General features: G+C 33.0%; 9 protein-coding genes across 9 annotated transcripts in view; 5 read left to right on the top strand and 4 right to left on the bottom strand.

Annotated features, from left to right (window-relative positions):
* LOC108216247 (putative receptor-like protein kinase At3g47110) overlaps nt 1–4,585 on the bottom strand; it is a 4,925-nt gene extending 340 nt beyond the window's left edge. The window contains exons 1-4 of the mRNA XM_017388954.2: nt 3,623–4,585; nt 2,876–3,163; nt 679–2,667; nt 1–177 (exon numbers count right to left, since the gene is read on the bottom strand). The exon at nt 1–177 is cut by the window's left edge and continues 340 nt beyond it. Coding sequence (XP_017244443.1) covers nt 1–177; nt 679–2,667; nt 2,876–3,163; nt 3,623–4,529 — 3,361 coding nt within the window. The 5' untranslated portion in view covers nt 4,530–4,585. The remainder of the gene's footprint in view (nt 178–678; nt 2,668–2,875; nt 3,164–3,622) is intronic.
* Nucleotides 4,586–5,620: 1,035 nt separating this feature from the next.
* Nucleotides 5,621–9,659, bottom strand: LOC108216394 (uncharacterized). The gene is made up of 3 exons (XM_017389147.2): nt 9,319–9,659; nt 8,027–8,536; nt 5,621–6,090 (listed from the first exon to the last, which is right to left on the bottom strand). The coding sequence occupies exons 1-3, from the start codon at nt 9,541–9,543 to the stop codon at nt 5,878–5,880; spliced, it is 948 nt and encodes a 315-aa protein (XP_017244636.1). The 5' UTR covers nt 9,544–9,659; the 3' UTR covers nt 5,621–5,877.
* Nucleotides 9,660–10,854: 1,195 nt separating this feature from the next.
* On the bottom strand, nt 10,855–17,759 carry LOC108216579 (auxin response factor 17). Its single transcript, XM_017389372.2, has 3 exons — nt 17,292–17,759; nt 16,032–16,739; nt 10,855–11,971 (listed from the first exon to the last, which is right to left on the bottom strand). Exons 1-3 carry the CDS (start codon nt 17,583–17,585, stop codon nt 11,249–11,251), a joined length of 1,725 nt encoding a protein of 574 aa, XP_017244861.1. The 5' UTR covers nt 17,586–17,759; the 3' UTR covers nt 10,855–11,248.
* Nucleotides 17,760–24,948: 7,189 nt separating this feature from the next.
* On the bottom strand, nt 24,949–27,756 carry LOC108219106 (eukaryotic translation initiation factor 5). Its single transcript, XM_017392387.2, has 2 exons — nt 27,613–27,756; nt 24,949–26,904 (listed from the first exon to the last, which is right to left on the bottom strand). Exon 2 carries the CDS (start codon nt 26,609–26,611, stop codon nt 25,271–25,273), a length of 1,341 nt encoding a protein of 446 aa, XP_017247876.1. The 5' UTR covers nt 26,612–26,904; nt 27,613–27,756; the 3' UTR covers nt 24,949–25,270.
* Nucleotides 27,757–35,026: 7,270 nt separating this feature from the next.
* On the top strand, nt 35,027–39,901 carry LOC108215618 (beta-1,3-galactosyltransferase 7). Its single transcript, XM_017388131.2, has 11 exons — nt 35,027–35,326; nt 35,544–35,643; nt 35,758–35,816; nt 35,909–36,111; nt 36,209–36,272; nt 37,494–37,566; nt 37,658–37,778; nt 37,869–37,956; nt 38,064–38,189; nt 38,495–38,604; nt 39,421–39,901. The coding sequence occupies exons 1-11, from the start codon at nt 35,238–35,240 to the stop codon at nt 39,567–39,569; spliced, it is 1,182 nt and encodes a 393-aa protein (XP_017243620.1). The 5' UTR covers nt 35,027–35,237; the 3' UTR covers nt 39,570–39,901.
* Nucleotides 39,902–46,102: 6,201 nt separating this feature from the next.
* Nucleotides 46,103–46,504, top strand: LOC108218232 (uncharacterized). The gene has a single exon (XM_017391141.2). The coding sequence runs from the start codon at nt 46,103–46,105 to the stop codon at nt 46,502–46,504; it is 402 nt and encodes a 133-aa protein (XP_017246630.2).
* Nucleotides 46,505–47,524: 1,020 nt separating this feature from the next.
* LOC108216181 (uncharacterized) lies at nt 47,525–50,463 on the top strand. Its single transcript, XM_017388873.2, has 3 exons — nt 47,525–47,901; nt 49,685–49,837; nt 50,195–50,463. The coding sequence occupies exons 1-3, from the start codon at nt 47,681–47,683 to the stop codon at nt 50,226–50,228; spliced, it is 408 nt and encodes a 135-aa protein (XP_017244362.1). The 5' UTR covers nt 47,525–47,680; the 3' UTR covers nt 50,229–50,463.
* A 6,736-nt stretch (nt 50,464–57,199) lies between these two features.
* LOC108218972 (mitogen-activated protein kinase kinase kinase 1) lies at nt 57,200–64,671 on the top strand. The gene is made up of 9 exons (XM_017392172.2): nt 57,200–58,488; nt 59,828–59,912; nt 60,036–60,098; nt 60,387–60,544; nt 61,644–61,716; nt 61,839–61,898; nt 62,790–62,894; nt 63,546–63,791; nt 64,220–64,671. The coding sequence occupies exons 1-8, from the start codon at nt 57,458–57,460 to the stop codon at nt 63,756–63,758; spliced, it is 1,788 nt and encodes a 595-aa protein (XP_017247661.1). The 5' UTR covers nt 57,200–57,457; the 3' UTR covers nt 63,759–63,791; nt 64,220–64,671.
* Nucleotides 64,672–65,525: 854 nt separating this feature from the next.
* Nucleotides 65,526–68,469, top strand: LOC108215903 (uncharacterized). Its single transcript, XM_017388517.2, has 2 exons — nt 65,526–65,684; nt 67,019–68,469. The coding sequence occupies exon 2, from the start codon at nt 67,030–67,032 to the stop codon at nt 68,029–68,031; it is 1,002 nt and encodes a 333-aa protein (XP_017244006.1). The 5' UTR covers nt 65,526–65,684; nt 67,019–67,029; the 3' UTR covers nt 68,032–68,469.
* The last annotated feature ends 2,640 nt before the right edge of the window (nt 68,470–71,109 follow it).

Below are 71,109 nucleotides of genomic sequence, written 5' to 3'. Positions count from 1 at the left end.
TTTCATCTGTCACTTCTATTACTGAACCTTGTAATCCCTCATTTACCCAACTTATCAAGTTTTGTTCAGCAGAAAACATTTCATCAGTTGGCCTTTTCCCTGTAAAAGTTTCCAGCAGCAAAATACCGAAACTGTAGACATCACCTTCTGCAGATACTATTCCTTCCGTTCCATATTCTGTGCATCACAAACATCCGCACTTTGGATTTAGTTAGAAAGAACTTGCAAGAATAAATTTGGCCTCATTCGATAGAAAGAAATTGCCAATATAAATTTCTTAACAATAAGAGCAGAACTTGGGGTAATTAAGATGTCTAAGTACCAATATAGTGAAGTTACTGTTGAAATACAGCATAAGATCCATTTGGGGCCTTGCTCTAACACCTTAGCATTTTACATGAACTGGTTCTTAACATGGTTTGAGAGCTCTGGTTTGGTGGAGGTCTCCATCACCCCCAATAATCTCCATTTGAGGCTTATTCTAACACATTAAGGTTTTGGATGGACCTATTGTGTAAGATGATGCCGGAGTATTTTGCATTTATGTCACTGTTTTTAGTTTTGTGTTTGTCGCTTATTGATGCCATGCTTGTTGAAAACATCCTCCAAGGAGAACGAATATTCTCCAAAATAATTTAAAACCAAATTTGAACCTATAAACAAAAAGGTATTACGTACCTGGTGCCATATACCCAATTGTACCCAGCGTACTGGTCTGTGTCATATGCTCTTCCTCTCCTAAGAGTTGTGAAATACCAAAATCACAAACATGTGCAACCATATCTTCATCAAGCAAGACATTGCTAGGTTTAAGATCACTGTGTACAATTGTGGTTGGGAGACCATGATGAAGATATTCCAAGGCTGAAGCCACATCGATCATTATGTTTATCCTTTGCAGGACATCTAAACACCTGTTCTGCGAGTACAACCAGCTCTCCAGGTTACCATTAGGCATGTATTCCAGTATCAAAGCTCTGAATGTCAGATTTGTGCAACTGCTGATGATCTTTATAAGATTACGGTGACGTATGCTACCAATAATATTGCATTCTACATTGAAACTTTCGAGGGCTCTATCAGAATGCAGGTTGAAAACTTTCACTGCAATGTTCACCCCATTTGGAAGTATTCCTCTGTAGACTGATCCCATACCCCCTTCACCAATCAGGTTACTTTCAGAAAATGAGTTCGTTGCTTTTACAATTTCAGCATATGTGAACCTTTCCCATGCACTAGGTGATAAACTAACTTGCCTTGATGATCTTATGTTCCTTCTTCTCCGTGTTATCACAACAAAAATCAAAAATAGTGCAAGGGTTGATACTGCTATTGATGGCACAATATATTTCAGTATTCTCACATATTTGGACCATGATTTTCGGTGAGCCTCATTCTTGCACACTTGCATACTTGGAATACCACACAACCCGTCATTTTCAAGATATGATTGCAGTGTGAAGTTAGAAAACAATCCGCCTGTTGGAATTTTCCCTTGCAAGCTATTGAATGACACATTGAAATAATTGAGATATCTTAATGCCTCCAAAGACTTGGGAATTTCTCCAGAAAATCTGTTATTAGATAGATCCAAGAATTCCAAATTTATCAAGTTTCCCAGTGTTCGTGGAAGTGATCCCTGCAGTTTATTGTGTGATACAGACAAATAAATAAGCATTTGGGCACCTCCAATGGTACTTGGTAGATAGCCGTCTAATTGGTTCCATGACAAGCCGATTTCTGTTATCTGCTTCAGGTTCTGAATTTCCATAGAAATAGAACCACTAATCATATTTGACGACAAGTTAAGACCAATAAGATCGGTTAGACTCCATAAGCTTGACGGTATGGTTGAATTCAGTTGGTTGGAATCCAAATATAGCCTTTGCATTGATCTAAGGTCACCCAAGCATACTGGTATCGATCCATTCAGCTTGTTATCACTTAAATATAAGTCTCCTAGGTTATTTAACCGGCAAAGTTCATTCGGAATGGATCCTTGTAACTTATTATGTTCAAGATATAAACGTGCCAAATTATTTAATCTTTGCAGAGTTGGTGGAATATGTCCTGTCAACTCATTGTTATCAAGAAGTATAGCTTCCAAACCAGTCAAGCTTCCGATTTCAGTAGGAATTTCACCTTTTAATTTGCATCCAAATGCTTCAAATGTAGTAAGGAAGGTTGAGAGATTACCAATTGATTTTGGAAGGACTCCATTTAGCTGATTCAGTGAAATAGATAACAAGTCCAGATGTTGGCAGTTGGTTAAAGAAGAAATGAAATTCAACTCCATACTAGAAGATTCTCTTGTTAGATTATTTTCTCCGAGCAAGAGGCGTCGCAGGAGTCTCAAGTTACCAATGGTATTGGGTATGGATCCGGTGAATGAGTTGCTTGTCAAGCTTAGAATGGTAAGCTTAGAAGCGTTTGAAATAGAGCTAGGAATTGTTCCACTCAGCTCATTACCAGCTAGGTAAAGCTCTTCAAGATTTGGTAAATTAATTCTTGATGGTAAACTTCCTGAAAGTTGATTTCGACCTAAATCAAGCACCTTTAAAGATGACATATTGTAGATTCTGACCGGAATGATGCCTGTGAGGCTGTTGTCGTGTATGCCAAACCTCTCGAGAGTTGTAAGGTCTCCAATCTCTTGGGGTAGTAAACCTGCAACAAATAAAGAAGAAAACCTAAAGGTATATAATTACATTTATAATAGGATTCTAGAAGAGCTAAGAACAGCTGTATTATATAAGAGCACAAATGAATTTTGCTATCGATTTGTTATCAGAATCTACACTTCTACAGATAAATTTATGTGCATATGTAGTTAAATTACTACAGATGACATATGCTTGTAGTAAGTTCAACGTACCAGTCAAATTGTTACTATGAAGATAAAGAAGCTTAAGCAGCGTAAGATTTCCAATCTCCCGAGGTATGCTTCCCGTGAACATATTTTGTGTCAAATAGAACTCTTGCAGACTCTGAAAATTCCCCACACTGGATGATATATTTCCAGTGAGCTTGTTGAATGACAAGTCAAGCATTGTTAAGGATGAAATGTTATAGATAGAAGAAGGTATGACTCCTGTTAGGGACCCATTCTTTAAGCTCAGTATTTCCAAATTGATAAGGTTACCTATCTCCATTGGGATAGAACCTGCAAGAGTACCAGAAGTCTGCATTACCAATTTTTCAGATGCCTGAAACAGAGGATGTTACTTAACAATAAAATCCCTTATCAATAAAATACAGTTTGTACAAAACAGGATTTAATCTCTTAAACTGATTAGACTTTAGAGCTAATGCCAACAACTCCACTCGAGTTGGTGCAAAGATATCTTAGATGCTCAGCTAAAGTCACAAAGTTTGGTGAAAATAATTTCTACCTATTCTTCCAGAACTATGTAGGTGGCACATCACAATTTGCTCAAACATGATTAGTAAGTCAAGTGAGTAAAAGTAGTGCCTACCATATCTGATCTAATCTCACGAGTCATACCGATACTTATTCTTGAATTATAATCCAACAACTTATGTTTAATCGTATTTGAATAGTCCAAAACAGATAAAGAATGAACTGAAGAGTCTGAAGTAATCAGGAAGTAAAACTACATACCTTTGTACTGGTTGTCACCAAGATATAGCGATTTTAGCATAGTCAAGTTTCCAATTTCTCTCGGTATGCTACCATCGAATCCATTATAAGATAATGACAGGTACTGAAGTGTCTTGCACTTGTATAAACTAGATGGAATTTGCCCGAAAAACTGATTCTGAGAGATGAACAATCCTTCCAAATTCGGGACACGATCACACATATCCAATGGGAGACTACCAGAGAACCCGTTACCTGTTAAATCAACTCTCGTCAATGCAGATAACTTGAAGATGGCCTTAAAAACTGAACCTGTCAGCTGGTTATATTTCAAGTCCAAGAACCAAAGTCTCGAAAGGTTCCCTAGCTCTTCTGGAACATGTCCATTTAAATAATTATATGAAAGGCTCAAGATTTCAAGTTTACCAATGTTGCCTAGAGAAACCGGGATGATCCCTACTAAGCTGTTGTTTTTCAGGGACAGTGTTCGGAGTTTTGGCAACGACTCGAACCAAGAAGGTACTAATCCAGTAAAGTTGTTGGATTCCAAGTAAATTTTCTCTAGTCTACGCAGACCAGACAATTCTTTTGGTATAGCACCATGGAAACTATTAGAAGTAAGATCAAGTGAAGCAAGGAAAGTGAGGTTTCCGATATGCGGAGGAATGGTGCCTCTGAGATCCATGTAGGAGAGGTCTAAGGCCGTGACTCGTTGATGTTTTAAGCCACAAGAAACGCCTATCCAGTTGCATATGTTAGGATTAGTTGTAGCAGACCAATTTTTTTGCAAGAATTTATGAGGGTCACTAGTGACATGGTCTTTGAGAACAAGAAGGGATTGTTGGTCAGTGATTAAGTTGGATGATGTTGTAGCAGAAGAAGGCTTGTAAGAGCTCAGTAAGAAGAGACAGAGAGCAAAGAGAAGCATGTTGTAAGATGGATAAGAGTCTGGAGAGCATTGATTTTACAGTAGGTGGGTAGAATCATAATATATTAATATGTATGGGTTTTTAGAATTTCAAGCCAGAATGAATTTTCAATATATTAGCCTGGCACACTTCTAAATATTTTGACCGCTTAGTTAAAATTGTTATTTTTAAAATTTTCTTTTTACGGATTATAATATTTATCATATATTTTTATTCACAAAAAGAAAATTTTAAAAATAATGATTTTAACTATGCGGTCAAGGACTTAAAAATATGTGCCAAAAATTCAAAACGACTTATATTTCAAAACGGAGGAAGTAGTAATACTAATTTAATCATTCCGGTCTAGCTAGGGTCCTTAAAATTAAATGAGCTGGGCCAAATCTTATTAAGAGATTTGACTTTGACAGTTTAGATGAATGAGTCCTGCATAGTCGGTGCTAGTAACTTGATGCAGAACTGTCTCCAAACTCCAGGACCCTTACTGGTGACTCCAGGACCCTTACTGGTGTTATAGAAAAGAGAGTGTTATATTAAATTATAATATCAAAATAATGATTTTGATGAAATTTGATAATGAACGCTTCCCGCAAATATTAAAAAATACTTTTAGAGCAGCTGCTTTCAAATCTACCGGACGATTTTTAATTTTTCATCTCAGTAAAAAGTTATAATCATCGTTTGAAAAAATATAGTTTCTGCCTTTTCCTAAAAACAGCTGATTTCAGATCTACCAGATAATTTTTGGTTTTTCACCTATATTTTAACAAAAAACTATTATTATTATTTAAAACAGCGATACTATCAGAGCCTAAATAAATTCCTACTTGTCTCAAATTTATGTTTCTGTTAGTTTTAATACTATCAGGTTGTGAAATGAAAAAGAATGTCCTAATCAAACATAACAGCAATTACTCATTTCTGAAGGAAAAAAAAAAAACAGAAGCACTTTATCAGGAATTTGAACAACTACTTACAATAAAGGATATTCACGGTTTGGTCCGATCCGAATTATCAAAGGTTTCATACGAACCAAAATAACGGTCTTTCTTTTAGATTATAACATATTATCATGAAATAGTCTGCAGCCTGTAACAATGTTATTTTTAATCTAACATATAAATATGATATCCACGACATTTAGCACATACATGGTATGTAAGCTGTTACTCATGCTCAGAGACTCAGACTTCAACATTTAATGAAGAAAGAGATAATATTATATGGGCCATATCATTTGCCTTGGCCAAGAAAATGAGCTTAGTGGCATGCTAGAATTAATTTTCTAGAACAGCCAATCAGTAATGAAAATATAACTTCTCGAGTAAAAAAAGACTTGTGTTGCATTCACCTAGAGTCATCTACTCCGGCAGCTGCAGCAGATTGTTCTGTTGGTTCCTTAACGACAGTAGGATGTTTCTTTTTACCAGGGCCAGCAGAAACTTTAACCGTTGCTGGTCTTAGTAATCGATCGCCAAGGAGGAAACCTCGACGGAATTCTTGAACTATAATACCTTCCTTGTACTCTTGAGACGGCTCACGTGCTATGGCTTCATGCAGCTGCACCAAAGAGATACCAATCGAACATAAGAAATGGCATCATATATACGTATTTAAAGGTCTAGTTGAAACAAGAGATCGTACACATTATAGGTACCCTAGTTCCTACTCCTGAACCAACATTCTGTCTGCTGTAACAGAGATAAGGGATAGCAGAAATTTCCTGACTCCCAGTGAAAACATAAAGTAAAAAGCAATATACAACTAACAAATGACTATTAATTCTGGAAAAATACAGTAGTAGTGACGGGAGATCGAAATTTTGTGAATCACAACAGATAGATCGCATCCACGAATTTATAGGACACAAGAAACTCTTCTGTGACGTTCTCTTCAACGCCGCTAGGGAAAGGAATATAATTTCGTCTATTTCCACTTCCCACTCTCCTTGGTTCTATACTTCTCTAGCCACTTCTAAATTCTAAATAAGAGCCGCAGACACCCTTTACCTTCTAAATTTCTTTTATCTTGTTCTACAACAGTTTATATATTTCCATCACATAGTAATGCAATGTAAGCCTTTATATAGGTGAAGCACTATAGCAAATCTCATGTGAAAAATGGAGAATATGGAACATTCACATAAATATTAATTGTAACTGCTGGATAGGGGCATGGATGTTAGGAGACTTTTCTATTCTAATCACGAATGGAGAAAGTTGCCTTCTAAGTTCTAATGGTTTAAAGAGAAAACTGATTTTTAAACCATAAAATAAGAAAAATTCAGGATTTATTATCAGATATACAGACATTTATGATTAACATTTAGAAATAAATAAGAAAAAAATAGTGGATGTCTGAACTGTATGTCTCCTATTTTCACTGGTGAATCTAAAACTGAACTCAAATAATATGGTACAAAGATACCACCAAATAGCAAACAGAAGCACTCATTCAAATGAACTTGCAAAGTCCGTATCATTTAACAAAATACATCTTCAGGTTGTGCTAAATAAGGACCAAGCTTTTAACTGGATTTAATCAAACATGTAACTTTAGGCACAGTTGATCTCAGGGTTTCTATATCAATCTCTAACAGATAGCCATATAAACTGAATGGCCCGAGTAAAATTTTAATGCTGATTGCGAAGAAAGAAGTAAAAAGAAATATAATTATATATTGAAACTACGAGACACAAAAAATAAAGAATATGCGTGAAATGTGGGTACATGTAAGTGCGAGCTGGTGTGTGACTGTGGGTCAAAAAAAGGCAAACAATTGTGTTGTCTGCAAAGATAAGCTAAACTTTGACCACTTGAGTCAGCATAAACTTCATGATTGCACTGTGCCATGCAAGTGCAGGTGCCTTTGAGACTGTTTATAACCTAATTGAGGTCCATATATGTTATTCCTTCTCAACCATCCATAGATTTCTATAGGTACTGTAAGTTAAGCAACTCCAGAGTCCAATGGAGAGAACGGAAGACCTCCAAAAGAAGACAATGTTCACAAGGTGTTTAGTTGGAAATCAAAAAGGAAAAAAAAAATAGTTTTAATGTATACATGCACAAGAGCAGGAGTGAAGCATTTGCTCCTGCACTGCAAGTTGGCTGACATGAGCTAAACCTAAGTTTAGGCTCTTCTGCAAAGTTTAAAGACATGCTTAGATGTTAATGCTTGACATGATAATGTATGACAATATGTGATGTAAGCCTCATAATTTAATATGGTGGACCATTGGACATCAGAAACGCTAGTTAGCCATCAAGAGACAATATCCCTTTACTTTAAGAGCTAATTAGATCTCTGGCAGTCAATTGTTCAAAGAATGTGTGCCTCTTTTTTGTCGTTACCCAAAAGCTGCATGTCTAATAGCCCAATACTTTCCATCTACCAATATCGTTTCTTGTGTTTACTAAACTTAGCGAGCAAATACAGTTGCATATAAATGAAAAACGAGAATAGAAATAAGAAGCAATTAAAAATTTAACTTACCAAGGGATCAAATGGCTTCCCAACAGTAGCAACAACAGCTACACGTAAGCTTCTCATGATCTCCACAAACTGCTTATATATACCCTGGTAACTTGCATCGATCTTTTTCTCTTGATCTGTCTGTAATTTGAGTTGTTGTTTGGCCCTCTCAAAATTATCAACCATGGGCAACAGGCTCCGTATAACTTCTCCCTCAGCATCACTCCTTATTGTAAGTTTCTCCTTTTCTGACCTTTTCCTAAAATTATCGAAATCTGCTTGTAAACGTATATATCTTTCCTTCCCCGAATTTATCTCTGCTGCCAGGGTTGAAGTTTTCATGACCAACTCATTTTTCTCATTTTCAACTTCACATATCATTGATTCGACTTGGGACGTGGTTCTCTCATCTCCAATCAAGACAGCCTCCTTGTAAACTTTGAGCAGGGACTTTATAGTAGGACTTTTTTCTTCTCCGTCAACTCCCGTGTTTTTTGAATCATCTAGGTGAACTTCATCTTGATCGTTTATCTACTAGATAATAAAGTTATGGAATGAATACACACAACATGTTACAAATAATATAAAAAAATTCACGCTGTAACAGGAAATTCCAATAATATTGTATAAGGAAGATCGTGCATTTAACTAGGATCATTAATTGGTGGCTAATCTAACTTTAATTAACAAAACAATTCTAAACTAAATGATGTCCTACGAAATTAAAGAAATTGGCTAGACAGGAGATGAGTCTAAAACTTCTGGAAAATCAAAGGCCGCAAGTAACAGTCTCAAAAAAACAAATGTTAATTATGTTATGTACCTTGTATAACTTCCAAGTGTTTGACTACTTAAACTAAGACTCCTATCAAATTGGCAATGAAATGAAGCAATCCATTCCTATGCTTGAAAGGTTAAGGACAATGCTAAAGGTCTGAAATATTTACCAGATGGTGCCCTCAGCATCATATCGGTGCACCACTGAGCATATTTTTCGGGACCTCTAACATTTCTAAAAACTTAAAAGCCAAACTCTAAATTTCAACAACATTAAAGCAGCTAACATATAGATAATCCTTTTCATGTATTAGTAACTGTATATAAGCATGCTCCACAGAAACCTAAAGGTGCTAACAAAAATCAAAAAGCAAGAATCCCAATTCATATATATAAGGTAATATCAACTACACAATGTGAAATCAAGAAAAAAGGTACCTTTTTATCTAATTAAAATTCAAATTAGAAGTTGTTATTATGCCAAACCCATCAATTTAAAATACATAAATGTATATATATTTGGGTAAAGAGGGTACCTGGGGAGAAAAGTTGGAAGCTTTGACTGAAAATGAAGATTTTAAAGATAATGGGGTTTTAGTCTTTGATGAAAATAATAATAATGGAGATGAGGATTTATAAACTGGGAAAGATGTAAGACTGGGATTGAAATGAAGAGAAGAAGGGGTTGTTCTCTTACAGACTAGGGGCTTTGGAGGATTGTAGAGAGAGAAATTGTTAGAAAGAGAGACTGCCATTGACATTACCAGAGCAGAGCAGAGCAGAGAGAAAGAGTTCAATTAGCAAAAAAGAGTTCTGATTTTACAATTTTTTTGAACTTAAGCTGTAGATCGCAAGTGTTTAATCAGGTGCTCACGCTCTGGTTGGCTATTTTTTGTGACTTCGATTTTTTTATATATTTTTATTCTCTTTTTACGCTAAATAAATGATTGAATTTAGTATTATATTTATCTGCAGAAAAGAATCAGGGGATCTGCTATTAAAAAAAAAAAAGAAATTAGTGCAAATATGCTGTCTATTAAAAAATATAATTAATTTTCACTCAGTTAGAGCTTGACTCAAAAATTAGAGCTCACCTCACAAAAAGAAAAAAGAAATTAGTGCAAATATGTTTCCATTCAAATGGAGTTTGACTCAAAAATTTGCAAAGACTACCTGCAAAACTCGAAGGAAGCCAAAAAAATATTGATTCTGAAATTGAAGAATTAAAAGATATTATATAATTAAATCTATTTGATATAGTATTCTATAATTAGTATTTTATAACTAGTTTTCAACATATGCTAAGCACCAAATTTCATATATTTAACTCATTTTGATTGGCTACTACTTATTAATAATGATGACCCCCAGCATTACAAAAGCTCTACAAATCAAAATAAACTAAATACATCTAATTTAACGCTTAGCATTTGCCTATGGCACACACTAGCCAACTCATTTTACAATTGGCACATTGTGTGCTAAAAGTCAGCAATTAATTATGATTACTCATCAATTGTTATTTTCTGTAACTCGTCGAATTGATTAAGGGCATGTTTGGTCTGTAGAAGCAAAAACTGCTTCTGCTTTTCTTAACCGTTTGTGTAAATAAGTATTGATTATGAATTGATTAAGGGCCTATTTGGTTTGCAGCTTTTTCTCTCATAGTTTTTACTTCTTTTTTAAACAGTTTATTAACTTATTTACTTATCACTTCTACTCTACTTTTTTAATTTAAACAAGAAGTCACTTCTTTTAAATTAATCCAAACAGCCCCTAAATCTCCGATTATTTAATTGTTAATCCCTAATCAATCCAATTACTTACTGATTAATCTTTCTTTCGTATCTTTATTGATTAATTTCGATTCCCGCTTTTCACGATAGTTGACATATCATTAAAAATAATGACACACACATTTCGCAACACTCTATTGACACATCATTTAAAAATAGTACTATCGCATGCTATTATAAAACAAAAATAGAAGGTGATGGGACAAACTATTAACATCAAAAACCAAATTTTAGTGCAAAAATATAGCAATAACTTCATTTATATTTACATCACCGTTGTCCATCAGTGAAATAGATTTGATCTAAGATTAGCAGATTAGCACTATGTACATCTATTTACTTGGCATTATGTACATCTATCTACTGCTAATACAATCAGGCATGACAGGCAGAAAAACTAACAAAAAACAAGTATCCAGATGCAAACAATTTTTCACTACAGGAACTCCATCCATTAAATTGATGCCAAAAGCCAAGTAAAAAATATTCAATACTAAAATTTAGTTGCAGAGCTGCAGCAACTAAATAACCGGAAACAAGATGAAACAACTCTGCCAAATTTAAAAAAGAAGTCTAAAGTCTAGCCTTAGCATTACAAGACGACTATTTTGTCAGAAAACAAAGATACCAAGTTCACCAATGATGATACAGCTTCTGATTTAGAAGACATTCATTCAGAATAAACATCTTCACTAGCTGAGTCTCTTTGGCATTGAACATCAACTGTGCCGAAGAACTCTGTAAATGGATAGGTTAAAGAACGTTTCAGAGGGTGGTCAACACGTCCTTCTCTGTAAATTTTACTGCCATCTTCTCCAGTGCATTTTACATCATCCAAACCCCCTTCAATGGGATTATTTATGTGTATAATCTTGCCGAATAACTGGAATGAGCTAATTCCAACTTTTTGTGAACACTTGCTGACTCTTTGTTTACCAACTTGCTCATTGCCAAAAAAATGCACACTGCTACGACTATCAGGTGATAAATTATCCACCTGCGCACTACCAATATTCAATTCAGTAGTTTCTGCCATTGGAGACATGTCACCAACGAAAAACTTGCTGCAAATTTGTTGACTATTTTCCAAAATGTTATTGGGTACACCGGAAACACAAATTTGATCTTGCCTGGCTCCCTGGATGCCAGCAGGGAAGGAATTATAATTCATCCATGATGGGTTCAAGTGCCCCATCAATGAATGAGATAAGAATGGCATTGGAAATAAAAGTTCTCCATCTCCAGCAGATAACAACCCTGGATCTTGAGAAAGTTTACATTTCTTTGTGGGATGGAATTCTGAATGAAGCGATGGTGTTGCCACCACATTCTCAACTTGCCAAGGGCTCACCCTCTTCACATTCTGTAAAGCTTCAGGTTCATCCCAGGTAACCTGTGACACGGAAAAAAGAAAAATTATTTCATATGTAAAATATCAGGGGAGTTGCTTAACCTACATGAACACTACATCCTACTTAAGTTTATACTCAAGCAGAACTTTCCATCATCCCCGACTTATTTTATTACATACCGGTTTGCACTATCATTTAACTTAGAGGTATGTAGTAACACTGTTGTAGAACAAAAACATATTCTTTTCCTTGATTCTTGAATATCATTCTAAGAAAGACATGCTTAGTTTTTCATGGTACTGTTAAAGCAATCAGTATATCGTCATATACGTGTATATGTATAGTAATAGACTAATTGGTTAATTATATATTTAAACCATGCATGTTGCAGATATGTACACAAACATTTTATAACAGATAACTTCAATAAAAAGTTGATGCAACGCCGAAAGACATTATTAATCATGGTGATCCACAAATAATTTTGAAAAGAATATCGCAGCAAGAACCATATACCTTGCCCCATTTCTTCTAACTACTACTATCATGCCAGATTTGTGGGACAAATAAGTATTGATTAGAAAACTCACCAGAAACCAGTAAACAAGATATATCACCTTTATTGATTACCATAAAGAAAATGATTACTTACAATTTTAGTAAATAAAAAACAAAAAATGCCACGAGTGTATGAAGACCAAGTAGATGGTACAACTTGAAGCCCAAAGCTGTAATTTCAAAATGCAAACTAAAAAAACAAAGGAAATGAGAACAGTATTATCAAACTGAACTGGATATTAATATATTATAGACATTCATCACGCTCAGCCACAGAGGAAGCACACGTAATTCTTATTCATACGGACCATCCATTGAAACATTACAGAGGCAATAACTTTAGTGAAAAATTGTGTACTAAAACTCAAAGGTCCATCTATTTCATCCTAATTTTATTCCCTCCTAGACTAAATCTACTCATTATATACCTAGATTTATAATCTGACTTCCTATGATTGTAGTTTTAATGTACAAATTCTGTTCGCGATTTAAACTCTTATGCTTGATGTTTATGGATCATAAAAGTGTTCCAATTTGACCAAAAGTACTAAAATTGGTTTTTCCACTTACTATCCTCTTGGGTTGTGTTTAATTGTAAAAGGTATTACCCTTGAAACCTTTCAACTCGCCTTTTACACCATCTAACTGCTTCCTTAGTCCTTATTACTTAATGTATTTCTTTTCACATTCTAATTACCTAAGATAGCAATGCTCTAGGCATAAGTACACTCCCTTTCTTCATAACCTTTTGTCTAGCATTTCTCTGGAGTGCTTCATTGTTGGCTAAAGAGCTTTATTGTTAAATATTCTCTTTAAGGTTAGTCTGTTACCTATCTAAACATTTGAAGCACTCTCTTCTGGCTGAAAAGCTTATCAACTCCCAGTATCCAGAACCATGTTTCATTATTTGTTGGCACTATAGCATCACTGCATATTCTCTTTACTATACACCAGTGTAAGCATTTAGAGCAATCCCTTTTGGCCTAATATCAACAAGACCATGTCTCATTTGTTGGTGGCCCACTCCTACACTCTTTTAACACCGTACAGTACAGAGTACAGACTGAGATAACTCCATAATCCACATCCACATAACTTCCAGTTTTGAGAATTTAGTCTCAGAGCAAACATATCCTTTTAGATTGTATATTATTGTCCTCAAATCAATATAAACATTACTTAAGAAATGGACAGATTTAGGCATCACAACAATATCAGGAATAGTACAGTTAGACTCTATTGGAAGATATATACATATACTCCTATAAAGGCAGAACAAAAGTTAATGAAATCATTAACTTTTTAATACATGAAGTAAAAAACATAGTATGCCCATAGTCCGACAAATAATTTTTTTAAATGTTACCTGTGCAAACTGTGTGTAGTTTGCACAGATAACACGGCTTGGGATGGTAAACAAGCAATGAAAGATAAGTATAGCAACAATGAATACAACTACCAATAGCGAATTCAGATGATTGAAGCATTCATTTTGAATTGCACAAAGAAAACTAGTAGAGAGTTGGGCAATCATTGGTCAAAAATGACCATATCATTTAGGAGGCCTACATACTAATTAAACTTATGCAAAATGAAAATAACCATATTCATCTTAAGTAACATTCCTATATTATGCCTTGGAGAGGAGTCGAACCTCCACGCTCGATGGCACGAGTATGAAATTCTCGCGTGTCTACCTTTTCACCACCAAGGCATGTGTTAAGTGTGTAACAATGTGCAAACCCCATCTCACAAAGGAACGATATTTAAAATAAAGTGAAGAGCAGGATTGGATAGAGTCTATTATACTTCACTGGTCAGGCGAATGTATAATTGCATACATATCCTTCCTTTAAACAAGCAAGATAACTAGGTTTTACTGTGTCAATCACAGTCTCTGGTTAGAAAGCTAGTTGTGTAATTTTAAAGATGTCTTTAGACATAAAATGAAAAGAAATAAAAAAAAGATGCTGGCAGAAGGGCAAATTTAAAAACCTGCACCAAGTACCAAAAAGTGAACAACAAAGTCCATCTTAGAGCACTCTTGCTAAAACACATGCTCGATAGTGATGTCTTCTCAATTTCTGAAATTTAGTAAAATTTGATGCTTAAAAGCAATGCTGTGGCAAGTATTTGCTTACACGCATCCCAACCCTTCCCATGGAAAAAAAAATCTCTGGTTTGGAGGTTCTTGATACATACTTGAGGTCTTGAAGATGTGGGTGGCATATATAAAAAAAAGTTAAACAGAGCCCTTCTTTCCACACTCAAATATACACTGACTTCTTAAATCAGCTTGGAACATGCAAAACTTTTATAATGACAAAAAACAATATCCATAATTTGGTGCACAGAAGATGGGCTGTCTTTAAAATACAATCGTATAGTATGGTATTTAATTTGACATATGTATTATTGTCCGTCTTATTTAGGCATGGGAAAGACGTATGCCAAAGGTTTTTTTTTACATATTCCGACTCCTTAGAGGTAACCTATCTGAGACACTTCGCTATCACATAGACCAGAAGTAATTACATTAGAAAGATACATTTTCCTGGTCCTAGAGTTATGCCCAATAACAGAAGCAACCACGATGAGAAGGTACAATTTCCTGGTCCTAGAGTTATGTTTAATTCATAAGCTTACTTCTCCGAGTGCTCGGATTAAAGTATTTTAAAAAAAAAACAAATCAGATAACATATATCCATATAAGTCATGAACGGTCAGCAGAAACATAACTGATGTTTCTGATATAGACAATAACATTATAAAAAAGATTATGCCCCTCCAGCACACACACCGTAGTCCAGATATCTGGACTATTCTGTGCCAAGTGAATACATAAGGAACTTCAAAACTTATCCAAATGTTGTTGGTTTAGGTACCTCCAGGTACCATCATCATATAGCATCTTAAATTGTACAATGAATAGTTACTACTGAGAAAATGACTCACGACAAATTTTGAAGTTCAATATACCACAGCTTGACTTTCCACAAGAAAAGATTATAATATATGTATACAGGCACACGCAAAGAGACATAATCATTTTCTAGAAAATTGATATGCTGAAGCAGAGGAAGAGAGTGCCTACTGCTAAAGCAAGATGTATATGGAGGAAGATGATACATATGTAAGCATTTTAGGGAGAATATATAATCACAAACAAAGTAATATAGCAATCATTATATTCACTGTAACATTGGAGCAATGAATCAGTCAAGTGATATGCCATACTTACAATTGTTATATCCACTGCAGCGATGGAGTAAAAAATCAGTCAAGTGATTTAATGTAAACTTACTTTGAAACATATAAATAAATATAACTATATTAACTATCAATTCCAGCTGTCTAGTAACTGGTTATCAATAGAGATGTCTAGATGCATACAACTAGTGTGGGGAAATGCTTCATGATGGCAACTGTACAAAATGTTAGTAGTATACAATTTTAATATTACTCAATCATTATAAACTAGAAACGAATATATATATATATATATATATATATATATATATATATATATATATCTCTAAATACCTGAAGCATCCGCCAAGGAGAGCCTCGCCATGGTCCACTATCTGGCAATACAGCAGATGACACCGTCCCCTGAAACCAAGTCATTCTTGATGAATCTTCTGTCTCCACTGCCATTTTCACCCTCATTCCCACGGTCCAAAACACTGAAAAGGACCTCTCCACCTTTTCTGCTTTCACCACAAAATCTGCAGACCCGGCACCAGGGTAATACACAATCTCAAACCCTAATCCTTTGGCAGCCAACTCAGCAGCCTCCTCCACTGCCTCCACAGCGACCCTACCCCTGACATCTCTAGAAAATCCCTCCCTCTCTCTTTTATCCTCATAATAATTCCAGCGCCCATTACAATCAGCATTAGCTTTAACAGCCCTCCTTATCCCTACAGAAATTTCACCACTACGACGGTTTCGCATAAACACAACAGAGTCCCCAGCAACTAGTTTCTTATTGTTCACAAACTTGCTCCAACCCGTAGTCAGCAAATGACGACGTGGTGTGCCCCTATAAATATGGCGAAACTCCCACAAAACACCGTGAACATCCCTCACTCCAAGGTTCTGCACAGGTGGATCAGCCTCGAAATTCAACGCTGGGAAAATCGAGTCAGCACAAAACCTCGGGACCGAGAATCCTCCACCATTGTTTGCATCCGATGGAGTCAAAATCTTAGAGAATGAAACAACATCATTCTCATCCTCTACATCACCCTGGTCAATTATTTCACCATGATATATTATCACTCCATTTTCACACACACAACAAAATACAAATAAAAGCATATAACTACAAATAAACAAGTAACGGCGGTTCACAGCTTAAAACATATCAGTCAAAACAAACTCATAAGTATATACACAACTAAACATCGATAAAATTAAACATGATCCATAAGTAAACTCAATTGATAAAGTAACACATTATGACCATGCCAATAATCATGTCATGCATTTCAAACTCCATTGATTATTCAAATTCTCCACAGATCCAATAATTAAACCTAACAATTAACAAAACCATACCAGTAATAAGCACATAATTAACCACAATTCATAAACCTCGATAAATCAGTAAAAACAATAAACGGATCAAATACACATATACAAACTAACATTTATTTATCAAATAATCTAAACATCCACCAATTAAACCAAAATATCACTAAAAAAGTACCCATAGTTAAAAATTCTCATCAGATCAGTAAAAACAAGCGCAATAAAACAGTAAAAACAGTCACAGACATAATATATATCCAGTATTACCTGCTCATTCCGTAACAACACACTCTGATCACTAGGAACAGGCACAAGATGCATCTTCGCAAACACCTCATCCGTCTCGGGATTGGCGAAGAATCCAACACCACGCACACAACACAGAGTGTACGGACGAGCGAACACGAGCGGCGAGAACGTCGGAGTGGACGCCGATTGCTCGGAATGGCCTTGCGGAAAATAATAAACCCTGGAATTGACCGCCGGAATGTGTACGGAAGTCCCGGCGCAGGCTCGCCAAATCGCCGGCTCGACTTTGAGCAGCTGCCGATTAGTCGCCATTAGTGATGGAAAGTGAGAGAGTGAGATTTGTGTGTAAGTATAGGTGTGAGTATAATTAGGGTTTATACATTTGTGGTTTAGTGTGAGAGTGTGGGTGGCGTCTAGGCTCGCAAAACGGGGTACGAATGCTAAAGAACTGGGTATATGTAACAAACAGTTTGTTTTTTTGTATTTTTTGTGGGGTAGAGTTTATGTGGTGTTGTGTGTAAAAGAATGTTGTGTAAAAGCAGTTTTCTGTCATATTTTCGTCTTGTACGAATAAATTATTAGATTTATATTCAGTTATAAAGTTCATTAATCTGGACTTTTTATTTCCTTTTCAAATACTACTCCCTCCGTCTCTTCCTGTTTGTACTTTTCACGTTTGCCAACACACACTTTTGATCATTCATATCTTTAATTTCATAGTAGCATTAAATATAAAAACTTCACCGTATTAAAGTACTCGTGAATACGAATCTAACAAGATCACTCATGACTATATTTAGTTTTATAGATTAGAAGTAAATTAGTAATTTGTCTCATGTTATGAACAGTACCGACATTAGAAACAAGAAAAGAAAAAAGAAACGGAGGGAGTACATGTTTATAGTTTGGTGTACTTGTTGAGTAATAGTGTAACTGATTTTAAGAAGCGTGTTGCAGGCTGGATTCTGTACAAATTATATTACTTGAATATATTGTTAAGTGATTTTATGGAGGATGTTGCAGGTTAGATTTTGTATAAATTATATCACTCGAATATATTGACGACTAAATTTGTGGCCATAGATATCAAATAAGTACTTTGAAATATAAGTCCAAGCAGTAATATTATTTATAAAATTTTACACATTATTTTTGAATGTTATCAAAACCAAGTAAAATGTTATGATTTCTGATGTGTGATATTTATAATCACACTTTTTCCTCATATTTTAAATACTTTTGCATGAAACTGGATTTTATTTAATATATATTTTCATGTTTTCTTGTAGAAAATAAAGAATTCTCATAATAGAAGGAATGGAGCAAAAAGTGCATTATTTGAAGTGATTTCTAGCAAAATTCGGATTTTGGGATTAATTGTGTTGTGTTCATTGTTTTGATCATAACCGGAGTTCTGTAAGTCCGTTTTGGGCCCGTAAACAGCCGTTGGAAAGCTTGCGAGAAGACCTTTAATTCAAGTAAGGTTTCAGAATTTATTGACATTCCAATCAGCCCAGAATATGGCCAGAAGCAGAAAGTCCGAATTTTCTACTTTGAACTCCTATTCTATTTGAGAAACTTATTTGTAGTATTTATTTTATTCAAAATATAGTATAGGAAAAATAGATCAGTTATTGTTTTGTTTTCTAATGGGCTTGGGAGTTACATGGGCCAAGAGACACAAAAACATTACAGGAGGGAAGTTACAAAAAAAGACAATAGACACCGGGAGAAGAAGTTGCACGCAAGAGAGCAAGGAGGAAGAAAGCAATTGGAAGAGACAAATATAGAGTTCTTCTTCTCTTCTTTACCTTTCTTAATTGTAACATGGATTTGATGTCTTTATACTTGTGTTTAGTTCTTAGTAGTGTGATGTTGAACTAATTTCTCTTATAGGCCTTTAATGGATTCTTTTGATTATATATAAGTTGTTTCTTCATTTCTCTATCCTTGTGGTCATATTGATTGCTTATGTTGATTTGTGTGTATTGCTTCTCAAGGATTGATCACCTTTGAGATTGAACTAGTAACTTAAGAGGACTTGGGAGAGAAATCTTAAGTTTGGACTCAATCAACATAGCCTAAGATTAAATTTTTATATTGACTTGTGGTTGGGACAGGAATGTACTTAAGCACCTTGGGTAGTCGATTAAGGTGATGTTTAATGCTATTTATGAGTTTAAATTCTACATAGGGATATGTGGGTTAATTCATAAATAAGAGTCATTTGAGATTCGGAAGGTCCTTATGAATACTTGTTAGCCTTAGATTAGTAATTAGATTAGACCATGAGAATTGATGTATGATGAGATACTTGTTGATATCAAAAGATGAAGTTTTAGGCCTATCTTGTTAATCTTGTCATTGAAGTTGTGTTAGTTAGTTCTCTAGTGTTATTTATTTTAACTTTTTTTAGCCAATGTGTACTTTAACTTGAATTAGGAGAACAATGGTGTATGGTACTTAACAACTTATTTTTAGTCTCTGTGAGAACGAATAAATATACTACTTGTAACGATACGTGCACTTGCGTATAAGTTGTAAAATCGCTAACAATTTCTAATATTTATGATAATATATTAAGATTTTATCAAGTTTATTTATTATATTTTTTAATTAAAACAAAAAAAATAACTATATAATAAAATATAAATAATAAATAAACTTGATAAAATCTAAATATATTATCATAAATATTAGAAGTCATAGCCTTTTACTTGGTTTGATAACATTCAAAAATAATGTGTAAAACTTTATAAATAATATCATTACTGCTTAAACTTATATTTCAAGGTACTTGTTTGATATTTATGACCACTTTAGTGACCATCTTGATACCGTTTTGAGTTCAGTGACCAACTTGATACATTAAGCTCACTTGAGTGACCAACTTGATAATTAACCCTTGTAGAAAGATTATAACCTAATTTTTACGATAATTATTTGAGGATCAATCTAATAAATAAATTATTAGATTTTGATATTAGGCTAAATAATTAAAATTAATTTTGTTTTTCTTTTTAGTTGCATATTTATTATTTGTTGTTGCATTTATTAGATAATATTGTATCGAATTTTACATGCTGGTAGGATTATGTATAAATTACACCACTCGGATTTGTTGAGGACTCAACTCAAATATTATAAGATCAATAAAATCAATCTCACAAAATATATTGCAAGTGAAATTAATTAAATATAGACAATTATAACATAACTTTTTAGGGTAATCATTTGGAGATACAACTACTTTTTTTAATAATCATTCATTAGGGTGCTCTTTTGAAAAAAAATTGTAGTGTGATTTTACTATTTTAACTGGTAAATATTTTTAATATAAATAATCTTTCGTATCACCCATTCTATACTATTCCATTCACCCCAATCAATTATAACATAACACTTCTTTTAATAAATATTCTAAAAAAAATTGTATATGCTTTATCGAGTGGAGAATTTGAAGATGATGATATTAACGCATAAATATAGACACTTGCATAAACACAAGTGAATAACGGAAACAAAAATCAGGTAATGCTCTTTTTTAAACTAATATACTTTAGAAAAAATGAGTTTGTCTGCGTACATAATTATATGAGAATATAATCAATGACAAATGAGATACTTTATTTTATGGACGAGTATTTTATTAAGAGGCAGAAAGAGTTGCGGTAATTGACCGGATCCACATGAATTCAGGAGTGAATTCAAACAAGGGATAGAAAGATTTCACAATAAAATAGAAAAGAAAACCCCTTTGTTTTGATTTTTTTTCAAAACAGCTCTTTTAATTCTTGTGCTTTAGCTTTCGATTACCGATTCTCGTCAATCATCTGATTACCGGATAATCATCAATCGTCATCTACAGAATGTTTTAATTCTTTTGATTATTTGAGGATCAATTTATTTATACAAATAAATTATTAGATTTTGATATTAAGCTAAATAATTAAAATTAATTTTGTTTTTCTTTTTAGTTGCATATTTATTATTTGTTGTTGCATTTATTAGATAATATTGTATCGAATTCTACATGCTGGTAGGACTATGTATAAATTACACCACTCGAATTTGTTGAGGACTCAACTCAAATATTATAAGATCAATGAAATCAATCTGACAAAATATATTGCAAGAGAAATTAATTAAATATAAACAATTATAACATAACATTTTATGATAATTATTTGGAGATACGACTACTTTTTTTAATAATCATTCGTTGGGGTGCCCTTTTTGAAAAAGAATTGCGGTGTGATTTTACTATTTTAATTGGTAAATATTTTTTATATAAATAATTTTTTGTATCATCATTCATCCTATTCCACTCACCTCAATCAAATACAACATAACACCTACATTAAATGCGTCTCTTAATAATCATTTCAAAAAAATTGTATATGCTTTATCAATGAGAGGATTTAAAGGTGGTGATATCAACGTATAGATATGGACACAAATACAAGTGAACAACGGAAACAAAAAACATGTAATGCTCTTTTTTAAACTAATATACTTTAGAAAAATTGAGTTTGACTGCGTATAGATTTATATGAGAATTATAATTAATGAATATTTTATTTTCTGAGCGAGTATTCTATTAAGAAGCAGAAAGAGTTGTGGTAGCTGACCGGAACCACAGAAATTCACGAGTGAATTCAAACAAAGGATAGAAAGATATTACAATAAAATCAAAAAGAAAACCCCTTTGTTTTGTTTTTTTTTTCAAAACAGCTCTTTTAATTCTTGTGCCTTGGCTTTCGATTTCAATCGTCATCTACAGAATGTTTGTTCTGACTTTAAATCGGGACTTAAAACTGTATCCAACTTTAAGCTGAAAAACGTCTATTTATGTAATAAGTTAGAGGTCGGTAGGGGAGAGCGGATGCGGTTTCGGTGCGGTTTTTGGATAAAACCGCAACCGCAACCGCATGTCCTCGGTTTTTAAAATCAAAAATCTCAACCGCAACCTCATTGTCAGTTTCGGTTTCGGTTTTAAAACCTCGGATTCGGTTTCGGTTAAAAAAACCGCATGAAAAAAAAATTATTATACATGAATAATCATAATCTAAATAAAAAATTATACATCCATCGAAAGTTTAAATAAAATGAAAGCATAATCTAAATCATAAATCTGCATAATATTAAGTCTAAATATCAAGTCACACATGAAATATAGCTGAATCTTGCTAAGTAGTTGAACCTAGTCATTTAAACAGCAGAAATTTGACATATACTTTCTCTCTCTGTATGAACAGAGCCTTGTACTTTGGCCGGCCACATAATGATCAATTCTAGTCTGCCAATCACCAGTGTAAACTTCCAGTCATATAAATACGATTAATAATGAACATGTAGGCATATCCTTCTGTTTAAAGTAATAATAAGTAGTTCATACCAGTATTTAAGTCTTTATATTAATAATATATATATATATATATAATATTTATTATAAAAATCGGATCGGTTCGAGTTTTTTCGGATCGGTTCTAGCTGTAACCGGAACCGCAAAATCGGTTTTGGGTTCGGTTTTTAAGTTTTCGGTTTCAGTTCGGTTTTATACGGTTCTGTTTTTAACGGTTTTTAGCGGTTTCGGTTTCGGATTCAGATTTATTCGGTTTTTTGCTCACCCCTAGAGGTCGGCATAAAATTAGAAATAAGTCGGAAACTGACTTAGGTGCCGTTTATGGTTGCTGTTGCAGACAGCAACAACAACTTTTGGCTGAAAAGCAGTAAAAAGCTGTTTGGTAAATAGTAAAACAACTTTTTCAGACAATAGCTTTTAGCTGAAAAACTGTTTTTAGAAAAAGCAGGTTTTCTGATATTTTTGAAAAAAGCTGTTTTTCAATTTTTGCAGAAAGCTGTTGCAGATTTCACTATCAAACATCATCAAAATATTATATTTTTACATTATAACTCAAAATAAGCCAAATCAAAAAAAATACCAAACAGGTATTTGATCTCTGCAACAACACTTTTCCTGACAGCACAACAATTTGTAAATGCACTTCCAAACAGACCCTTAAAACCATAAGTTAGTTTGAGGTATTTCTTCCAGCGACTTAATTGTTTAAACCTTTTTTTAAAAAAAATTACCGCCAAGTCATAAGTTACTCATAAATCAATTTTATTTATATTTTTATATTTTTAATAACCTTTAAATCATTAATAAGTCTAAATTAGTCAAACAGACATTTTAAGCTCACAGCTTAACACATAATTCACATTAAGTCATAAGTCATTAACTCGGCGAAACGCCTCCCAGATTGCGGTACTCTGCCGTTTTCTGACTAAGTTCTTTTTATTCTCATTTCCATGTCATTGTTTTCGTGGTGAATAAAGTTTAATTTTTAAAAATCAGGGGGTATATTCAACTGAAAGTTTAGACGATTTTTTTTTATTCATGAATTTGAGGATAATTAATTCATATTTTAAATTATATATCACAATTTTGGTGTATTCAATTGGAATTTCAAATTATGCTACAAAATCTTATTGTACTTAGTCAGGATTTTAAATTATATTTAAAATCCGATGACATTCAATTGGGATTGTTTTAAATCCATTAAAATATGTTGATATCAAATGCTAATGGATTTTTTTTTGACTTCATGAAATGATTGATTTTGTGGGATTGTTCAGTGTATTTTAAACTTTTTTAACACCAAAATTCATGAAATTTTGAAGCATTATGCTTATCCGAAAGAATCTGTAACAACTCTATGACATTTTAACAAAAATCCGTACAAAATCAAAATCAAATATAATCTATTAAAATTTATAGATTAAAAATAATCCATTAAAATCTCAGTTGAATACACCTTCCTTAGTTTATGTTATGTTACATGTATTTTGTACTTTCTTTTTCTAGATTTAATGAAATGTTAGAATATAATGTGATCCTGGTTAGCATTCTTCTCAACGTCTCAAAGTTTTGAGAGCTTGGTATCAAAAATTCAAAATGCCCCAAATATGGGCGTCCATGTTCGACTCGCGACTCATAGATAGGCTTTCGGGTAAGGGAAATGTTGAAAGATCCCTGAGAGAAGAGCCAGGGAATTAGGATGTGCAGGTGGTATAATGGCAGCGGAGATGAAGATGACAGCCATTCTGGAAGTAAAGAAATGGGTTTTGAATGTTGATAATTTGTTTAAATAATATAATAGTATTGCTTTAAGCTGATAGGTGCAGATCGGTTTGTATAATATGGTTACATTTCTCATTTTTGACGTGCTGGCTAAGCTAGACGCTGATTTATAATAAATTAGCAAAGGGAAATTAACAGCAGTGAAATTTACAATCAGAAAAAAAAACAGCTGAAATGTTTTTGATGCTAAATGACCCCATGCTTAGCTATAGTAGTTAGTTTCATAAAATTGCCCATGAATTAAGCAATTACCTAGCCTATTAACTCTACATAAATTTGAAAGAAAAGATATATTCATCAGAGCAGATTAAATTTCAACAAATTCAGATTTATCCTATTCCCAATTATAAAGAGCAGAGGTTCCTTCGTCTTCAACATGAATGCTAATTCAAATAACAATCATTCTTATAACATGTCATTACTTGGTTCAATAACATGACACATTACTTAGTTCAAGACTCGTCTTCAGAACATTCCACATCCCAAACAAGATTTATTCTTCATATCACAATTATAATCAAAAACCAGTTCAAAACCAAACCAAACAATGATAATCAAAAACCAGTTCAAGACCAAACCAAACGATAATAATAATAACCAGTTCTAGGACCAAACCCAAACAACGATAATCAAAAACCAGTTCAAGACCAAACCAAATAGCAAGCTGTGAGTCGGAGACCCCAGGGGCCAGGACACAACAGCAGAAACAGAAGGTAATAAAAGACACAATCAGACACCAGTAAAAGACCAAACAATATAGCAAGCTGTGAGTCAGAGACCCCAGGACACGATAGAAACAGTACGAAATAGAAAAAGAAAACATGCCAGAACAGGATTTGGGCTCCAGGACTCATTCATCTTCAGTTTCAGACTCAGCACTCTGAAGCCACTCGACAAATGGTTTGACATTCTTCCAGATCAGGGAGTCTTTATTGTTGCCATTCAAGCCCTTCTCGTACCACTCCACTATAAACTCTTCTTCAAGCACATCGCTGTCATACAGAACTTTCAGCGCCAAAGCCACTTCCTTCACTGCCTCAGCACTGGCTTTCCCACAGAATGCCTCAAATGCATTCAGTAGAACAAGTTGTGATCCTTCATCCCGAGTAGCAGCTGCTAGGTAGTTTTTCTTCTTAGTCACCTCCTTTGAAAATCCCTTTCCAGCACCATCAAACATAGCTTCAAAAATTGCATCGAAGACTTGCTGAGATGAACCAGAGAGTGTATCCAGAAAGGGTTTAAACTTGCTTGCAGAGGAACCCTTTTTGAGATAATCTTTGATCTCAAGCACAAGCTTCTCATGAAGGGTGCTAGCATTAGCAGCACCATTTGACTGACCATTGACTTTAGGTTTCTCTTCACGCACTGGCGAGCTTTTTCCAGACTTCGGCTTCTCCTCAGTTGTATCAAGCATAACCATACCAGCAGTTACAGCACTGAGCTGTTCCTGGATCCTCAGTCGAGCTGCTTCAGCTGAAGTGTCAGTCTGCCATTGGACGTCATCATCATCATCCTTACCACCCACTGCTTCCATCTCATCTGCCTGGCTTCCTGCAGGAGACTTGTCTTCATCAGACACATTTACTTTCTTCTTGCTTGAAGCTTTGGATGATCCATCCTTAGTGCTGCCTTTTTGCTTAACAGCTTCTTTTTTTAGCTTCTTCTGCTCCTCATCCAAAGCCTCACCTGCTTTCAGGCGCTCCTTCTCAGCTCTCCTCATTGCCTTTTTGTCTTTAGCCCCCTTCTTCTCAGGAGGATTTTTGATGATGAAGGTAGTAAGCTTGTCCCTCATATCAACATCCGACAAATGTCCACATGCTGCGCATTTGAGGGTAACCATCTGTGTTTTAGTTATAATTATCTCAGTCTCAGGGTTCCCACATCCATAACACTGAACATACTTCTTAATGAAGTTCTCTAGAAGGCCAGCAAGTTTAGCAGTGTCATGCGCGCCATTAACATGCGAAGCACCAGATTTTTCATCAAATTTGGATTGAGCTCCCAGCTCACAACCAAAGTACTTAGTTGTATAAGCAGCAGACCTACCCAAGGCCTTGGCGATATCAACCATGTTGACAACATTAGTCTTGATGCCATTTCCCCGACCTTCAATCTTTGTTATCATCCTTGGCATCTTATACCTATAAAAGGCATCATCTTTGTTTCCAGCACCAATATTCTGCAAAGCCATCTTCAAGGTAACCTCCAAAAATATATTATTAAAGAAGGTAGAAGGGGTGTGTTACAGATTTAGTATCCTTCGCAATAAATTGACAAGGCCGCGTAAATTGGCAACCCTCACAGTTTCTGTTAAAACCCTGCAATGCTTCAATATGCATACAGCCAACCTTATCCTTTATCCTGGACGACGGACAGTATCCACCGAGCAACCCAAATGATGAACAAAACAGGGTGGCCTGTTCAGACATAAAAATGTTTCTGACTTGCAAGCCTACACTTTGGCTAACACCGTTGCAGATTAACCTGTGTATCCAGAAACCAATATAAATCCCAAAAATCGAGGTATACTAGAATTTCATTTATACAAAAACCTCATATAGCAAATAACAGAAGCACATCAAAATATAAGCCTTCAGAGTATGGACTGAATGACACTACTAATAAGTAATATCAACATAGGTACATTATACTTGATTCTTCGCAGTCCGCACACAATTAATAACATAAGTAATCAGCTCTATAAAAATTTAAACACAGATGACCAGAAAACAACATTCAAATTCCAACAAACAGTTAAATTACATCAAATCCTCATATATCAGATTTCTATACAAAATCAAACACACGTGACCAGATAAACAACAATAATCGACTTCCAACAAACAGTTAAACCATATCAAATCCTCAAACATCATAAGCAATTCAACAATTTCAACACAAAACCAAACACTTAACCGTAACAAACCCTAAAACATCGAAAACCAGAGCAACATAACACAAATCAATTCAGTCATTAAAATCGTCAGATGAATCAGTTTTATCACAATCTCGCAAACACAAATTCATAACCAATCAAATCACCACGAATAGAACACCACATAGATCTAGTTTCAGTATCGAAGTACGCATACAGTAGATTATAATCATAAAGAGAGAACAATAATAAACATAGCGATTAAATTAAATCGGGAAAAAAAAAAATGAATGTTGAAATTAGGGTTAGAGTGAAACCTGAGCGATGAGATTGAGATGGAGGCGGCGAAGAATAAAGGAGATTGAAGAGAAGGGAGAGGCGAATTGGCGTGAGGCAAGAGGTTAAGGTGAAGAAATAAGATGAGTCTGGAATGAGTTTATATAGATGTACAAACCCTGTACGTAGTTTCTTAGGATTTAGGGTTAACTCACCGCCGTTTGATTTTTATTATTTTCTTTTGATTTTTGTAAATTTCTCGTTGTTTCGAGTATTTTGTTCCAAAAATCGATGATAAGCTGTTAACCGATTGAATTAGATGTTTTGACTAGTTGATTGTAATAGATGTTTTGACCAGAGGAATTAGCTGCTTCTCGTAAAATTGTTTGGTAAATAGCTGATTGATTAGCTTTTTCTGATATAAATTAAAACCCCTAACCTAAAAAACTCCTCAAAGTACCTTTTTCAAAATTAACTTTCTGGTCCAAACTTCTATTTCAATCCGCTAACTACCAAACACTTATATTAGCGAATTCCAGGTCAAATCTCTAAACCACCTCAAAACTCTAATTTTGTCCCAAACCCCTAACTTCCAAACAGGCCAATATCCCATTTTTACTTTCTTGGATGAATATACATTTTTATATTTAAAATTTGGTTTTATTGATATTAAAATATAAAAAATAAATATTAAAAGATTTTATGTATTACAATGGATGATTAGTAGTAAATTATTATTAGTATAATGATATTATTTAGCAACATTTTCCTACTCAAAATAGAATATTATTCAATAAATATATAATAACTATTGTTTTTCTAAAAAGCCTAACTCTAGTCGGAGAAAGAATTTTATAAATTAATCTCAAATATTATATTTTTACTTAAAAATATCGAAATTATCAATATGTTAATGATAAGTTAAAGATAATGAACAGGATAAATACGATGATCTACAAATGAGAAATTTAAAAGGTGGAGTCTATTCTTCTAACAAGGAGAATGTGTCGTGTAATAAACAACATTCAAATTTTCAAATCTACAGCTCTTGCTAAACACTCTGAGAATGACTAGATTCAAACTACTAGTATGCAGAAGATAACCAACATATGACAACCAAGTGCAAACAATCAACAAACAGAAACCTCACACATGAATCTTCTACAAATCTTTAGCATTGGCATTCTTTAACATTTGGCAGGATTGCTAATTAGACACTTTATCATTGAGTTAAACACGGACTGATACAATACTTCAGTTACAAATTTGAATAACTATTTCGACAGTAATGCAAGATTGGCAGAAGAAAATTGTACTTGATTAAATTCCCAAAGTACATTGCTGTTGGAACTATGTGCATTATCCAAGACATCATGTTAGCATCAATATGTCTAAGAACTCTATGTATTTCAAATTTGTCGGTTTTAACAAGTTAACAATTAGAGCATCAAGTGAATGAAGTCATAATTTAGCTCATCAGGCACATAAGGTTTTCTAGATTGGCATAGCCAGGCACAGTGAAATTGGCATATGCATCTATGTACGTAACGTAGGATCCGAAGTTTATGTCAAACTGGTGTCAAGTCACCAACTTGATTAATACAGGGTATACGGTATTGCTTATTTAATACCTGAAAGTAACAAGCTTGTTAGTTAGGTATATTTCCTGCAGAGATTTAGGACTAACCCTGAAGAAACCGAGTCACGAACAAAACTTGTATAACTAAGTTTAACGAGATGAAAGGGATAATAACCACATCAAAAAGACTGAATACAGAGCCTCTTACTTCTTAAATAATGTTCCAAATAGAAAACCATAACCATATTGTTAGATATCACACAATAATAAAACTGGGCCTGTAAGAGTTCAGTGTATAAAATGTAAATTAATTCAAACACTTGCGCAAGCAAATCCACAAACTGTCAAAATTCTTCGCGGGGAAAGTAATGAAGAGAAGTGGAACAACTTCCTTTTTCATCCCACTTCTGAAGTGAATGTAAAGATAATATTACCTCCTTTGATTCTCTTTCCATGCTAAAACCAACTCCTTAAGATGGACGTAAGTGAACTTTGATGCTCTTTAAAAACAAATTATCTGCATCCATTAAAACTATACAGACAAATCTAGTTGCTTCACAAACTTTACGAGAACTGCAGTCTTTCTCCCTTTCTCTTCCAGAGTTCCAGTGGCTCTCATTCCAGCTCAACCTTCATTGCTCTCTAACTTGATGTTAAGTCAGCAACATATCAGCTGAATACAGCTGTAGAACTTAGTTTTAAATAGCAAAAGAATCCATGGGAGCCTAGAGTATAATGAATCACGAGAGATGTGACTAAGACCCGAAATGCTGTGGGTTTTTTTATTAATCTGAATTTACAACTTTTGCCACTTTTTATCACCTCAAAAGTGCAATTAAGAAAAAACTAAAAGCACTTGCATTCTGCCAATATCACACAAAATTTAAACTTGCTTTGGATGAAAAGGATCAAATGGAGTACTGAAGAAGCACAGGATGTGTACATAACATATGTAACTCAACTATTATATTCAACAGAGAAACGGAACAGGGTTGGCCTTTGAAAGTGGTCTCCACAAATGGGATTCCACGTCTCCCAATCCACCCCTTCAGAATGTCTTATATCTTCCATGTATTGGAATATAAAGGCCGCATATAGGTGTAGACATTTATATACTCTAAGTTACCAAATTAGAATGGTATCTACTAAAACTCTTCTCAAAAGATAGAAGGTGGACTTGAGAATTAAAATCAAACCTTGTACCACCAACCACATTAAGAGCAATGTTTAGAATATCCTGGCTACCATAAGGATCTCCAGTTCTCTTTATGAAGATCGGCTTGCTTTGAAGTTTGAAGGAACTGTACAGGTTGCTAATTTATCGTCGTCAATTTAGTAAGATACTAAGATGCACTAAATTACTTCAGTTTTTAGAAGCTAACATCTTATCTATGACAGCCTACTGGCAAAGCCTCGTTTCCCAACTCACCTCATAAAAGAAGTCACGTTTAAATTCTTGATTTCCCCTCCCATTGTACTGAAAACTAAGATATCGAACACATTATAATACGCCTAAAAGGAAAAATCTGTGTAAGACGGTATAATGACAGGTCTTGCATATGATTATGCAACGGAGCAATTGATGTACTAACAGGATCACATATAACTTCTTCTTATTAAGTCCTTTCAATAAATCCTTACAGGTAAGTTAAGACTTTACGAAAATTAGGCCATCTGGGGGCTGTTTTGACAGATTTTCTGGAATTAATTTATATGCTCTGAACAGACCATACACAAATGCATTTACAAAGTAACTCACAAACAAACTTAGTGAACAGAACCTCTGGCCTCAGGCAATTTACTAAGTAGCTGCACCAGCTGATCAGGACTCTTCTCGTATCGTAACAACTAGAATATGACAAGGTGTGGGCGATCAATATCATGGACAATTTCATTTTCAAATTATAGAGGCTGCTCTATCAGTTACTGGTTAGATGCTGCAACAATGGCTAAGTGGCACTCAGACTGTAGAAGGCTGCACAAAGAACTGAATGAATTTTTAATTGATTATCTTCTTGAAACGCTTGATCTGTTATTTCTAAGAGGGAAAGAAATCTATCACTTTTTATGTTCTCTAACATCTCATATAAGCGAGAATCGATTATAAGGGCTGTAGACCTAGCGCAAGTCTTGGAATTCGGAAACGTGAAACAATACATGCAAATATTAAGCAATATATGTTTCGGTAAGTCTTATGAGCTGATGTATGATAGTAATATTGTATCGCACACCTTTTTATTATTGTGCACTAAGCCGGGAGTCTTCACGGAAACAGTTTCTCCACTTTAATGGTAGAGGCAAGGCTGCATACATTTTACCCTCCTCACACCCTGCTCTAAGCGGACAATACTGAGTATGGATATTTTTCTATAAGAGGAAAAAAGTTCAGAAGCCAACCTTCTTAGACGTTTCCTAGACTTGTGTGCTAAATCGATTCCTCTTGTACTTGCATATAAAGAATGTAATCTGTTCTTGGCTTGTTAGTTGTTAGGCCATAGTTTGAGAAACTCGTGCAAGTCGTTTAACAGTGGAACAGAAGTGTAACACCAATAATAACGAGGCCTGCTAAATAATTGTGTTGTTGAGACTCCACATTTGTTTCTTCTAACGAGGATGGAATAAGAAATTTATAAAATAATATTATAGAGAAATATGGTAGTGATTAAATATATACTCTTGAAATTCCACTTGTCACATATGTATTCCACTTGTTCATCATGTTTCCTATAATGTTTATCATAAAAAATTTACACATTCTCATATCTAGTTTTCGTTATTTCATAATTCTTTATTTCTTAACAAATTATTTTATAATTTTTTATTTCACTTGCTCTTATCACATCTATCCAAGTTACCGGAACTTTACGGTAGTGGAGTTACAGTTCTGGTTTGCTGCTTATCCACATTTGTTCTGAGTGCCACCAAGCTTAAACTTGATCTTCATTCCAACTGTATTATGATTGACACACTTTAAATTATATTAGAAATTTATAAATGCAGTGTCATGCTACAGTCCTGTCTATGATAATATAAATAAAATTAAGTTTATCAGTTATCATGATTCATGAAGTAGTCGTTTATCTCGTTTGCTCCCATGATCTATACATTTTACTTGGTTTTATCACTATTTAGTTGTCTAATTTTATGTTACTAGTATTTTCTAAGTCTCCGAGAGACTTCCCGGTCCTAGTTTAAAATGCATTCCATATTTCAAAGTATAATAATTTCTATGTCGCTCTCAAATCTTTACATTATTTTTTACATTGCTCGACATGTGTTTTAAGACGTATTATAAAATATAGTTTCATAAATCTTTTAAAACTTTTTTTAAATAAAAATTTAGATAATAAATAATTATTCAGAAAAAAAAATTAAAATAATTTATCAAACTACAGAATATCAGAATGCGTGTCGAGTCCATTTTCATCAATATAAACAATTGAGGGAACGGAGGAGAAATATTTAGTCAACATTTTGACTCTGTTTGTAATTTTAAGAATAATTCTCTGATTTGACGTAATGTAAATCTAAAAACAAGACTATTACATCACATCAATATGCCTAACTTTGTCACCGTTATTCACTCTAAATAGGACTGTTTTGTCAAATAATGTGCACTCCAATCTCAACACACTACATAAGTAAAACTGTGGGATTGGAGAAGTAATTTGTTCCAATAGTTACTACTTACTCGGGGACCGGGGTCAGGGCCCAGGGGTAAGCATTCGGGGTAGTCTGGCAAACACGCAACATGTTTGTATGGATTTATGGAACGGAATGATATAAAAAAAAATTGATATAATTTTTTTTCCGATACACAAAACATGAAAGTACATAAATATTTACACAACTGATTTCGTGTCGGATATGGAAATACACAAACGCAAAAGTACATGGAAAATTACATTGATATTTTTATATATAATATAAACAAAAAGTACATAAAAAATGCCTGAAATGTTTCAGATTGGACACAGATTTTAAATTAAGTACACAAAATTAATAACGGCGCGGATGCACGAAACGAAAGTACGTGAAAAGAAACGACCGTCAACTATAATCCACGGATTGCCAAATCATTACCATAACTTATTATTATTATAAGATAAAATCGTTTTATTCAGACGATTTTGATTTTAAATCACAAAATGTCTTATACTTCTGAATAATTAATAATGCTCGTGAAAAACCGATAAATAATTTATAAAACAAAATAGAGCATACATCATAAAACTTTTTAATAGAAATAAATTAATAATCGAATGAAATGAAAATTATTACAAATTATTAAATTATAAGAAACTTAAGATTTATGTGAACACATATAAAAAGTGGATGAAGTACTTTGTTGAACACAAGTTGAGCTTGATATATGATCGTTATAAGAAAAGAATTATTTGTAGAAAATAAAAAATTACTATTTATCAAAATCATCATTGTTTAATAATATTGGATAAGTCACCATTCATCTGTGTATCACTCGATTCACTAAAATAAATCAGTGATATCAAGTAGATAATCATTGTTATACAAATTTTGATAAAAAAAACATAATAAAGGGGACAATAACGTTCATATGACGTGTGATGTGGTGCTGTTTTAAATATTGAACAAATAAGTACTAGGAAATAAAAATACATTGTCGACTTATATAAAAATGTATTGACAAAAAATTTATTTGATTAATGTGATTATAGTTTTGTATATGTGTCGAAAAAAACCTTCATTATTATGCATGTATGAATTTTCTTTATATATTTGTCAAATATTACATGTAATGTGAATGTCATGTCGCATGTGTTTCGGTGTTTGAATAAATTTGACAATTATGACCTCCTTGATGTCACTAATTCACTTTAGTGAGTCAAGTGAAATCCGGCGAAAATTGATGACTTACTTGATATTATTAAACGACTTAAGTGATGAATTTTATAATTAACCAAGAATTGTGATATACATATATTTCGTATATAATGATAATCATCTTTTTAATTAAAACTAATTATATTTTTGTATTATAAATTAAGAGATAAAATAAAATATTTAAAATTGTTATCTCTTTGATTATTTTATTTCATACTGTACTAAAAATTTAATCCATATATTTTAGAATGAATACTTTTTCGTTATTATATTTTCACATAATCTTTATTATAAAAATTATAGACTTACTTATATTAATTAGTTATTATCATATAATATTTTTAAATTTTTTATTTCATTCTCATGTATTTCATTCCATTTGAATGAACTAGTCCTTTCGAACTTCTTTTTGAAACCAAAAAAAAGTTGGGTTCATTATTCACTCGAAAGGACTAGTTCATTCAAATGTAATGAAATACATTCTATTTTAAATTCATAATCCTGGAAACTAAGTGGTTGTTTGGCAACGGCTTAAAACCAGCTTCTGGATTTATAAGTTAGAAGCACTTATTTCGTATCGTTTGTGTAAAAAGTTAAGAAGTACTTTTTTTTATATAAAAAGTTAGGAATGCTAGTTTTGGTTTGAGGGCTTCTACTTATTTCCCAAACACTTTAATCACTTAAAAGTCTTAAATTGCTTCTAACCTTCACTCTACTTTTTTATTTTAAGCAATAATCATTTATTTTAATCTCACTCAAACGGCACCTTAAGTACATTTTAATACGGTTCACTGTAATAGAAGACAACATTTTCAATAATATTTTGTACCAAGTGAAACTGACCACACTTTATTATTGCATCACTGATTTCATTTTCCATTTAGTTCCAAACTGTTTTTACATTTATTTTAGAAAATGTTTCTTGTTCTAACAGTATGAAACCGTTAATTACACATGTGCAAACTCTAGATTAAGACATCATAATTTGACCAGAAAAAAATTAAGAAAACGAGAAAAAGACAATAAAGGCGCTTCAATTTAGAAAAAAGAAATTTCATCAACAAAACTAGACTAATACAGTAGGATTCTTGTTTGCAGCTCCATTAGCAATCAATTCACAGAGAACTATCTTTTTCAGCACATCTCTCCATCTATATATATCTGTATTTGTGTATAGACTTTTCTTAAAGTTGTCTCCTCTTTGAAAAGGGAAGAAAATACACAATGAAGAGAAGTAGTGGGAAAGTCTCTGCAAAATGGATACCCATTTTTTCCATCTCTTTCTTCTTCTTTGGAATGCTTTTTACAAATAGGTATGTGTAAAGTTTGAATCTTTTGGTGTTTTTATGCAAATCTTGATTTGTGGGTGCTTTATTTTTTGATCTCTTTGTGATTGTGATGTAAAGATTTGAAATTTAATTTATTTTATGCTGAAGATGATTAATTTGGAAAATTTGAGCTTGCTCTTGTGTTCTGGGGTCTTTTAAGTTTGGTTTTTCTAATTGTAATTTTCATGATATGGGGTTCAAGATTGTGGGCCCCACCTGAATCTAATGGTCAGCTGATGTCAAGGCAAAGACAGGAGCAAGAGTTGCAGATTATTTCTGAGGACTGCACAACAAAAAAGAAGGTGTGTGTGAACAGTTTACTAGTATTTAATGAATTTGAATTTCTGTTTGAAGGTTTTTAAATAGAGTTGTGTTTAAAAAAATGTAAATGATGATTCTTGATTGTCTTGTATTAGAAATCAGAAGAAAGCAAGGATGTGTTGGGGGAAGTACATAAAACACATGATGCAATACAGTGAGTTTTTATGAGTCCTTTTATTATTTTGTTTTTTTGGTTATCCATTCAAGAAGCTAACTTGTTGGCCTATTTTTTGTGAGTCCTTATAGATCACTAGACAAGTCAATTTCCATGCTTCAAATGGAGTTGGCAGCAACCAGGAGTGCCCAAGAGGTGGTGAAGTCAGACGAAACCTCGAGGTCTTCACAGGAGGAACAGCCAAAGAAGAAGGCTTTTATAGTTATTGGAATTAATACTGCCTTTAGTAGCAGAAAAAGGCGTGATTCAGTTAGACAGACTTGGATGCCTCAAGGTACCTAACTATAATGTGTTAACTGTTGGTTGTGTCTCTTAATTATACGGTAATCTCTTGGGAAAAAAAAATCTTACAAGTTAATACATGTGCATAGGTGAGAAGCTTGTCCAATTGGAGAAGGAGAAGGGAATTATTATCCGCTTCATGATTGGGCATAGGTAAACTCCTTTTGTAATTTTTAGTAAGTATATGGGTTTTTGAGAGACAATTACAACCTCAATGCATATATATATTTTCTTTCGACTGAAAAACTGAAGAATCTGAATTTTGAGGACAAATACTCATAGTGTATATATGCAGTGCATTTCTACTTGAAGTAATATAAACCCAAAGAGGCAATGATTTTCTTCTAGATTATGAGGTTGAGGTTGTCACACATAATACCATTTATATTTAAGATTCCTTAGGGCGAGAAACATTTATTGGTTCGTGCTTACTGCATTATTTCCTGTAATTCTAGAAGTAGGTCACACAAGGGCATAATTATAATAATGCACCTTTTTACTTTTTAAATTGAAATTTCCTCCTTTAGTAATGAAGCTATAATAAATTCAAAATTTATAAAACTGTCAAATTTCGACCTGAAGAGCTTAAAAGTGCTGCAACTTTGAGTTAAAGATCATGTTAATACTTTCTCCTTGACCTTTTAAAATTGTGAATGTTGTCAAGGACCCAAACTTGTGAATCAAATCAATAATACATGTATTCAATGAAGCACATGCAGGTTTTCCTGAATTTATACCAGCTTATTACCTGCGAAATAAAGAAGCAAGCTACCTGCGAGCTATTGAAACAAAAATCAAACTATTTTTGTTTGACTCACTTTCTAGGTTTAAGTATTAAAATAGTCGTATTAATGTAAAATGAGTGACCTCAAGTTTATTATTATTAGTCGTAGGTGGCATAGGTCCAAAAATGTACTGGATTACAAGATTTACTGAATGTTTTTTTTTTTTTTTTTTTTTTTTTGGGGGGGGGGGGGGGGGGGGGGTTGGTCATGTTCTCGCTTGTCCTGACATAGTAGCCTGACTGAATAGCACATGATTGATTGACGTGTTATTGATTTGCTTAATGAAACCATTTATGAGGATTAATTTGCTTAATGTAATGGTTTATAAGGTTGGATGGGAACACAGATACAAACTAAGTATAATGCATTAGAGTTCCTCAGATTCATTATCTGGTGATTAGATTTTGTTTAGTCCATTTCTTATGCTCTAAATGGAAATAAATAATTAAGAATTTAAGATACTTACTCTGTAAACTCTCTGCCTTTTATGTTTCTTTTGCCTTATATATTTCTATTCCTTCGTAACTATAAAGTTAACTAATTTTATAGAGCAATCCAGTTTGACAACTATCTTTGTTGATTGATTCAGTGCAACGTCAAACAGCATATTAGATAGGGCTATTGATTCTGAAGAATCTCAGCATAAGGACTTTTTAAGGCTGGTAATAAAGCACACTCACCTTACTCTGTGTTTTTTTAATAAATTGTTTCAACTTGAACTGTACATATCATGGGAAATCTTGCAACTTGTAGGAGCATGTTGAAGGATATCATGAATTATCTGCAAAAACAAAAATATTCTTCTCCACTGCTGTTGCGAAATGGGATGCTGACTTCTACGTCAAGGTTGATGATGACGTCCATGTTAATCTGGGTACAACTGCCTCTCCTTTACATTGTCTCCCTTCTTAAAGATTAAAAAATATTGTCCGGCTTATATATGTTAAACATTCTCCGTCTCTAGGTGTTTTTGCTGCAACTCTTGCCCGGCATAGGTCGAAGCCCAGAGTATACATAGGCTGTATGAAATCTGGACCAGTTCTTGCTCAAAAGTAATTCTAGAATTTCGACAGTGATAACGTTTGTCTTGTAGTTAAGAATTTCTCTTTATATATTATTACCTTTCTCCTTGGTAGTTATCATTCTCTCTGTTAAATAGGAATGTTAAGTACCACGAACCAGAATACTGGAAGTTTGGAGAAGATGGAAATAAATACTTCAGGCATGCAACCGGTCAGATCTATGCAATCTCAAAGGATTTAGCTACATACATCTCAATCAACCAGTAAGGCATATTTGTTGTTGTTAAGCCTAAATTATTTTGTCTTATTGCATAGTCTGTGGATTCTTTGTCAACCCATGCAACATACAAGCTTATACATGCATAACATGTTATTCATCATCAGTCTTGTTATTTGAATATGATCACATTTTTTTGTGCTTCCTTTTTTTTTTTTGGTATCATGCATTTATAGTGTTGTGCTCTATAAGAGTGTAGCCATCAAATTTAATCTTTTCCACATAACAGAACAAGATACTCCATTTCCCTGAATGCTTTTTTAATCGGTCGGGGTGCTATTTTCATTGCAGGCCCATATTGCACAAATATGCTAATGAAGACGTGTCTCTTGGATCGTGGTTTATTGGTCTTGAAGTTGAGCACATTGATGACAGGAATATGTGTTGCGGAACTCCACCAGGTATAAGTTTTTTTATGTAAATTTCATCAGACAAGATGTTTTACAATATATCTAAATAACTTTCAGCAGAAAAGATGAAATATTTCGAGGATATTTTAAGAATCAGCTGCATGAAAGTGATCTTACTTTTAATTTAAGTTTCTTATGAACACCTTAAGATTTTAGGAGAGTTGGTAATTTATCATTATTCTGGAGTTGTTTTCGTCCAGTGGTCTCGAGTTTGAGTTTTGGACATGATTTCGATTTTATTTAGCATGAAGAGAAGAAGTGAACTTTGCACCTGTTACCTTTCCTTAAATTGTTTCAACGCATGCAGCTTCTCCCAATTTGTATCCAAGACTGTGCTTTTACATGTGTTTCTTCTAACTTAAAGTTTTGGCCACCACTAGTTACAGCTAATTTTCTGTGAAATGCCAGTTTATTGTACTTATGATTAATAAAAGAATGAAGTGATGATTGTCTTATTAAATCATGTTAAATGGCAATTTAGTTCATGTTAAAATATCTGTCCTAAAACTTAATGGTTGATGGTTAGATGGCAACATTAACAAGTCAATAACAGTGGTCTCAAATCTTTATTAATCATTTGGGTTACTTCTAGCAATACTGCTTAGACATTGTATAAAAGAGGATTTATTACTTACAAAATACTTGGAATCCTATCTATCTTGATGTCCTAGCTGAGTCTTAAATATTTAATTTACAACTTAAATTTCTCCTGGACATGCTGACATATTTTAGTTAATAATAGTAATTCAAATTTAGTGACAGTTTTTAATTTCAGTTTATAATTATTTAAATTATTGTGAAATGCAGATTGCGAGTGGAAAGCTCAGGCAGGTAATGTATGTGTTGCATCGTTTGACTGGAGTTGCAGTGGAATTTGCAAGTCTGTGGAGAAGCTAAAGTTTGTTCACGAAAGGTGTGGTGAAGGCGATGAAGCTCTTTGGAATGCTCTTCTGTAAATACTTTTTGATATCCTGGCATTATTTTGCACACAAGTAACTCCCCCTTCTCGGCTACCAGGCCATGATACGAAGTTCTGAAAGATAGCACCGGCTATTTATGAAGGCATCAAACAGCGACTTGGGAGGGGAGGGGGGAGATTGTAGAAATTATATTTGAACTGTTGAACCAGACAGAAGCTAGTTATGCTTGCAATTAAGATTTAAAGACTGTAGAAATTTAAGCATATTTCGAAAATTTTGGTTTCATTTCTTGCCCTTGTACTTAATCTTGTACTTATTTCTTTATATACAAGTTGGGACCAGATTTTGGGCACATCCTTTTGCCGAAATTGAAGGACATTACTTTTTCACCTTTCTTTTCATAAAGGGAGATTGAATTATGTTAGTACGAGGCTGATTTTTGCGAGTTAAAGTTGACCGGTACTCTGGGTTGAGCTCAAGGCAACCTCTGACTCTTGAGCTATTGGCTGTTAGCTTTAGGTAGTACTCGGTCTATCTTGCTGCTAGATTTTGACATTTTGTCTTTGATTGATCTCTTGGCCAAGATTATCGTAGAAAGTTGAGTTTGATGAAACTGCTTAGCAGGATCGGGCGTCCTCATGAGTTTCGCATGAGCCACCCATTTATATATTGCAATTCTTTTCATTTTATTTTATGCAGGTCTTAACAAACACGAAACAACTTCCTTTTCCTCCAATTTCTCGTATCATTTTTTGTGGATTAGTATCATATTTAATTTTCCATTTTTGTGGATTAGTAGTATCCAGCAAGTTTTTTTTTTCCCTCAAAGGGCAAGGCATCTGAATTGGGTATCAAATCTTGAAATAATGACATGTTTACGAGTACTTCTAACAGCATCTCCAAGGATTAACCGTATAATCCACTTATCTATCTACTTATCTACTTATATATATAGTAGCCCAACAGATTCGTGTCAAGCCTACCTCCTGAGCAAATAAATTACCTAGCTCCGAACCTGAGCCTAACTCCGAACCTAATCTCATCTCATATATATAAAAAAAGATGTTATTCATAAGACTCGAACTCAGGACCTCTCCGATACAAACACATCACTCAAACCACTTGAACTGCACAAACAATTAGTTTGTTATTCAAAAGCATTAACCACATACTTTAAGACTTTGTATTTATATTCGTTTCAATATCTTATTTATTTGAGATAAGTTGTTATTTCAGTTAAGTCTCATATATTGTTTACATGATAGATTAATATCTATAAATTAATTATTTACGTAAATAAATTTAAAATTGAAAAAGAATATGAATAATCGGGTTCGAGCCATGATTCAGATTTCTAAAAATAGATATAATTTATATTCGAATAAAAAAGAACGAATTCGAATCTAACTTAATAGTTTAAACGAGCACCGATACAATATTATTGAAATTTTAAGTCATGAATGTGAGAAATAAGCACAAAAACTGAGGTTTAAGCGAGCATCTTTGAAAGGAAAAATTGATGGGCTTTCAACATGGACTATGTCATATTAATTTCTTTTATTATAAAAGGCGATTTATAAAGAGATTACAATATTTTTGGAGAACACGAAATAAGGTGATGGAAAGAATATTCCTATTTAGAATATTTTTTTAATTTTAAAGTTATGAATTCAGAATTTGATGTGTAACTAAATCGTTTTTTAAAAAAATTATAGATTTAAGAATAGTGACAATACATCAAATTTGGTGTCAGAAAATATATCTAAATGATGTAATTTTGATGATATATGTATTTTAAAATACTATAACTTGTGATATGAAGGTGAATTTAAGGAAATCCTATATTGTTAATCAAAAATCAACCATATAATAATAAAACGCGTTTAAAAGAACTACTAAAAAGATTTGAATTATAAATTTTACTTGATTAAATAAAATAACACAGAGAAATAAATTATATATATTAAAGTCTTAAAACTATAATTTTTAATATGCCATCATTCGATGTATAACATACCAGTTAAATAAAATGAGTCAAACTACAATTAAATTAATCATTTGCAAATTAAACTAATAAAATATAATTAATTCTGAACAGGATAATATGAGGCGATACGGTGAAAACTAATATCTGATTAAACGGGATATATTTTTTAACAATTGAACATGATATGCCACATTGATCACTCCTAATAAATACGAGTATCAAAATATTTAAAAATGTGAGTTTGCACAAAGCTAAAAAAGTAACTACACGACTAATTGAACTAAATATTTCATGGTTTTATGAACTTCATGAGGCCTAACTCATATCTACTCTCTTTTTGCTATTTGAAATTCCAGAATATCATTTGTTTGGGATCTGGTTTATAACGATTACATGAAAAATCATTAAAAGTCTTAATCGACAAGCTCAAAAAATTAATTATAAAAAATTAAAATTTTATAACAAGATATTGTTATAACATACTGTATCAAAGCAATAATCATCTAATATTTTTAAATTAACAATAAAAATATAATACGTTGAAGTACTATATAATTGATATGAAAAATAGAAGAATAAGACACATCAAAGGTGTTAGAAATTTTTGGGGTGCAATTATACGGTTAGAAGTTCAATTGAGGCTTTTATAATAAAATAAGGTATGTATCTTTTTACATACAACATATGTTTCAATTTCTATTTATACAAAATGTGTGCAACATATACTATAAAAAATGTGTTGATAATCTGCTTCATCATGTATCACTTTAACAATTATGCAAAAGTACGCTCAAAAAAGAAGAAATAAATGTAAGACAACGCGGACCACACATCTTCATTGAATCATGATTTTGGATATCGTAATTCACATATCATGAACAAGTTTTCATCAAAATTATGGTATATTAGTTGAAATAATTTAATAATTTCAACAATAAATTACAGATACTTTTAATGAGGTATAATATATTTAAAATCTAAAATTTCAGTATTAATTTAGAATATAATTTTGAACATAGATAATATGATAATGGTCTCTGTATCCTAACGAATTTTAATGGAGAAATATCAGTTCAAATGTAGTTTTTGATCCATAATTTTTTATTTTTTTTTGAAATATACTCCATTCGTCCTATTTTAAGTGACCTTATTTGACTTTCACGGAGATTAAGAAAAAGGTAGCAAAAAAAGAGTAAATTTAGTTGGAAAGTGGGTAAAGTGGTGGAACATATCAAAATTTAATAATAGATTTGAGATAGTGGTGGTAAGTAGTGAGTGTAATAATGTTTATTTAATATAAAGGAGTATAAAATAGAGACGTAGTGGGTGTGATAGTGAAAAGTAGTGTTTAAAAATAGTAAGTATAATATGTTCATTATTTTAGAGATGTCCCAAAAAGGAATAAATGTCATATGAAATGGGACGGAGGGAATAGTACTTATTATTAATGTTAATGCTATTAGGTTGCAAATATTACATTTTTCATATTTACATATTTTGTTAAAAAATAAAACGTAATAATTACGCTCGAAACAATATGATGACACACAGATATTATTTAAAACACAATACAAACTCAAGACCCGTACGAGAACAATATAATGACACATGAATATTATTTAAAACACAGTAAAAACTAGAGACCCGTGCCTCGCACGGGCTTTTATGCTAGTTTAATTTTGATCTCCAACGATTAACCGTATAATTTAATTTTGAGAAATATGTTACAAAAGTCCACTCTGAAGTTCTAGTCGTTCTATAAATTTTTACGATCCACTTTTCATTCTTCACAAATAAGTAATTGGTTAACATATTCCTTATTTGATTTTTTATGATTAAATATTCACTTACCGTCTTTTGTATTTCTCATATTTTTACATTGTGTCTTTTCTAATAGATTTTAAATTTAATTTATGATAATAATAAAAAATACAAATAGAGATTTGATTGGAGTTGTTGTATAACAAAAATGGACAAACTCTTTTCTAAAAAAGTTTCTTCTCAACTCTTCCTTTATCTTCTCTTCTTGGAGCTCGTTAATCAAGATATATGGGCAGTTTGGGTGAGTTTAAAAAAAAATACGTTTTACTTAAAGTAAAGAAGGGCATTGAAGTGTTTGGGAAAATAGCCAAATTCTCAGACAAAATCTAGCATTTCCAGCTTGTTATAAGTGTTTCTCGTGTTTTACAGAAACGAGTTAAGAAAAGTAGAAGTTGATTTTTTATTAGAAAAAGCCGGAAGTAGTCATACCCAAACATCCACATAATTATGGGGTTAAATGTCAACTAGGTTATTGATTGCGGCCCGATGACTCAATTTGGTCCCTGATTAGAAAAGTGACTCAAATTAGTCACTCATTTAAAAATTTGTATCAAAACTATCACTTTATCATTAGTCAAAATTCTGAAAATATTATATCTTGAGTTTTGCACATTTTTTATGAATGATATTGCATCCAAATGAAAAGTTTCGAGTTCTACTATTTTAGCTAATATTGTTAGATTTTTAAAATTTTATCAACTATTTATTTTTATTTAAATCAAATAAAATAATCAAAAAATTAAAAATAAATAGTTGATAAAAGTTTAAAAATCTAACAATATTAGCTAAAATAGTAGAATTCAGAACCTTTCATTTGGATGCAATATCATTAATAAAAAATGTGCGAAACTCAATATATAATACTTTCAAAATTTCGACTACCGATATAATGATATTTTTGATACAAATTTTTAAATGAGTGACTAATTTGAGTCACTTTTCCATTCAGTGACCAAATTGAATCATCGGGCCACAATCAATAACCTGGTTGATAATTAACCCCATAATTATGTCAAAGAAAGTATTATCTTAACGACTCAACCAGTGTTAACAATAAATTCAGGATAATTTGTACTCGTGTTTACATTGAATTTACCCAAAATTTTACAACGAGAAATGCAATTCAGTATTTTTATAATATATATATAAATTAAATCGAAAGTCTAATTTGAACATCTGACTCCTTTATAGTTAAGAAATCTGAACCGAACTAATGGTGGCTAGAGCAACCAGCTGAAACTCATTGTAAACCTTAAAAATGTGTTAATCATTGCGCGTTTAATCGTTCAGCCCTCTCTGAGTGCATTCTTGGAATGGCAAAACTAACAAACTTCAGAGTTCATGCATTAGGTTTATAATAATAGGAATTTATCATGTATACTTATTTGCAAATATACCACGATCTCGAAATCTTTTAAATATACTATCTTTTTAATTTTATTTTCAAATATACTACATTCTCTAATTCATCTTTTCATTTCTTTATTACTTATCTCTCTTCTATCACCTCTCTCTCATTCTTTTCGGATCGGAGTCAAACCGCAACAATATCGCACCACCAAACCGGAGCTTCGACAAGACGAAGTCGCCAAAAAAATCCCATCACGGCGAGGCTTATGGTGAGAGGTGCCGGGATGAGAACGAGACTAAAAATGATGAAGAGCAGGGTGGTCACAGCGAGGCCGATGAGCGTGTTTGATGCCGGCGAGGAAGAGGAGGGTGTCAATTAATATTCAATCGAATTTGAACAAAATATTATATAATATTAATATAAAATTGGATCCCACCTACATGTGTGATTATCAATTCGATTCAAATCTGATTAATATTGTTATTCGACCCCTGACATGTTCTACACTAAAGTGAATATGCAACATACATTTATCGGTCTGAATTGATTTTTCCAAATATTATATGAGATCTGAAAAGTTGTAAATTGAATCCGAACCGCAATAATTATTTAATTATTTTCTCAATTCTTATAATCAAACTAAAAATCAGGGTGTCCGAAAATTTTCTCATATTCATATTTGCCAACGAACATGAAAGTAATAGGCAAACAAATCCCTTTAGATATCTCTGTTGATTCAATGATTTCAGTCGCTTACCTAAGCATATTGGCCTGACCCATCAAGAAAACTAAATATAAGGTCAAGAGTCTACAATATTTATACGAGTGCTTAAATTTTTCATATAGTACAAAAATGTCGCGTCTTCAACGAACTAATAAGTTGTTTTAACAATTATGAATCATAAATACTAATATTTCGTCTTTTATTATGATTCGGAAATAACCAGGGAGGCTCTCAAATCACCAGTCAAAAACACCTTTTGACTTCACAAGAAAGAGCATTAACACATGACCATTATCAAAGATTTAACAACGTTTTTGAAATTAATTTAAAACTCGAATTTACGAGAAAATGAACCCCAAATGTACTGCTGAGTACCCCAAGTTTGAAACAAAAAGAATTATTAATTAACAGAAAAAGTGAGCACTGTTGTTTTGTACATGCCTTGTTGAGTTATAATGTTATATAAGCAAGTGTTTGCATATGTAGTTGAACACATGTTGCAAAACAAAATGGTAAGAAATGACTCGTACAACCAAATTTATTGCAACACCTCTTGTGTTACTAGAACTACAACGGCAAATTTCTTGCCATTCTTATGCAGATTATCAACCAAAACTGCGGTAAAATTCTCCGAACCATCTCCGCGTCCCAAAAAGAATGACCCTTCTTCTCCGAAAGTCGGATGCATGGGCCAAATCAAGCGTCACAACAAAATCAGCAGCACCCCCACACCCGCCGCCGCGAAGCTCAAGTACACGCAGCTGAGGAAAATGTTCTCGGGCAGAAACCTCCTCATGGCAACTACTACGAATCCTACAAATAATACTAATTATTGCAGATGGAACAGCAATACGAAAATAGATACTAGTGTTCATAAAAGGCCCAGGTTTCGTAATCGTGATCATGGTAATTGTGCTGTGGTTGTGCCGCTGAACTTGGCGGAGCTGGATCCTCCACTGCCCGTGGTGAAGCCGTCGTGTGACCGCGGTGAAGAAGGGAGCTTGTGGAAGAGAAGGGGTCTACAAATACAACAAATTGAGTTGCCCTGCAACAACAATGCTCTGCTTCCGCCACCCTCTGTTCCATGAAACATATGTAGTTAGTAGTCTTTTTGCTACAAGTATCTATGTTTTGGGCAAAATACAAATCTTTATTTTTTTTAATTATTGAGATCGAGAAGAAAAATAAACCTGACAGATAATTCCATAATAAATTTGTAGAGGGTATTTCGTTTTACTTCCAAGTTCCAGCTCATCTATATCAATTTTGGGTCTTCATAAAAAATAATCAGAATTAAATACATTCTTGTGAATTACGCGAGATGATTTAATTTTTTTTAATCTTATATAAGTGTTTTTTCTTTTTTGAATAACAACTTTATATAAGTGTTAGTTTTTCTTTAACTAAGTTAGTGAAACTTTTTTAATGGGTTAATTATCAAGTTGGTCACTGAAGTAAGCTTAATGTATCAAGTTGGTCACTGAACTCAAAACGGTATCAAGATGGTCACTGAAGTGGCCATAAATATCAAACAAGTACCTTGAAATATTAGTTCAAGTAGTAAAAATATTATTTATAAAGTTTTACACATTATTTTTGAATGTTACCAAAACCAAGTAAAAGATTATGACTTCTAATATTTATGACAAAAAATTTAGATTTTATCAAGTTTATTTATTATTTATTTTTAATTAAAACAAAGAAATAACTATATAATAAAATATAAATAATAAATAAACTTGATAAAATATAAATATATTATTTTAAATACTAGAAGTCATAACCTTTTAATTGGTTGTGGTAACATTTAAAAATAATGTGTAAAACTTTATAAATAATATTTTTAGTGCTTGAACTTATATTTTAAGGTACTTGTTTGAAATTTATGGCCACTTCAGTGACCGTCTTGATACCGTTTTGAGTTTAGTGACCAACTTGATACATTAAGCCCACTTTAGTGACCAACTTGATAATTAACCCCTTTTTTAATATCACAATTTGATGGCTTTTTGTAATGTATAGTATGAACCTCTGCAAAATCAGAAAAGGTATTAATAAAAAAAATATTATAATGAACAATTTAAGTGTTAAGACTTAAGATGCGATTGGATTGCTTAATTTTAAAATAAAATAAATAAAAAAGCAGCAAAGCAACTATCTGAAGAAAACTAACAATTCACTCGATCATCATCTGATCTGAACACTACACACATAATAGACACGCGTAAACCCTAATCGGTTGTAATAGAATAAAGTAGGGCGCGATGGATGTAGGTGAATTGTGGACAATATTCGGGCCTGGTCTCGCCGGAGCAGTGTTCGGCGCCGGCTGGTGGTTTTGGGTGGACGCCGTTGTTTGCAGTGCCGTTGCCGTGTCTTTTCTGCACTATCTTCCGGGTATATTCGCATCATTAGCTGCTTTGATGTTCAATTGTGTTCGAAGAGAGGATATTGATTACTCTCCTTATGATGATGGCGAATGGAGGTCTCTCCCCCCCCCCCCCTCTCTGTTTATGATATATGTCAAATTTGGTTCAATTCTATAGATTGATTTACCGTACTTTAATGAATGCTACGTAGCCTATTCTCTGTGACCTTGTCTTCATATAATCCTTGTAGATACTAATTTGAAAAGGAATTGATTAGTATCGGATCAAACTTGTAACGGAGCCTAATTAATTTTATTTTGTTTAACATCTGAGCTTGGCTTCAGAAAGAGGAGTTATATTTTAGGGTTGAGTCGAGCTTATGATCTGATTTATTTAATGATCTTGTAGGCTTAAGCTATGAACTTACTGTGTTACTAAGCTGCCCCAGCTCCATTTAAAGCTGTTTTAGGCTGGCTTAAAGTCTATCCAAACGGCCTCTATGTCTTTATTTGAATGCAAAGCGTTTTCTGTTTATATAGTTTATGTTGATTTTTATTTGACTAGAATTAATCAGTGATTCAAATCATGCTTTCAAGTAAAATTTAATCAAACATTATACTATGCTTGAGCTTGGCTATATAGTTTATAAAGTGGAGCCAAATTATGAGGGTTTACTCCGGTTTATTCTTTGATCATAGGATCTTGAAAGCAGAGTCGTTGATCCACATGGCTTCAGTAAGAGGTTTTTAAGTCTCTTTCAATTTGTTTAGGACACTAATTGATCCACAGAAGCTATCCGTTGACATTCATCCTCTTTATTAGTTGCTACTAGAAAAACGATAATGGTATCAGTTCTCACCTTATGAACCATCGTTAATAAGTCTCTTTTTGTGTTAATTATTTTCCACTCAATCACGTTTTTCTTTCAATATTCTTGTTATTTCCAGTACCTTCCCTATTAGACTGATGTTGTCAGGTCTCTCTAGTTATTAGTTTGTTTCAAGTTGTCACAAAGATTAGACTACATCTATATGTTGGCAATCTTATAATCTTCCAGATGCATGGATTCTCTTACTTGCTCTTTGTGGTATTTTACAATATATATTTTTATTTCAGTAATATAAGTGTGTAATATATTGAGTGGCGGGAGCCATTCTATAGCCAGAGCAGGCCACCACTCACCGCCAACTTTCTTCACCTGCTAGCTAGAAAGCAGGGATTCTTCCCTAGCTGGAAGAACTACGTATCCTGTACGCGCTTATTGCGGGGGTGCGCACAGGATATGCCATGTCGAAGCCCGGACAGGGGTTTTGTGTGTGTGTGTGTGGGGGGGGGGGGGGGGGGGGGGGTTGCAGAAAAGGGGGTTTGGGAATGTTATTTTTTGTTAATATACTTTCCATTCTTCAGGCCTCAGGGTATCTGTGTTTGCCTGTTAATTACTTCCCATTTTTGGGGGATCTGATTTACGGCTGTAATTTGGTTGATTGATTTAATTTAGCAAACTTTAATTACTTTCTGTTCTGATTTGGCAATCTTTTTCTTTTCTTTTGAGTGGAAAATATTTCCATTGATCGTAATTATCGAGAATACAATGTCCGGCTGAACAAAGTTTCTTTCATTCAAAAGAGTATATATAACATATTGGCCCACCCTAAAACATGCTGCCTGGCTTTGTCTCTGAACATGTTGCATTCTTTTTGCTAGTGTTGTGGATTTGTAATGCTTCACATTCTCTGAACAACTTTATAAGATCGTAAATAATAGATCCCCTGGCTTGTCTCCCCATGCTTTCTGGCATGAAGGCAGCTATGATTATCTACATTACATTATACTCACTTCTTGGGTAATTGGTATTGAAGAAGATTACTGTTCTCATTAATGCAAAATTTTGGATTGCAGATTAAAGCTTTGGCTTTTCCTCGCTTATGTTATATCATTTGTCTCTTTGGCGGCTTCAGTAGGACTATTGATACAAGACGCACTTGAGGAATCAGGCCCGTCAGCATGGACAGGGACTGCTGGGGTATTCCAATGTGTGTTTGTTCTTATAAGGTAAGTAGAGATTGATTGTGTGCCACTTGTAATCTTAATACTTAGGGAGGCCTTTCCCTTTGTAATCCTCAAGGCTTAGAGTATACTCCCGTTGTGTCACCCAACTTAAAACATCAACCTAATAATCTTTTAGCATGTGTTGTGAAGTAAACCTCCAATAATCTCAGAAAAGGTTATTCAACTGCTGATTGTTAAGTAAATTATGTTAAAATGAGGCTCATCCAAATGCATGCTCGCGTACACGTAGTGCTCTCACTCTTTACACAATGCTTTGGTTTCTTTATCTTTGTTATAGACGCGTCTCCTGGTTGACGTGGTATAATGTTGTTTTATTGACTGAATTTCAAATTGCTGCAGTGGGCTGATTTATTGGACTTCTCACACAGAGTAAGTTTGTAAATCGTGTAATATGGAGCCAAGAATTAGCTGCCGAAGTGTTTTCTGCAATGCGCCATTCTGTGCGAAATGAAATTGTTCCTCACTCTTGCCTTTGTAAATCTCTTGTTGTATACAACTGTGTTGGTTTGTGTTCTTGTAACTTGTTGCGCTTTCATGAGCACAGATTTGATGAAGGTTTACATTCTTGATATATATGATTATCACCATGGTCCTCAAATTTTCTAGCATTTCATGCATTGAATGTTTTTCATAGGAAGCGTGAAATTATCTTTCGGAAGTAGTGCTGACACCAATAATTGAGTCGAACAAATAAAAATTTATAATTGCCTGGTGTCGTGAAAAGACAATTTAAATGATATTCTGAAAACAATTTATATATACAGGTACAAGTACTCATTTTATCAATAATTGAGTCAAACAAACAATAAATTATAATCCTTTGTTGTCGTGAAAAGATGAGTCAAACAAAATAAAAGATTATATACCTTCAAATACAAGTATTCATCATCATCGTCACGCATTTTCGTTGAATTACTGGTTTTCTCGTTGAATTAATAGTTTCCTCTTCACTAATAAAGAATATTTACATGTGTTATAATTATAATCAAAACAATTAATTATCAAAAACTTTTAAATCGATAAATCATATATATATATATATAGGCTTCTCCTTGAGGAACTCATTAAACTGGTAACTTAGTAACTCTAGGACACGTACAAGACACGTACAACTTATTCTTAGTGTTCTGTACTGTTGTACAAAAAATATAAATGGGTATACTATTTATTATGAAAAACAATGTTATAAAATTTTAAAATTAAATATTGTTAATAGTACATTAACTCATTCATGTTCTGTATTGTTTTTATGTGATGTAGTTTATTCACCCTATCTAATTTTATTGCGTGCTTTTTATATTTCAACTAGTTCTGTATTTTTTTCTTAATAATATTATTTGGTTTTGCAATTATTTCCTACATGTTCTATTTATAATAACATATATATTTTCATGTTCTGTTTTTTTTTTATAAAAAATATAGTGTTTTGAAATACAGAACATATGTTCTGTATTTGAAAATTATATTCTGTAAATTCGAAATTTGCTTGTTAAACCTAAAGTTCTGTAGAAACCTACCACAAGTTCTGTAGACCCCTATCAAATAAATATATTCAAAATTAAAATATAAAAATTTGAAGATTAGAAAATATACACAATACAACTAATACAATGTCCTGTATTTTTTTATACTCTATATTTTTCTCACATGTTTATTATTAATTTATAATTTCATTATGTTTTATGTTTTGTTATACAAAATATGTTTTAAGTTTTTTAAATACAGAACATATATTTCTATATTTTATAAAAATAATTTTAAACATAACCTAGTTAAGATTATTTAAATACAGAACATAACTTTTTCAAATATAAAAAATAAGAATAAATGTCCTGTATTTTCAAATACTATATTTTTCTCACATTTTCTGTATTTTATTTATATATAATTTTTTTTATGTATATTACTTTTAGCATGTTAGATATTTTTTGTATAAATATTTTCATTTTAATTTTTCATGTACTTTTCATATAGGTAGTATAATGCACATCCAAAAACTAAAAATATGTATCATAAAAAAATATGATTAAAAAAATTAAGAATATAATAAAATGAAATACATAACCAAGATAAAAAAAACTAGATGACTAAAAAATTAAGGTTTATACATGTGCTACTGTCTCGGCAGTCCAGGCAGTTACAAGCAGCAGCAGTTACAAGCAGCAGCAGTTACAAGCTTTTAGGTGCACATGCAGATATAATCTATGGCCAGGATTGAAAGTTACTAGGTTACTAGAATAAAAGAGTTACCCATTGAACTATGCCCTATATATATATATATATATATATATATATATATATATATATATATATATATATATATATATATATATATTATATGTATATTAAAATATGTTATAAATTAAAGATAATTAATATAATTAGAAATATCAAGTATTCTCTCCATAGCTCTGGCTCATATACATTGAGTCACGGCTACGCGGCACACACACTTTAATATTAATCTAAAGTACAGTTTTGTAAATATACTTTTTATAAATAAAAGTTTAACATTTAAATTTTTATTCAGAAAAAAAAATTATAAATAAGTTTCGAAACTATAATTTATGAGAACATGAAATTGCATGTGTCGAGTAAGCAATAAAATTAAATGGGACGGAGAGATTAAATTTCAATGTATTTTAAAATAATTAAAAAGTATTATAAATTAAAAACGCTCATAAATGATCAAGTTATAATAATAAAAAATTTAACATGTTATTTATAACAATACAATATAGATAAATATTTAGATGTGGTCTATATTATGTACGAGTAGATATTCGAATATGCGACTCATTCTTTTTCAAATATTATTATTCTCACACACACGTTCTCACTTTTTCCACGCACCTTTTCTGTTTGACGCCGTATTATACACACGTCACCAGAGAGAAATGACAATGTCACGATTACGTTGTAAGCCCACCATAGATGCTCTTAATTTTACAAAAAGACAAATTTTGAGAGCATGATTAAATTTCATTAAAAAAACTAGGTGAATAATCGCGCTTCGCGCGATCTATTTAAAATCTATTTTTATCCATTTTAGTAATATATAATTAGATATAATAAATTTTTCTCTAGTGACAGTAATACAGTATCTTATAAGTCTTGTTTGACATAATTTTAATTAAAAATGAAGAAGAAGCTAATAAGCATACATAATTCGAATAATATATATTGAAGTTAAGTGAAAGCTTCTTAACATAATCACGTGGAGATATTAACCATCTTCAATTGTATAATTGTTTTGCTAAATGATAAACAGAACAACATCTTGCATGTCATTATAAATAAAAAAAACAACTCATATTCTAACTAATTAATAAAAAAATTATCGCAATTCATAAAATAATTTTAAAATTAAACACTCTAGATTAAGTTAAAATGATTTAAATGATAGAGCTATATTGAAATTCTCAAACTATATGGTTACTGTCATTTTCAGAGAAATATTTCTTCTTTAAAAGTATAATATTCGGAGTTATTCTTATCAACAAAATAATCTGGACTCATATTCTCAATCCTCGTGGATCAATAAATACAATATTTTCTCCGTATACAAATTTTCACTGCAATTTTGATAAAATATTATATACAGAGTCTTAAATAATAACTTAAATCAATTTTCTCTCGCAACATGTTCACACGTTTCTCCCTCACTTATGGCAATTCATAAATAATAAAATTTATTATTTAAAACTAAATTATGTGATTATGAGCCACTTGCTCAGAACCCATACGCATCGCTGGTTCTGTGTGCCTCGTTATGCATTAAGTTTCTTATTAACTTTCGATACCACTGCCTCCAACAAACAGTCGATCATCCTCTCCCTTACAAAATAATAAATATATTTAAGCAATGTTTATGCATACAGAAAAATTACAAACCACAACGACAAAATTTAAGAACCAAAGAAAGAGACATGTATTATAAATGTTCTGTTAGATTCTTCTGCTAAATTTACTTGCAAGATAAACGGTCCAATACCTCTTACAGGTTTAACCAACAATATAAAGTGGGTGTTATATAGTTCGCCAAAACAAATCTAAATGACCACATTAAAATGTAGCTCGAAATATCAACCATCTAAATTTACTGCTTCTCTTTGCACATTTACCTCAGCATTGTCTTTATCTCTAAGTATATAGAGATGAGAAGATGTAATCCATTTTATTTTACTTCACCCCAAAACACATTTTCTTTGCTTCACAACCCCTGAGCATAAAAAAGGAACTATCAACTCTGATTTAAACATGGATAAAATACCAGCTCTTTCTAACTTGAAAGAAAATATCTTAACTTCGAAATAATTTTGATGTCTTGATGATGACCAGTAAAATGGCTAGAAATTAGTTAGGGTAGAGGCCAAGATATATTATGCACCATCCACGGGATGATCTCAAATTTGATGCAGCAAGTTTAGTAAATAGCCACTTTCTTGTGAAATAAAAAAATTGATTACATTATATAATTCATGAGATAAAAATTAGGTTAAGGAATATATATAACAACACCTCATGATATACAGCTTGACGCAGAATCAATTGACCACCAAGCACCTCGACATATTCCTCTCTTTTTCGGGTGAGCCTGCAGAGTACAGTCACCACGAATATCCCTTGCTGAAATTGTCTTGTTTACATGGCCTATAGGTGATAATGACTTAAAGAGAAAACTCTCTGCGGAAGAATCAGATTGCCAACAACTGATATGCATCAATCTCACCGGAAACAAAAAAAATGTATAAATTTTTGCATGCATATGCTTCCATTTAAAGCTAAATATCTTAGTCACGGGCACTTTAAACAACAAAGCTTATTTATACATATGTAGGAGGTTGGCCCTTGCACTTCCTTGCATAGTAAACTCATTAAATTTGGAAGGGCTAAGGTTTCTAAAACGGTTGTAATTAAAAATAGAGAATATATAACTCCCAAGACACATGAAGTTTAAGAGTCTTTTTTATAGCTTTTGTAAAGAATAGAAGCGAAGCTCTGAGAAATTAGAAAAAATAGAAACATGATTTGAGAGGATGCCACGTAAGCCGTCCGAGATTTTGCTTTATATAGATATATAGATGTGTGGTTCACGCTGACACTTCTGCTGGTTGTTTAGTTCGAGGGATGGTTTCGGTTGTAATTAGGATTGGGTTAAAAAATATATATCCTGAGTACGTTTGAAATTGCATATTTGGTTGGATTATAAGAGTTGATTAAATTATGAAATGAAGAGTTTTTTTTAAAAGATTCTCTTAAATATTAATTTTGATTGATTAAGATATTTACATGTATTTAAATAAATGATGATGAAATCAATATATCAATATACTTATATAAAGGAGAAGCGAGGGGCGTGTAGGTGGCGCTTCTCACATCGCTCCGTTCTATTTTTTTAATTTTCTGGAATTTTTGAATGAAAAATATCAAAAATTAGAATTATCCTTTTTAGTTTCGGATATATTAGAAGCAAGTTTCAGAATCTGATTTTGTTTTAGTTATTTATGGAATATAGTAGCTTAAAAGTTTTAATCTAATTTTGTTTCTATATTTCAGAATCTGATTTTGTTTCAGTTATTTATGGAATATAGTAACTTGAAAGTTTTAATCTGATTTTGTTTCTATATAAAGGAGAAGCGAGGGGCATGTAGGAGGCGCCTCTCACATCGCTCCGTTCTATTTTTCTGATTTTCTGGAATTTTTGGATGAAAAATATCAAAAATTAGAACTACCTTTTTTAGTTTCGGATATATTATTAGAACTACCTTTTTTAGTTTCGGATATATTAGAAGCAAATTTCAGAATATGATTTTGTTTCAGATTATTTATGGAATATAGCAGCCTGAAAGTTTTAATCTGATTTTGTTTCAGATTATTTAATTATGAGAAAAAGTAGCACACAAGTCTCTCCGCAACTATAAATACCCCTGTAAGTTGTAGGGTTTTGGATCATCTAAACACAACCTCCTCTCTCTCAATACCACAACCCTACCTCTCTCTGGTGATAGTTCTCTTACTCGATTTCTAACTCGATGGTGTCGTTCTTTTGCAACGATAAGTGAAGGCTGTTTATATGGTATTAAAAAAATAAAGGTTGTTGCAAACAAAGTTAGTTATAGACCGCTACGTGGGAGTCGACAATCCAAACATGGGAGAAGAATATAGTCTTGACATGATATTGATGGATGATATCAATAAATTAACTATTAGTGATGTATGTTTGTTGGTTATTCTTTTATAATATTTGTTTTGTTCATCGGACATGTTTGTTGTTGTTAATTTTTATATGATTTTCTTTGTACACAAGGAAAAAATTATTCATGCATTATCTGTTTGCTCCGTTCAAGCAACTTCTAAGTGAAGACTATTCATACGGTATTAAAAAATAAAGGTTGTTACAAGTAAGAGTAGTTATAGACCACTATCTCACGGATTTAAGTTAGATGTTTCTGTACACAATCAATTCAAAAAACTGGAGGAAGGTGACAATGTAAGAATATGATTACTTTTCAAAAAAAAAAACAAAAAAAAATTAAGATTCGTCGTGCTTTAAATTTGTTAATTACGTGTAGAAATTTATTTTCATTTTTTCAGCATGAATTATCGTCCAATTTTGAAATAATATATATTAGTATTGGTATTACATCAAGATTTTATAAATAAAATTTATTTTACCTACAAATATTAATTTTTAATAATTAATATACTTTTTATAGACATCCAAAAAATTATTACATTCTACAAATATTAATAATGAATCATTAATATAATTTTTACATGCCGCCGCAACGCGCGGTTTCTCAACTAGTTATATAATTATGTTTAGAGCATCTACAATGGGTTTAGCTATAATCGTCGTCTAAATTAGACATGCAAAACATTAGGTAAGATCTGCTCAACCGGTAAAACATCGTGTCAGCGGTATTTGGTCATATTGGTTGACTATAATTTAAAAATAGTATGTTATCAATATTTAGATCGTTAAAATAGAACATATCAATTCAATATGATAACAAATGATGTACAATATTCTTATGTTTTTCCGAAATTTTCAGAAGTTGATTATATTCTTTATTTTTGACATGCCAACTCACATTTTAGCTAATAGTTTTTTCATGATCGGAGATACTCATAACTTTGTGAATTCTATGTTTCATATCAACATCTTTTTGTATATCACATGAATTTTTAGTTAAAAATTTGCAGGTGAATATGCTTTCAAAGTGATGCTGTGGAGCTGAATCAGTTAAACTAATGAGCACACCAGCACACCTTTTTGACAGTAGAGTGCATAGTTACATAGTACTTACATAGTCACATACTCACATGCATGAATCATTGTACAGTACATATGTCTGGCATGGCATTTACCGGGAAGTGATAAAAATTAATAATATCCCACTGAAGTGGACCCCTCTTCATCCCGCGTTTCCATTTCTTCCTCACCCCCTTCTTCTACCGTTTACCAAAAGTCTCCCCCATATCTCTCTCTCTCTCTGCGCTTGTTCTCTCTTATTCCTTCCTCTCTAAAACAAGACTCCCCCAATTGAAACCCTAATTTCCCAATAATAGCCCAACCTTTGATGGGTCAATTTCACCATGTATCACCTACCCAAATTCTTCAGTCATAGTAGCAGCAACACTCCTAAACACAAGCACAAACGCTCCTCCAAAGGAGGCCCCAGGCTCCAGCGTTTGAATGCTCAAAAGGGTATTGATTACACTCCAAGAGAAACTAAATCACTTGATATTGATATTACTAGCTTCAGAATTCAAGGTCTTGAAGGTGAACTTGACAGGGTCTATCAAGAATTGGGCCTTTCTGGTCCTGATGATCTGGGTATTTCTATTCATGATTGGAATGCTAGAAAGATGCAGCCTAAGTGCTTGTCGCCCGCTTCGGAGGTAAAAAGTTCTGATCTTGATTGTTGTGGCAGTAGGGTTAGTCCAATTGTTGATAGTTTTAGTCAAAATGTTAGAATTAGTAGTCATGTAGATGATGGTAATGATGAAAATGAGAATGAGAATGAAATTCAGCATGTTGATGTTGTTAAACGTAATGGTGGGAGAAATGGGATTAAGGGGGTTAGACCACCTGTTTTGATACCTCCAGCTGATGGGATGCCGTATAATATACCAATGTTTGATATGAATCTGTTTGTTCCACAAGTCGGGGAAGATGTTGATGATGATGGGGGTGGAGATCACGGGGTGACTGGTGGTGGGAGGGGGATTAGGGGTGTTAGACCACCTGTTCTGAAAACTCCACCTGATACGACGAGGTATAGTGTGCCAAGTTATGTTTTAAGTTCATATGGTTCCGGAGAGAGGGGAGGTGATGTTGGTGATGATGATGATGAGGGGGATCATGAGGATTTTGTTGAAAACGATTGTGTTGAAAATTCAGAGTCTTGTTCGTTTACTACTAATGATGATGATTCTTCGAGTACTACTACTGAGAATATATCTCCGACTGTGAGGACTAGGAGTATTGATGGTTCAAGTGTTAGGAATGAGCCTCCGTCATATATTTCTCCAAATGGGAGAGTTAGACGGATTGTTAACAATTGGACAAAGGGAAAGCTACTAGGGCGTGGATCATTTGGATCCGTTTATGAAGGAATTGCTGAGTAAGTGATGGCTTTTACTTCGTTGTCAATTTACAAGTGATGAGTCATTTTTTCACTTTATTACATGTTTTTATGCAAAATATCAAGTTTACAGGCGCAGACTCTAGGCCTCACTTTTCTTTCTTATAGTAATATTTGTTTGTACATGCTGGGTTCTGTTATGTGTGCTTTAAATTAAAACGGCCAGTAGGTGTAAACTAGGAGATTCAAATTCCCTTTTAACAATATATATCTGGCAAAATTAACTGAAGCACTCAACTATAGGACAACTGGTAATTTAAAACTCAGATTGCCTGAAGAGTTGAGAGTTAAGATATTAGTAACAGATTGCCATAGTAAATCTGTTGCAGGATAATCTTTTGAACATATGTTGTAAGGCAGCTTCTGTGCCTTCTAAATTATCTCTCCATCCTTGAACAGGGAAAAAAAAGGGGTTTATATAAACAATTAATAAGTGAAGGGTTCCAAACTATTTATTGTTCTAGTATCAGTTGATATCAAATTATTTAAGTAATTTTTTCATGACCGAAGTTGGTAACCCCATTTCTAACTGAGTTGCCTTGATTTTGGGGGGGTTATTAATGGGTAAGTACATAACTTATTGTTCTAGGATAAATTGGCAGCACTAATTTTTACTGCCAGGTTGTTCGGTGTATTGCAGCTGGGAGGTGTCAAGATATCTTTGAAACTGCTGCATTATGGTCTGGCTAGGTCAACACATTATAGTGGTTTTTAAAAGTGCATAGCTGCCTTCTTTACATAGTCTCTACATGTTAAATATAGAATATATTTTGTAAATAATTAGTTGTTGATTAGCGTACTAATTATTTACAAAATATATTCTATATTTAACACTACAGATTCTGTCTTGATATCTTGGCATGGCAGGAGTTATGAAAGTATTGTTGATATTTGGAGGCAAAGCAACCATTAGGATACAAATGTAACTGGTAGCATGATTAAAACTTAGATTGTTGTTTCTTCTGTTTCTGCACCTGGATTTTAGGAATATGAAATGCTGAATAAAGGTGCGATTAGCCGATTACCTTGTGAAGAATGTTGACTTTCAACTTAAAACTAGTACTTTACTGGTTTCTTTGCCCAATATATGTGTTTCCTATCTATTAATCTTCCTGGTAGTTTCATTTTTCCTTGCAGTGCATCTTTCTTCTTCTGGATGGTTTCTTTTCTTTTTCTTTTTTTCAAAAATCGAATTTCGGTGTAACTGTTGTGTTACAGTATTGCTATTTTTGTTGCACATTCTCCTTTTTATCTATCTTAGTTTTATCAGAGGAGATTCATTATAACATTTTTGTGAAATATTTCTCGTCTTTTGTAGTGGTGGCTTCTTTTTGGCAGTGAAAGAAGTTTCTTTGCTTGATCAAGGTGTCCAGGGAAGGCAGAGTATCTATCAACTGGAACAGGTGAGTGGCTAAATTTTTTACCGAATCGAATTTTGAATTTTTCCTTTATATCTATTATCAAGGAAAAAATTATCATGTATTCTGCCGAGAACCTTTTTTCACATCAGCTGTGTATCTTTGCAGGAAATTTCTCTTCTCAGTAAGTTTGAGCATGAGAACATAGTCCAATATTATGGCACGTATAAGGTAAGTTTCTTGCTTTCGTCTTGATGTACTTTTTATTATTGTTAGTTTTTAGAGTGAAAATGCATATATAAAGGAACCTTATCCTTGACGAGACAAATGGGAAAAGATGTGAATGTGTAGGACGAATTTAGGAACTTCATTACTTATAGTGGCATACTGACATCTATACTTTCTAGGTGCTGCATTATTGTCACTGTTGTTTCTTTTTGTCCTATTGTACTCAATTTTTTCTTAACGATTGTATTAGTTATTTACTAAGTTACACATGCATTTCTATATTGTTTGCAGGATGAATCAACTCTTTATATCTTTCTTGAACTAGCAAGCAAAGGTTCACTTTTGAACCTTTATCAACAGTACCATCTTAGAGATGCCATAGCCTCAGCATACACAAGGCAGATTTTGCTTGGTTTGAAGTATCTTCATGACCAAAATGTTGTTCACAGGTGGGTCATTAGCAAACCAACAAGTTACTTCATGTTAACATTTGTAGAAATCAGGAATCTTCCTTCTTTTCTGACTATATATTCTGAATTTTACATAATATTAACGTGTCTGATCATTCTTGTTAGTACAACAATTATGATTTCTAAGTATTTGGGAAATTTTCACAGCAGAAACTATCTATACATGGATTTAGTATCTGCCTCTATATCTTTATTTCGTTGAGGACCTCTCTTGTAGTCATTGAGAGGCATTAATTGAAATAGAAGTTGATAGTGCAATTATTATGTGAACAGCTACCCTGCATTATCACAGAATCTCTCCCAAAAAAATTCACTGTGAGTCCAGCATATAATGATAGAGTTTATTTTGGATCTTAGAGCTGTGGCTTTATTTTTTTGCATGTGGTTCATAATACTCCTCGGTTCATAAATAGTTTCAACTTCAGAAACAAGGTTTTCCAGCTTAATATACTGAGGTTATCAACTATCAGTATACATGGATGTAACTAGTTAGTTTTGTTAGTCATGAATATTATTTGGCTTTGAAATATGGTTCAAGTTATCTGCTTCCAGTCTTCCACTATATATATAGAGTAGTATTTATTGTTATTTTCGGGAAAAGGGATAACTGAAGTCGTAGCCAATGCTGGCTACAGATCATCTTAGTAAGTACATTATCTGTTATTATTGTGAGATCTTACTGTATTTGTGCGATTTCCATACATGAAAGGTTTATATCAAATCTTAAATGAGTATTTCTCATAATTATAGTGAAGAACGCTAATGTATTTTTACCTTGAAATGTTGAACTGATAATTTAAATTCAAAAATAATTTAACTTCATCAAATTACATGAAAATTGATGTACACTTCAGTTATGTATGTAATTATCAGCAATACCTTACAAAATTAAAAAAATGAAGTAGTTAAGATGCTGTATAGCCTAGTTTTGCCATGGGTTACCACTTACCACAAACCCCTTTTTGCTATTATTAATATGTATTAAATATAATTTATTCTCCAGCTCTTGAACCTAGTTATGCCTCTTTCTTAATAAAATATATACTGCAACACTGAACTTTCCTTGCTCTATTTCCAGAGATATTAAATGTGCAAATATCTTGGTCGATACCAATGGAATTGTCAAACTTGCAGATTTTGGATTGGCAAAGGTTTTGATTTGCTCTTCGTATATTTTTCAGATGTTTTATATTATTTCACTTCTGTTATGTTTATGGATTTATTGTATCTATTGCCATAAATAATTATCTCGGAAACTTACATTTCTCTGCAGTCAACCAAGTTGAATGATGTGCAATCTTGCAAGGGGACTGCTTTCTGGATGGCTCCTGAGGTTTTGCTTTACCCTTGTTTTTGTGTTTTGAGATCAAATATGATTTGTGTGTGTATTTAGTAATTATTGTTTATTAAGATCTATTGCTATCTAATATGAGGTATTAAGTTATGTTAGTGCGTATATAGCATATTTTTATTGACTTGGAACAATTAGAATCGCATAGCTCATGTTTTATTGCTGACCGATCTATGACAGGTTCTCATTATCTGATTTTTAAACCTGTCGTGAAAGAGCAGCTAAGGCTATGTGTGTGCGTAGATTAAACCAAACTTACCTAGTATGTTACAGATGTACAAAGACCTTACACTACTTTTAGGGAGTCATGAAAATATTTTGAATATTCTTTTGAGAAACGTGCGCCCGTGTGTGATTATAATAGTCTAGTAATATCTCTATAGTTTCTTAAGCCTCCGACGAGTGTTGTTGCATGTATGTGTTCAGTGACCAAGAATAATTATAATAACATAGGTTATGTTATATTATAATAGACTGATCTGATGATAGCTTGGCATAGTCTGATGTGGTCTTGACTTTTCAGCTCTGATTACTTGTCAAATAAAATACTTATAAAGGATTGCAATATTTAGCTTTAATCATGAAATGCAGTTCTTCATTTTCTCAATATGTTTTGTGTTGCAAACCTCTAATTCAGGTTGTCAACATAGCATGTCTTAGTTCTGAATGATGGGCTGGTATTTATACAAGTCAAAATTCTTTATATAAATGGCAATATGTTGACTTAAACTATTGAATTGGGTTTCTGGGTTTTCCATCTTTCTCTGTTAGGGGTGGGTAAGCCAGACGGTTTTGAAAGTGATATTTCATGTAAAAATTGTTGTGCCATGAGCAAATAAGTTTTAGTTTTACATATGGAGATTCTTAATGCAGGTTATCAGAGGAAGTGGTTATGGGCTTGCAGCAGATATATGGAGCCTTGGGTGTACAGTTCTGGAGATGTTGACAAGCCAACTTCCATACTGTCCTTTGGATTGTGTATGTTGAAACTTTTCTCTGTTTGTTCTTTTTTTTTTCCTGCCTTCCAGCTCATTGATGGATATAGTTCTTTGATGAATAAGAACAATGCAAATGTCGATTGTCTACGAGAAATTTACATAGCAAGCAAATGAATCTGTTTCACCATGTAAATGAAATTTTGAAGATATTAAATTATGGGGGAGTACGGGTCATGAGTGGGAATGACAATTGGGAATGGGAATGGGTATCCCAAGGGGAGTGTAAGGAATGATATACCCTCCAACTGGGATTGGGGTTCCCATTCCATGTCACAAAATTGCTAATCCAAACACCAACACATGGGTTTGAGGTTCTGATTCCCGTTAACCGGACTCATGGTACCAAACGCCTCCTATAGCAATTAATCTTAAAAGAAAGGTTTAGGAAGGCTGGAAATCATGATGTGGGGAGATACCTTGATTGTTAGGAACTAACATAGTAACTTGGTCACAAACCACATTTGCGAAATTTACATGTCATGCACTCATGCTCATATTGCTCAGTGTTTCATTCCTGATTAGATAATTGTATTGTACGAATTCTGAATATTTTACTCTAGTTGTGGTGGAAGGTTAATGAGTATGCCAATAACTAGGAGTTTGACCATATTTCTCCTCAATGGAATAACAGATGCAGGCAGTATATAGGATTGGGAACTCTATTCTGCCAGATGTTCCTGATTCTCTCTCCAAGGATGCACGAGATTTCATATTCCAGTGCCTACAGGTTGACCCAAGTTCTCGTCCAATGGCCTCTCAGCTGTTGGACCATTCCTTTGTCAAGGGGCGACTTCTTTCATCATCAGAACTAGAATCTCCTCACAATCCTCGCAGACAGGCTTGATGATTAGAGCGACATTGCTATTTGAGAAAGAAGGTAGTCTCTTCTAAAATTGTAAATTAGCATTTGTGAAACCTAAAGATGTTTTACACGATTCAACACATAGATCTGAAGTCACTAATCTCTCTGGTCATGTTTTGTGTCCAATGCCGGGAGCCAGTCCGCAGTGATCATTCTTTAAAATACCTTTTCAACATGTGTTCACAAGTCTTTATATTGCAAAGTACCATTTTTTTAATGGGAGAATTTCATGTTATCATTCAATTTCAACATGGCATGGTTTATATTAGTAAGCATGGGAGATTTTCATGTTATCATTCTATATCGACCTGGCAAGGTTTTAATTTAGTTGATACAAATTCTTCTCTATCTCTGCATGTATGCATTTCTTTTAAGTGGACATGTGTATATATCCATTAACCCAATTTAACAAGAAATTTTTGTGTTTCGGAAAATGTCGTCAGGTATCAATTTTTGGTGGATACCTAGCTAGGTTGGGTACTAACAGGAAGTTTAGTTCCAGCCACTGCTGTGGGAATGGCTGAGCATGTTTTATGTATCGACATGAGTAATCAGCGTATCCGACTTTGATGCATACTCATATATGGATGCAGAAGCCTGTTCGCCGTTAGAAGTTAAATTAGGAATATCAAGCCTTTCTTGAAGTCCTTGTTTGCAGTAGTCTCTCCGGTAAATCTGTTGTATAATTCAGTGTTGCCAATTTTAGTATTTAACTTCATTCTTTTTGCAAGTTGAGTTTATGTTCCATTATGATTGAGAAATAGGTTCAATGCTTGGTCAACTGATCACTGTAAATATCATGCATCAGTGAAAGTATGCAAGTTTCTGTATAATCTGAACTTGTTTGTTTGCTTGCATGTTGGCATATATATTTAAAAAATAAACTTCGTTTGTAGTCCATGTTTTTAAATTGTCTTTGAAGATGACACAGGCGAGGGCATATTTTAATGTTGTTTAACATTTTCAAAATCGGCAGCTAAAATCAATCTGCTAATATAGGTTATATAGTGTTCTAGTTGAACTTGTAGACCTCTAATATAGTACGTAATTTATATTAAATTTTAAAAACATTTAGTGCTCATAAAAAGTTAATTTTATAATTAAAAGATTTAGCCAAACTAAGTACGAATCTGATAAAAAAATACACAATTTTAAATTGTCTTTATTTTTGTAAGATTTATTTTAGTGTCAAGTTGAAATCTATTTTATTAACATGTGATATCATCAAAGCTACTTCAAATGACAATATCAAAGCTTGTACTGTTTTTAATTTTAAATTTAATGATATTTATTTATAAATCAAAATTAGTTAATGAAACACACACAGACATGGTCTTCATAAATGTGTAAGATCTTTTCCAAAATAAAAATATGTCAACATGATGTCGTCGAAATGAAAAATAAGAAATTAAACTTTATATCGCATCAAACTCATCAAACTGATCTTCTCAAAAATCAAAAGATGTCAACATGATGTTGTCGAAATGAAAAATAATAAGTTAAAGTCTATGCCGCATCAAATTATGATATTACTACTCACTCCGTCCCAGAGAATCCTATAAAATATAATTTCATAATACCTTTTTTAATAAAAATTTAAATCTCAAATTTTTATGTAGAAAAAATATAAGAAAAATATTATGAAATTGTATTTTATATTATTTTTAGAATACATATTACATATTTTTAGAATACATTTAAAAAATACATCTATGTGACGGACAAAGTACAATACCCTATATATGCAGATATAGATACAAGTTCCAAAGGCTTACGGAACATCGATACATCCAATAACGTGGAGCACCAAGAAGACGCAAACTACCCCTTTCTTCTCGGAACACCCTTTTTCTTGAATCCTCTCTCTATTTTCGTACCAATTCATCTAATTCATCTTCCATTGTTCAGGTAATTTGAATCCGATCTGACTTTTTGTATTGTGGGTTCTTGGTTAATCGTGTTGCTTATGAATTTTGATCTAGAATTGTTTGTTTTGAATGATCTGTGACATGGGTTTTGGTGATTGTTGATTAAAGATTGAATCTTCACCCATTTTGATCTGCTTTTGTATTCGTTGTGTTTGTGTTTGTATCTTAAGGTTCCAATTTGAAAGGGGTTCTTTTTAAATCTGTTAAAATTAAGGTCAAGATTTGTAAAAATTAATCATGTATGTGAAAAGAATTGAAAGATTGGTGGTTATTGGAGGACAATGTTGACCAATTTTATTGGGCCGGATTTTTATTTTTTATCTTTAAATTTGTGGTTGATCAGTGAATTTAGTCTGAATCATGTTCATTACTAGATGAGGTATTGTATTTGGAATTTCTGTAATTTTGTTTATCCTATGATTTACCGGTTGTTGATTAAAAGTTTGACCTAATTTAATGTAGTAGCAAGCACTGCTCTGTCGAACCATATTATTAGTGTGGCCAACAAGGGTTAGGTTTGCGCAAGTACAGTAAGAGCTGAGGTTATGTTTTGTTTTTGTTAGGACAATGAACTCATGTTGTTAAATTTAAGCCAACCTTAATGTTTAAGATGGAGTGGAACTTTGCTTATGTGTAGACTTAAGCGTAAAGACGGATTGATTTATATTTGATAATTGGAGCAAGAAGGGCAATAGTATGTGGACAATTATGACCCAAGGTTTGAAGCTCAGGTATTCTAGGTGCATCTGAAAGACTGCCAATGTGGCTTCTTCGAGAAGAAATTCTTACTGTGTCTATGCTTTTTACTTTGTAGTCACTTGATTGCACTTACCATACATGTTCGGCTGAACTAGTTCAGGTTTTTTAATTTTACAAGTACCAAAATTATTGATAGTGCCTTTTGATTCATAGTGCCTAGTGTTTCTACTATAAATTGAATCTGTTATATAATTTTTTGAGAAGTTCATTCTGTAACTTTTGTCATTTATCTATTTGTCATTTTTATTTATTCGTGCTGCAATGTCAGATGGGATTTGGCTTCTAAATTCCACAGTTTTCTTTTGAACTTTTTGTTTAGGTAGGTAGTGTGATATCTTGTAATATATTTTTGCAGAAACTATGTCAGTTTCAGAATACAATGCTGAATGTCACTACTGGAAACAATGTTGAATCCCATTTGAATCCATCTAATATTGCTTTATTGCGACTATTCAGTTTCATTTGTGACGTATTATGTTTGAATGACTGATCTTTGTATACTCTATATATTATCTCTCCCTTTACTGTCCTTACTATATTGTTTCATGTGTTTAGGTGCTATTATAATGGCAAAAGTTAACAATGCTGCTGGAAATTCTGACTCCCGACGTACTAGAAGCAGTTCATGTCCATTGAGGTCATGCTGTTCGAAGGGTATTAAAGATGTTCACAAGAAGAAGAAGCAGGTTACCTTGTCCGAGAAGAAAGAATGGGGTGATGCGGTTTGTTCCGTTTGTCTTGAGTACCCTCACAATGCGGTTCTTCTCCTTTGCTCCTCCTACCACAAAGGCTGTCGCCCTTATATGTGCGCAACTAGCTATCGCTATTCCAATTGTCTTGACCAATACAAGAAGGCCTATACTAAAGTGAACCTCACAGAGAGTTCGTTTCCAATGCATACGTCAATAGATGAATCAAACTTAAGCTTAGGGTTAGATTGGTCTGAAGAGAAGAAGGAAATATCTGAGCTTCTGTGCCCTCTATGTCGGGGACAGGTGAAAGGCTGGACTGTTGTTGAACCAGCTCGCAAATATCTTGACAAGAAGAAAAGGGCCTGTATGCAAGATAAGTGCTCATTTGTTGGAAGTTACAAAGAACTGAGGAAGCACGTAAGGGCAGCACATCCATGGTCACGACCCCGAGAGGTAGACCCTTCACTTGCAGAAAAATGGAAAAAGCTGGAGAACGAGAGAGACCAAAATGATGTGATGAGCACAATCAGGTCATCTATGCCAGGTGCAGTTATCATGGGAGATTATGTGATTGAGGGTAACTATCGTGGCTTTTCTAGAAACTATGATGTTGGTGACTATCTTGGTCTAGGTGATGTCCTCCTTAGGTTAGAATCATATCGTGGAGATGAGGATGATGATTCTTATCCTGATGAAATTCTCGAGGGGGGTTTTAATTCTTGGGATGAGGAAGACGATGTTGGGATCCATCCTTCTCGTTCTTCATCTGGACGCCTTAATAATTATATTACTCGTGTTGGTCGCCGTCACAACAGAATGTTGATGGGGGTCTCGAGGAGACAGCGTAGGCGTAGAGCTAGCAATGAAAATCAGTAATCTATACTGAAATACTGCAAGGGGGGACTTGATTAGTTCTATTTCGTAATCAGCAAATCCGTGGCTTAAACACTGGTTACAACCCCCCCCCCCCCCCCCCCCCCCCCCCGATGATTATCTGAATGCAATGTGACATCTGTTTTCTTTGATGTAGTCTAGCTATAGCTTTGTTTGATGTAGTCTCTCCTTGTGCTTTCAGCATTAGGTTGATTGAAGGTAGATTAGTCATTAGTGGCAACTACACTCATTGGTCAAAGTTTAATTTTTCATTGTTTCTTCTCTGGGAACTGTTGTTTTCTATGCTGTATTGGTTTCTCTAAAGATTTTACTTCTTACTGTAATTCCTTTTTTATGCTATTGATTTCTTCATGTACAGATTGAACAAGATTGTAAATATACTTTTTCAAGCACTTTTATAATATAATGCTTTTATAATTCCTTGGTGGTTGCCAGTGTGTATTTCGTGATGTTTTAATGTGTTAAAATTTACTTTTCAATTCAAATTGACAAGTCTAGTTTGAATCACACAAATGGTACTCCAAAATATACGGTGTTGTTCCGGCACATCCGGCGATAGTGAATGTTCGGTTTGATTTATGTTATTTTTCAGAATAAGTCATATTTTTAGAAAAATACTTGTGAATGTGTATTTTTCTATCTTTCACTTTGAGAAGGCACACCGTACACCTACCTATCACCGTACATATTAAAGAGAAAATAATAAAAGCCTACATCATGATGTTAGAATAGGACTCCCTCCGTCTCAATTTATAGGTCCATTTTGTAATAAACACGCATATTAAGAAAAAAGTTGGTTAGATAGAATCTTATCTCATGTATTATTAATTAGTGCATTGATAAGTGAGAATATAGTTGAGTTTTAAAAAAATCACCATAAATATAGGGTTTTAGTGCATTGAGAAATGAGAATAATGTTGAGTTTCAAAAAAGTAACAATTAATATGTAGATAAATTTGTATGGAAAGAAGAGAGAGATAAATATTTTGGGACAAATTTTTTTTTCCAAAAAGGACCTATAAATTGAGACGGAGGGAGTACACTGTTTGCGAATCATTTGTTTAAATGTCTGAATAACTACTACTCTGTTATGCAGTCCCTCCGTACCCCGAATTATATATGGGTGTGGACTGTAAAACCAAGAAATAAATGTAAAAAAAAAGAGTAAAATTAGATGAAAAATGGGTAACATGATGCGACTAATTTATATTTAATATTAATAAACTTGATATAGTGAGGTAATAATGTTTATATTATTTAAATGGAGATAGTGAAAGAAGGTAGTAGGTGTTATAGTATTTTATATTATGTATATGAATGAATGGAACAAAGGGAGTACTAATTATTTCCTCTGCTTTTTATATGTATTCTGAGATTCCTATAAATAATACTTTCATAATTTTATTTTAAATATATTTTTTCTCTAAATAAAAGTTTGACGCAGCAGCAAGGACCATGCTTATGCTGAGCCCTCGAGTGAAGGTGGTGGGATTGAAGGTCAGTAGGGATGGCAACGGGTCGGATTGAGTTTCTTAAGATCCAGACCCGATCCATTATATTTCGGTTCGGATCGGGTTCGAGTCCGGATCCGAAAAATGAAGATCCAGATCCGATCCGTCAGGTTTTTTCGGGTTTCGATTCGGGTTCGGGTCTAATTTGAGTATAATAAAATTAAAAATTATATGTCTATAAAAAATGTGATTATGGATTTTTTTTTTTAAACTTTAGAATTATAAAAAAGGGAATTGCAGGCTTCATTTATTACAATAAACACGTGAAACATGTTAACTCAATTGTATACAATCATTCAACTTATCATTTATATTTTTTTATTGTATTTAGATTTTTTAATGCACAATAATTGAGAAAAATAAAATATTGATGAAACGAATATAAATTTTGTATTGCAAATATAAAATTAAGTAGTAAAATGTTAATATTTATACCTAATAATTCATATTATTTCAATATATATACTTACATTTAACATATATGTATCTATGTGTGTGTGTGTATAATATTTTGTATCAGGTTTTTATCGGGTTTCGGGTTCGGATCGGGTTTAAATCGGGTTTCGGGTCGGGTCGGGTCTCAGTTCGGAATACCTGAGATCCAAATCCATATCCAAATTTTTTCGGGTCCAAAAATAAGATCCGGATCCGGATCCAAATCCAAAAAAATCGGGCTCGGATAAATCCAATTGGATCGGAACGAGTCGGGTATCCATCGAGTCGGGTAAAACTGTCATCCTAAAAGTCAGCCTGTCAAGTCTCAACTTCAGGGTAAAAACATCGCTTCTATTCTGACTTCTGAGGATGCATTGATCTCGATTTTTAATTTTTTCTAAGGTTTATTATCTAATTGAACACTCACTTCACACCAATATATCATCCGAGACACTTTTAAATTTTCGGCCTCACTTGAAACACCGTTTTTAGTAGTTGTATCAGTCTTAAAAATAAAATATTAAATTTGAAAAAAAATCGATAATTTGAAAAGTGTTACTCACAAGGTTTTAACAGAATAAGCTATAGAGATTATGTAGGCACAATTAATCGAATTTCCACGTCCAAAAAATGGCTCTACATGGATTATTAAGAATCTTCATAACCCATCTCTTCCGCCATTAATTTTAAATGGACGCAGAAATTCAATTAATTGTACCTACATGATCTTTATAACCTACTATGTTAAAGCCCCAGAGTAACAATTCTCAAATTGTCGATTTATTTTTGAATTTATCGTTTTATTTTTAAGACTGAAACAATTTCTGAAACGGTATTTTAAATGAGATCGAAAATTTGAAAGTGTTCCAGATGATATATTGGTATGAAGTGTGTGCCCAATTAGATAATTAACCTCTTTTTTAATATGTATGAAATTTGATTATTTGTAATTGAGAATCTAAAAAATATATGATGTATTCAATTAAGACATAATTTAATAACTATAATGATATTAGTTTCAAAAAAAATAACTATAATGATATTTGATTAATATTTTAAATTATATTTAAAAGTTTATGATATTAAATTGAGATGTTGTCGTATTAACACAATC

The sequence above is a fragment of the Daucus carota genome, chromosome 4, assembly GCF_001625215.2.
Source record: "Daucus carota subsp. sativus chromosome 4, DH1 v3.0, whole genome shotgun sequence".
NCBI classification, from domain to species: Eukaryota; Viridiplantae; Streptophyta; class Magnoliopsida; order Apiales; family Apiaceae; genus Daucus; species Daucus carota.
Note: the sequence above shows the minus strand (reverse complement) of the source record. Positions and strands in the feature narration are given on the sequence as shown.

Excerpts from the sequence above, each read along its gene's own strand:
- LOC108218232 (XM_017391141.2), top strand. The coding sequence starts at position 46,103 with ATGGGCCAAATCAAGCGTCACAACAAAATCAGCAGCACCCCCACACCC.
- LOC108218972 (XM_017392172.2), top strand. The coding sequence starts at position 57,458 with ATGTATCACCTACCCAAATTCTTCAGTCATAGTAGCAGCAACACTCCT. Across the intron at positions 59,913-60,035 it reads GTATCTATCAACTGGAACAG|GAAATTTCTCTTCTCAGTAA; the intron begins GTGAGTGGCTAA and ends GTATCTTTGCAG. Across the intron at positions 60,099-60,386 it reads AATATTATGGCACGTATAAG|GATGAATCAACTCTTTATAT; the intron begins GTAAGTTTCTTG and ends TATTGTTTGCAG.
- LOC108216181 (XM_017388873.2), top strand. The coding sequence starts at position 47,681 with ATGGATGTAGGTGAATTGTGGACAATATTCGGGCCTGGTCTCGCCGGA. Across the intron at positions 47,902-49,684 it reads TATGATGATGGCGAATGGAG|ATTAAAGCTTTGGCTTTTCC; the intron begins GTCTCTCCCCCC and ends TTTGGATTGCAG. Across the intron at positions 49,838-50,194 it reads TGTGTGTTTGTTCTTATAAG|TGGGCTGATTTATTGGACTT; the intron begins GTAAGTAGAGAT and ends AAATTGCTGCAG.
- LOC108216579 (XM_017389372.2), bottom strand. The coding sequence starts at position 17,585 with ATGGCGACTAATCGGCAGCTGCTCAAAGTCGAGCCGGCGATTTGGCGA. Across the intron at positions 16,740-17,291 it reads TGTTGTTACGGAATGAGCAG|GGTGATGTAGAGGATGAGAA; the intron begins GTAATACTGGAT and ends ATAATTGACCAG. Across the intron at positions 11,972-16,031 it reads CTCCTTGGCGGATGCTTCAG|GTTACCTGGGATGAACCTGA; the intron begins GTATTTAGAGAT and ends TCCGTGTCACAG.
- LOC108215903 (XM_017388517.2), top strand. The coding sequence starts at position 67,030 with ATGGCAAAAGTTAACAATGCTGCTGGAAATTCTGACTCCCGACGTACT.
- LOC108216394 (XM_017389147.2), bottom strand. The coding sequence starts at position 9,543 with ATGTCAATGGCAGTCTCTCTTTCTAACAATTTCTCTCTCTACAATCCT. Across the intron at positions 8,537-9,318 it reads CTTCCAACTTTTCTCCCCAG|ATAAACGATCAAGATGAAGT; the intron begins GTACCCTCTTTA and ends ATTATCTAGTAG. Across the intron at positions 6,091-8,026 it reads GGAAGCCATTTGATCCCTTG|CTGCATGAAGCCATAGCACG; the intron begins GTAAGTTAAATT and ends TCTTTGGTGCAG.
- LOC108215618 (XM_017388131.2), top strand. The coding sequence starts at position 35,238 with ATGAAGAGAAGTAGTGGGAAAGTCTCTGCAAAATGGATACCCATTTTT. Across the intron at positions 35,327-35,543 it reads GGAATGCTTTTTACAAATAG|ATTGTGGGCCCCACCTGAAT; the intron begins GTATGTGTAAAG and ends ATGGGGTTCAAG. Across the intron at positions 38,190-38,494 it reads ACATACATCTCAATCAACCA|GCCCATATTGCACAAATATG; the intron begins GTAAGGCATATT and ends TTTTCATTGCAG.
- LOC108219106 (XM_017392387.2), bottom strand. The coding sequence starts at position 26,611 with ATGGCTTTGCAGAATATTGGTGCTGGAAACAAAGATGATGCCTTTTAT.